General features: G+C 34.1%; 5 protein-coding genes across 5 annotated transcripts; 1 reads left to right on the top strand and 4 right to left on the bottom strand.

The window, feature by feature from the left end:
* Positions 1-4,376: 4,376 nt before the first annotated feature.
* On the bottom strand, positions 4,377-17,011 carry LOC133293335 (probable E3 ubiquitin-protein ligase LUL4). Its single transcript, XM_061491884.1, has 3 exons — positions 16,235-17,011; positions 5,818-6,331; positions 4,377-5,332 (listed from the first exon to the last, which is right to left on the bottom strand). The coding sequence occupies exons 1-3, from the start codon at positions 16,768-16,770 to the stop codon at positions 5,219-5,221; spliced, it is 1,164 nt and encodes a 387-aa protein (XP_061347868.1). The 5' UTR covers positions 16,771-17,011; the 3' UTR covers positions 4,377-5,218.
* A 2,672-nt stretch (positions 17,012-19,683) lies between these two features.
* Positions 19,684-24,093, top strand: LOC133293337 (uncharacterized). The gene is made up of 7 exons (XM_061491885.1): positions 19,684-19,821; positions 20,318-20,553; positions 20,642-20,782; positions 22,431-22,539; positions 22,677-22,738; positions 23,247-23,350; positions 23,517-24,093. Exons 2-7 carry the CDS (start codon positions 20,461-20,463, stop codon positions 23,623-23,625), a joined length of 618 nt encoding a protein of 205 aa, XP_061347869.1. The 5' UTR covers positions 19,684-19,821; positions 20,318-20,460; the 3' UTR covers positions 23,626-24,093.
* Positions 24,094-25,833: 1,740 nt separating this feature from the next.
* LOC133293338 (uncharacterized) lies at positions 25,834-26,711 on the bottom strand. The gene has a single exon (XM_061491886.1). The coding sequence runs from the start codon at positions 26,542-26,544 to the stop codon at positions 26,065-26,067; it is 480 nt and encodes a 159-aa protein (XP_061347870.1). The 5' UTR covers positions 26,545-26,711; the 3' UTR covers positions 25,834-26,064.
* A 3,105-nt stretch (positions 26,712-29,816) lies between these two features.
* On the bottom strand, positions 29,817-37,955 carry LOC133293343 (uncharacterized). Its single transcript, XM_061491893.1, has 9 exons — positions 37,731-37,955; positions 37,233-37,294; positions 36,212-36,266; positions 34,067-34,165; positions 33,727-33,813; positions 32,765-32,881; positions 31,561-31,653; positions 31,328-31,358; positions 29,817-30,255 (listed from the first exon to the last, which is right to left on the bottom strand). Exons 1-9 carry the CDS (start codon positions 37,824-37,826, stop codon positions 30,068-30,070), a joined length of 828 nt encoding a protein of 275 aa, XP_061347877.1. The 5' UTR covers positions 37,827-37,955; the 3' UTR covers positions 29,817-30,067.
* Positions 37,956-50,393: 12,438 nt separating this feature from the next.
* LOC133293367 (uncharacterized) lies at positions 50,394-52,885 on the bottom strand. Its single transcript, XM_061491935.1, has 2 exons — positions 52,372-52,885; positions 50,394-52,200 (listed from the first exon to the last, which is right to left on the bottom strand). Exons 1-2 carry the CDS (start codon positions 52,526-52,528, stop codon positions 50,690-50,692), a joined length of 1,668 nt encoding a protein of 555 aa, XP_061347919.1. The 5' UTR covers positions 52,529-52,885; the 3' UTR covers positions 50,394-50,689.
* Positions 52,886-72,089: the final 19,204 nt, after the last annotated feature.

Genomic DNA, 72,089 nt, shown 5'->3' with positions numbered 1-72,089 from the left:
TTTTAACAATCTTTTTATAGGGATAGGATATTGTTATTACCAAATAATGTTACTATCATATCTTAACCGTTGATTTTTGTCAATCAACAGTTATCATTTATTGTGAATTAATAATTAATTAATGAGTTTGATTTGTAGAAATAATAACCGTTGATTGGAGGAAATCAACGGTTAAGATATGGTAGTGACATTGGTAGTAACAATATCCTATCCCCATTTTTTATGCCTACCTTACCTACCATTCTCTAATACCTTTATATTAGAATCTCAAGATGCAGTGGCGGAGCCAGCTTAAAAATTTAGGTGGTGCCAAAAAATTGACATATTACATTATTAAAATATTTATCGTAATTACACAAATTTATCAAGAAAAAAAGTTACTATGAATTCTAACATAGTTATCTAAATTACGTACTAAATAATGTCACATAATATTGAAAATTCAAATGAACACTTGTTGTTGATTATATATCAAAGCAAACATATAAAAATGCACTAATCTTTTCGGTAAATATTTCAAACATAAAAATTTTACTTTTCTCCCACAATATAATAAGTAATGAACCAAATATTATCTTAAGAATATGAAAACACACAAATATAATAATTATATGTATAATAAACATTATCCTTCATCTCCTTTTTCATTATCTCTATTCCTTGAATTTTCAATATCTCACGTTAGAGAACATCGCCCTTGTTTGCAACAGCCATAAGCACGATCAAAAGTTCTCACATTTTGAAATTAGGTTTTTGACTATTCTTTGTGTGTGCAATAACCCAAAACATAATAGTTCAATGGACCTTCATATTCCATAATTATAGTCCTATTATTCATTTGGTTTCATGATTGTTACTTTCAAGGGTTAAATTTTTGTCCTTTTAAAGGACACAAATTGTGTCCTTTTAGTTTTTAACACTATGTCTTACCGGTAAGACATAGTTATAACATGAAAAGTTATCTTTTTTCTCTCTCCACGTCAGCTGAAATGATTGAGAAAATAAAAACAAAAATAATTTTTCATATTATAACTATGTTTTACCGGTAAATGGGTTTAAAGGATACAACCTTGTGTCCTTTTAAAGGACAAACTATTTTTTTTACTTTTAAATGGGTTTATTTGATTTAGTTGGGCCCAAATTTTGAAATAGATTAATCATTTTTCTGATTAAGTTTAGAAGTTTTTCTTTTTTTAAATAATAGAAGTAAGAATAAATAACATAACTGATTAGAATAAAGCAGAAAAAAATATACAGGATAAAAAAAAGAAGGTAAAACACAAAAATAACCATACTATATATGTTCCTTATTATTTGTTTGTATTTAGATGGTTTGTTGTTACTTTGTATTGAGTATTTGATTTTCTATTTAGGTGATGCCAAATTATAATTTTTATCTTAGTTAATTATAATTAATTATATAATATATATAATACGTTAAAAAAAAAAACAACCAAGTGCCAAGGCACTTGCTGGCTTGGATGTCGTTACGGCACTGTCAAGATGAGAGAGAAATGATAAAGGTTAATTGAGATTTTGATATAATGATGTTGGAGAATTAAAGGTAAGATAAACATGAAAAAAAGATAAATAGAATAACTTATACCAGCAAAATAACAAAATATCTAGCTCTTAAAATAAGGTTCTTAAACAACATTTTTTAGACCAATTACAAATAATTTAAAATTTAAAATCCTAAACATAAGGAAATATTATAAAAATAATTATGACTTATTGCAAATCAATCAGCATTTTTTAGGCCTGCTCAGTGCTCTCCAAATCAATCAACATTAAACATCGCTAAATTAAGAAAGTAATTAAAATAACAATAAAAATAAAGATACGCCTAAAATAACGTACGGATACATGCACAATTCTAAACCAATTTTAAGTGCATATTAACAAATTATTTTTAGAATTGCGCATATTAAAATTGAGAACGACTTAAAAAATTGAGATCGACTACATCATAAAATATCCATTATCAGCGTGAATATTAAGTCTTGTTTAAGTTATTTAAATTTTTAAACATGGAATGTCTCTCTATGATACCTAGTTATCAACAAATGAAGGAAATGTTCCATGTTAAAAGAGATTTGCCATGTGATCATCTAAAGGGTGGCCTAAAAGTTGGAAGACAGCTATGTATGTTCTTCCACAAGGAGAAAAATAAATTACATATTATTAATGTCTAACTATTTTTTGACGTAAAATGTAAAATCAGCCGCCTATGAAATTATGAGGTCTTCTTCCTTATGTGTTGGTGCCAAACTTGTGTGAAATGAAAACTGAGTGGTCTGTAGTCACATTTTTATGGGTTTTCAAAAAGCAAGTAGCCATATAGGTCATGTTGACAATAATAACAAAGCTCTTCTTCTGATTAAATCATGCATGTGCCCTACTAGCTGACCCTTTGGATACTTGTCCTGTTATAATTGAATGAGGCTATAATTGAAACCCCACTAGATGAAAGTGAACCAAGTATGTCAATTTACTTGTCCTGTGCTCAGAGCCTAATTTGTACATATAATGCAAAACCTTCTGTTTGATGGGCATGGTGAATCTTAGACTAAAGAAAAGGTATGGAGGATCATTTGTGGACTTGGTCTGACTTCAAACACCAACAAATCCACAAATATATATTAAAAAAAAAAAACTTGGCTACATATATGATCGTGACAGGCACAGCTTTGATAACATGGATTTTGCATAAGTGAAGAAGTGAGGGGTAATTCATATTTGAGTTGAATAGGCCCATCTATATTTGGGGACATGATTTTACTGATTTTGTCTCTTAAGTTCTATTGGGTAATGACTTGGGCAGCCATGCAAAGCCATTGCTATTTACGTTGAAGGCTTCACATGAGCAACCACATGGCCTTAATTTGGACAGTGATGGATGAGCGAGAATTAAGAAGGGGGGCTATTTATTGAGCCTCACCAAGAAGAGTACAGTTGCAGTTGCATCTCACACATGGCTTCTTCTTCATAGCACTAGATTTTAGCATAGTATGGGAAATTAATAATAGAGTGTAGGTGTTGAGAAGCTTTTACCACAAGGGAAAAGTTATGATTCTTGTACTATTTCCCATCGTTTTGTTCTATATACTATGGAAGTTTGAAGACATCAAGCACATGCTTTAATTATTATCATTATTCCATACACACTGACATTAAAAAGAAGCAAATGCTAAAGACAGCCCTGCAATTTAAGGATAGATGAATATCTATATCCCTCTTTTTTTTTCTTTGGTCTGTATATTCAGGCATTTTCTGAGTTTGAGAGTTGGTTTACTTCTTTATTTGCAAAAGGTTGCACAAGATACCAAAAATATTGAGTAGCTCGTCTTGAAAGTTGTAGGGAGTTAAGATGAACTTTGGGTAGTTTGGTACCTTACCCTCTTTCTTGGTTTTCAACTTTTTCTCTTTTGCTAGACCAAAGACAAGCAGGTCAAGTTTTTGTACATATGTTACTATATTGGGCGCAGGCTTTGACACCAATGAGAACTAAAGCTTGTACTAAGATAGCATCTGTGTACTTTTCATCGAATAAGCTCTTAAATTCTAAGAGTTGACTCTTCTCCAATAGTGAGTATCATCTGGCAAATGCACTGACAATCTTATCTGAAGTAAAATTGTTCTCACAGAAAAAATTGGGGTTCCGGAGAAACATGGGAAGGCAAGTTGCCTATTGCAGCAACAATAAGAATTGAGAATATGGAAAAATCCAATTGAATTATCTGTGGTTTGGCACAAAATGGCTTATTTTGTGATCAGATTCTTGTTTGAGTTTCCCTGGCTCACATTTTTCATATCTATCATTGGGTATGAAGTTTCCTTTGGTGAATGGAAACTTCCATTGGATTTTGAAAACCAAAGACATTTCACCAGAAACTTTCTTCCTAACCTCTTCCCAGCCTTTTCTTTTGCTGGTCTAGCAGTTGAATGAATGAAATAAATAAAGCTATAAGATATTTAGGCATATGTGATACATTTTTCTTAAAAAATTAAGATCCAATTTCGCTCTGCAAAAGCTAAACTATATATCAATTTTCACCCATTTGCTTTTTACCCTCCTATTATTATATTTCTTTGTCAAGAAGCACAACCAGAAATCTGTGGTTCAAAAGTTTTTTTTTACACATAAAATATCTTTACTTTACACTTATTACCACTGATCTACTATCTCATTTACATGTAACAATCGATGAAGGTATAAAAGATAAAAGGTGTCCTCCCAACGTTTAGGCATAAAACATTCTACTAAAACTCAATTTTCATTGAGATTCGGGTGGATCGAAAAAGGACAAGATGTGCACAAAATAACGAGGAAAAAGTAAAAGTGTAATACTCTCTTCCTTTCATTCATACCTCCTTCCAAACAAGCAGGACCTTACAAAGTTACAATATATAATAGCTCACAAGCGCTAATAAAGCATCATACCTGTACCTCATTATCTAGTTATATTTGGGAGAGGAAATGTAGAAGGGATGAGGGCAGGGACAAATTTGGATTAGTTTAACCTCTCGCTAGTAAATAGAAGAAAAAGAACGTCCAACACCTAGTCCTTCTCTTTGTATTCAATATTTCACGTCACGTTAATGAGACTGTACCAACTGGTTCAAACATCGATTGATGACTACATGATTAAATCTGTGATAGCTTTCACACATAATTCAGTAGGGAAGAAGCTTCACCTTCATGATAAATAAAGGAAGTTTTCCAGCAACCAAATCAGGTGTTATTTTATTTCTCCCTTGTTCAGCAAACACTAGGCAAATGATCTCTGAAACACCACACAGACAAAACTATGGAAACATGATCACCTGTACAATATAGATGACACGGGAGCAACATTCAATCACCCAGAGAGCGCATATGATCTAATTTTCCCTCAAACACATCATACAAAAATTATAGACAGATTAAACCACTCCCCATTAAACCTCAACTATTGAGGGTAGGGATGAGAGTCATTCTTGTACGCAATCTTATCCTTACATATTTGCAAAGAGATTTTCTTGGATTCAAACCCATTACCTTTCAGTCACAGACAAGAACTATAAACAGATTATGTACTAAAATTTACAAAAATAAAATAAAATTGATATATATAACCTGACTGCAGACATGTAAAAAGGGGGAAATTTTCTTCAAAACAACCAAGGAATTTATTGGAAATGTCATGCAATTCAACTTAGCATCACGAGAAAATACTCATTGATCACCATTGTTAACCTTGATCTCTATAAGTTCCTCAATAGACTGACGGCATATAGGGCATTTATTGGATTGAAGCCGCAGAGCTTTAGCACACTCACTGCACATACACTGCAAAATACAACAGATGTAATGTGAGAAAAATCAAAGTAGATTGAATATAATGTAAAATAAAATACAGACATGATGTGACATAGCAACTTTCCGTAAGGATCTCTAACAAGCAATTAGAATATTCGCTTCGAGTCAGGAAGAAACAAAAGCACTAGATACCCGCTTCTCCCATGGTATATATAAGTGCTGACACACTATATTGTGTTTCATGATATCAAACAATACATGCCTGATCACATGACATGCAAAGAGCTCACGACTTTGAAAACATAAGATCAGGCGGCAGGAGAGGAAGAAAATATAAAAGGTAATACAAGGATCACAAAGCACCCATTTTACTCTTTTAAAATGATTAACAGTACGCTTGGTTTTCTATAAGCAATCCCATGCAAATACAAATGATGCTATTACCCAGAGTTATGTATGTGCACGAACCACATCTAATATTATCATACATAATATCCAAGTGCATGAAATCTTACCATATGTCGACAAGGTAAGACAGCAGTATCCTTTGGTTCAGTCATGCATATTACACACTCCTTCCCAGGATCATTGTCATCAAAATCGGTTGCTGCTGAGCTTCCTATACCATATAACTCTCTCAACTCATATCGAACACCATCAATCCAAAGAATCTGCCTAACTACTTTAATCTGGAAAGGACCACCACCATTGCTTTTCTCTAAGACACCTTGAGTTATTTGCATGTGAGGGGATGCATCTAGCATGGAATCATCAGGAGTGTCATCTGATGAGGGAGTTCTCAAACATGTTTCAGCACATATTACAAGAGGAAAGACATCTTCACTAGGTGAGGACTTTGAAAGATCATCCAACTCAAAGAAGCCTAAGTCAATCCCTGTTCCTGAAGGCTGAGCAAATTTCTGGCCAGCTCCTTTCTGAAAGGGGATTCTGACTGGCTGAAATGCATCAGGAAATAGAGGAACAAACCTACATTTTTCTTCTTCCTTGGCAAAGTAGTAGATACTAATGCTGCAAATTACAAATACAAGGAGTAAAGGAATTAGAGAAGCAAAGACATTCCATTTTATATGCCAAATTCACTCAAATCTTCAAATATTCTCATTTTAGAACAATCATTTCATATAACTAGTCAATCAAACTAATTGCAACTTCAAACCATAAACCGTGGTTACTTTTTGTTCTTCCATTGGCACTTGAAATGATTTGAATAATTCAATCAATGTAAGCAAAACCAAAATTTCAGAGCACAAACAGTTGCAATTGTGAACATTGTTGTATTGGGTTCTTCTTCTCATGAATGATACATACATAAGTATATTACCAATGTGCCAACTTTAGACATTAGTAATGTATCGATAATATTTTCTTGGACTAGTGTACAACTAAAATATGTCTTTTTGTGGATCCAAACACAGCTCAAAATGTTGAGACTTAGCCAAAGAAGAAGGCCTTACAAGTATATTCTTGAAGGCCTAAACCCAAGGCCTAAATATAGTTAGGAAGAAATATGTGCATTGAGTGTGCGAGGGGAAGGGAAGTTAGTTATGGTGAGAGAAAGTGCATCTGAATAAAAGGGAAGGTTTCTGATACGAACCAACCTTAGAAGACCTACAAAAGGGGTAAAAATAGGAAGATTTGGTCTTCAAGTGCTAATTTACCAGAATTACTTTCCCAAAATAACCCCCAACAGAATGGAAGGGGGGAGCATCAAGTGGTCATAGAGTTAGTTAAATAGGTGGAGGCAAAGGAGTGAGGTATCGAATTGGAGAATCTGGATTAGGACCCTTTTGGGAGGGAAATTTCTTCAATACAGCGAGAGTACCGAACTCGGTACTCCTTTTTATTAAATAGGTAAAAAAATTCCATTTTACTCCCTGCTTTTTTTTATATTTCCCATTAAGTCCCAAAAACTTTTTTAGTATGGATGTAGGTACTCCCGTTGTACCAAAGGTTTTCTCCTTTGGGAGAGAGTGGAGCCTCTCCAACTGCTTCACACTATCATTATCTTTCTGTATTTCATTTCATTTCCATTTTCCAGTTTTGTAGCCTGATAATTTTTGCTGTGAGATTTGAGGCTGTTATTGTCACTATATTGTATCTCAGATTTAACAGACATATTAATATACCAGAGTCGTATTTCATTTCCAGAGATCCTTGTGTGTTAATTTTACTTGTTTAAGTTGGTCTGTATCAATTTCCATGAGGATGGATCACGTTGGGTATAGTTCAACTTATAGCTTAGTGCCTAGGTAGTGACTGCTTGGTTGGGAACTTCGTTTCTTATACTTTATGTATTCAGAACCTCAATATCCATTAAATCAATCTCTCTTTAGTTTTGATTACATTAATGTGCACTCACCAGGAGCTTTTGAGTCCTCTCTCAGAAATTAGAAAGTGCTGCTGAGTAATTAGGATCAAATGGTGAGGTCGCAGACTCGACGTTGAAGGAACAAATGACTCAGCTGATAGACCATTCAACAAAGCTCACCTTCCTTCATAACTACTAACTAGCACAAGGGACATCACCAAGTCCAATGTAGCCATGCAAAAAGGAATCTAGCACCAACCGTGTTCGCCAGATCACCATTCAATGCATAGGAATCAGCAGAGTGCAGAATCAAGATAGCACCGGGAATCAACTATCTCTCACCGAGGGTTATTGTCTCACTGTAAAGCTTGTCAAATTTCTGGCCTTATATGGTGATGATCCTACGAGTGGTCTCTAGAGTCGAAGGTTATCTCGCATTCTCAGGCACTCCGCCAGAACTAAAGGTTCTTTTGGCTCAGATCTGTGTGGAGGGAATAACTTGGCATTGGTTTGAGATCCTAAAGGAAGCTGATCTGTCCTTGGATTGGAGAAGCTCCAACAAGCTTTGTTCAGGAGTATGCCTGAAGGAGAGAAGAGGGCCTATGTTTTCTATGTGGCCAACCTTCCTGGTCATGCATAGGTGCCTAAAAAAGAGTTTGAGTCACAATCTTGGGGAAGACGAGCAACTAGATGATGAGAAGGAGATTGTCCCGGTGGATACGTAGGAGGACGAAGCAATGGGTGATGGGGAGGCAGCAAAACAATGACCAGCGAAAGTTATTTTGCTGGGGAAACACCAACTCCCACCTTGAAGACAAGGTTCAACTTCAAGGGGGATGACATTGATAGGGTCCAAGGAATAGTTAGAATAGTTATAGAACTAAAGTGGTTGGGCAGTTAAAGATGTTACGCATAGGGAATTAGCTTAAATACTAGGAGAGGATAGAAGAGAGGCATTCAAAACAAAAGTGGTTAAAGTGGTTAAATTGCAAAAAGGGAAACCCTTGGATGGAGAATTCTCTCTTTTGTTCTTTGTTTGTGATTCGGTAAATCAAAACACAAGTGTTCTTTTTCTTGCTCTCTTCTTTGTTTCTCAGCTCCCTATATATGAAAATTAGGACTCTGTTTTGACATTACTAACAAAATAGCACCTCAGTCATTTTATGATTGTTTGACAATGGAAGATGCTTGTGGGTTGCTGGATTCTCATAATAGTAGAGGAGAGAAGTCCTTGCCCCTAACTAACTACTTTAATTCAAGTAGAGACTTCAGAGTACAAGATGGTCCCTTGTCTTCAGAGGTATAAGTTTCAGAGTCAGAAACAATCTATCTAATCCTCCAGATTGCTAGAATTGATGAATTGGTATAACTAAGTACCTTAGTGAGCTCAAAAGTTGATAATATAATTCCATAAATTCTCATGCAACCCTGAATTTGTCTTTTATTGTTCTACTTTTTGTTCAAAAAAATCTCAATTTCAAAAAACATAGCCACTATCATTCTACTCTAAAAGTTAAGATTGACCGAAGGAGAAAATCCCATTTGCAGAAGCAGAAGACGATGGGCCTTAGATGGGAGAGTTAAGAATTTTTATGTGACATTTAGGGACATCAACGTCACAGATGAAGAAATTGTTAGTAAAAATAAAAGCGAAAATTCTCATACAATTAAAATTAATAACACAAAAACAAGCTTTGAATATTTGATCAAATTCAAAGCAAACAAAGAAGCACAGGTATGGTTATGTGTTGATGTTTTGAAATGAGTTTCGGATAGATCAAATTCATTTAGGCTGTTCAGAAACAGAAAAACTGGTTTAAGTTTCAATGCATTTCCGAGAAGAGAGAGTCAGAAACCAAACAATACAGGAGCTGTCATTCCATATGTACGGGAGATGTCTCCAACACAGGTACACCTGAGAAAAAGGTGTATTATCTGCATGTCATATCATCGGTCAGTGATATCTTAGATTGCATAAGATGCATGTTATGGTATTTAAGATCCTCATGATTAGTATCACAACTGAAAACTACCTTACATTCTTAGACATTTGAGGTGAATGAGTAAAATGGCAATCTATGAAAGTTCTGGTGGGCATCACAGGATTGCATATTGCTGAGATATGGATCACATAAGCATATTGCTCAGGCATAAAAAATATTCAGGAACATTAGAAGCCGGAATGAGGATGATTGTGTGCCAAACACAATCGCTATGTAAGGAAGCACTTGAGATTGAATAATTGAATAATAGAATAATAGAATGAGATGAAGTATCTCGGAAAATTATGAAAAGTGTGTATATATTACTAGAATAATATATAGGACTAGTATAACAAGTTTGGAGTCAAAATAATGAGAACTGATGCCATAACTAATACTGACAGCGTGAAAATGCGTACCGAAAAAGTGTTGCGAAAAATTAAAATTAAAATATGACAAATCTTAGAAAAATGGCTAGGTTCAGAATATGAAGTTTGGGATTAAAAGGATAAGCGTAGCTATTAACGCTAATACTGTGCGATTAACTTAAGCGCACCTATAAATACCAAGGGCACATGATCCTAGGTCAGTTTCTTCACCCTCTACGTGACATTTCTGAACCCTTGGGTGGCAGCCAATCCCCTCACCTTCTTCCCTCCATTGAAGCACCAAGAGACCACATTTCCTCTTGGTTTCTTCACAAAAGTTCCTTGTATGAGTGTGCTCTTGCCTTGGGTGGGTGAAAGTCTTGGCATTTCTGAGTTTGGTAGCCTCTCTTCTTGAGTGTGTGAGGGCTGTTTTCTGAGTGGTTGGAGAGGTGACTGTAAAGAACCAATTCAACCAAAAGCTTAAGCTATTGGGTGAGGCTACATTAATGGTTTTATATATCTCAACACGTCCCCTCACACGAGAGCCCATTGGGCTTGAAGGGTGGACGATGCACAGGCCCACCTACCTGTGCGAAGAAAGAAATTCCAGTATAAAGAAAATGGGGGGCGGTGAGGATCGAACCTAATACACCGAGGCTCTGATACCATGTAAAGAACCAATTCAACCAAAAGCTTAAGCTATTGGGTGAGGCTACATTAATGGTTTTATATATCTCAACAGTGACCATTTACTTGGCATTTGAAGCTTCAAGGTGCCATTTTGGTGGAGAAAGGACCAAGCTTTGGTCACCATTTCGTGGCTTTGTAGAACCTGACTTTTGGGACAGATTTGAGAGCTCCAAGAGCATATTTTTCTGCTGATTTTGAGCCCCCATAGGTATACCTTAAACATTCCCTTTGAAATTTCATGAAAATAGCTTGTTTGTGTCATGAAAAGAGATAACTTTAATCATTCAAGCTTAGGGTTGTTAATCTAGGGTTAATAAGTGATAATGAATATCTGTTTTGGGTCAAAACCAAATCTTGGATCATTGGTAGCCATTTTCACTTTGGATTATGCAGAAATTTTTTGAAGAAATCTGTTCTGCCCGCGTGGTAATCGATTACTTTTCGTTGGTAATCGGTTACCATGTTCAGTAATCGATTACCCTGTTTTTGGTAATCGGTTACCATGTTCAGTAATCGATTACCCTGTTTTTGGTAATCGGTTACCATATTCAGTAATCGATTACCCTGTTTTTGGTAATCGGTTACCATGTTCAGTAATCGATTACCATGTCCTTGGTAATCGATTACCCCCTGTGAAAATGACCAGAAACCAGTTTTAATGCGTGGGAAAGTCCCCATTTGGGCATGATGTCCTAGGAAGCCTGTGTTACTGTTGGGAAACAGTAATACCTTTAATGGTGGGGCTTAATGCTTGATAATTATGAACTAGAAAAGATGAAAACGAAAGAGGAAATGTTGTCATAATGAAATGAATCCTTTAGAGTATGGATATTGATGATGTTTCTGGTATACACAGACTGTGATTATACTGTTTGGTGACCTTGGGCCAGTGTGAACTCTTGGTTTGGACGGATAGCTTGAGAGGTAAGCTTTCGTGTCCTCGGTTTAGCTATTGTTGGTTCCACCATACCCCATGGGGGGATGGTTTATATGCATGATGTGTTTTCATGTTTTGATATTTGAAATGTTGTTGAGCTCTTTGTGCAAGTGCCTTATGATATGCATGAGTTGTTCCACCTAGACGGTAAGCCTAAGTATGTAGGAGACATACAATAGGGTGATTCTGTAGGTGGGTGCAAATGGTGTCTTGCACTGATTGTAGATAATAGACTGATGTAAATCCTGCATTTCTCTGGCGAGTAGAATAGTTGACACACATGACATGATTATTCTGCTGCATTGCACTGATTTTGGAACTTATATTGTTTTACTGTTTTTAGAACTTATATTGCACATGTAAGTGAGCTTGGGGTGGAGAGACCCTTGAGGACCCCTTGCCTTACTGAGATTTCTTTTTAGAGATCTCACCCCACGTTCGGAGCACATTTTCAGGTTCAGGTATCTCGAGGGTTGAGACCTCGGGCGGCAGGAGGCCGGAGCTTAGTTGACTATTTATGCATGCTGATTATACTACTATGATTGGATGTTGGTTATGTTTACTGCCTTTATATGGTTATTTGACTTGAGACTCTGTTGGGCTTTGTTGCCTTATTTGGTGAGCATGGGGGTTGTCCATGCCACATTGATTGACTATGTTTTATTTTAGAATTGAGTTGTATAATTGTATCAGGATATTGTCCGGACTACGTGTTGTAGTTCCGCGACTTAGATACTCACTTATTTATGTTATGAGGTTATTCAGTGTATTTAACTTTTATTGCAATTTACATACAGGCAATGTTTTATGAAAAATGATTTAGTAATTAACTTGGTAATGATAATGACGTCATAATTGAAAAGAAAAAGTTATTTCCGCATTTTTAATTAAGGGTAGCTTAATACGATGACATGATAACAAACCGGGTATACACGGGGTGTTACACTACGCCCACAAAATACGGGACTATTCTATTATATACACTGAACTATTCTAACAACTACTCTAACACTCCCCCTCAAGTTGATGCGTATATATTGTAAGCACCCAGCTTGCCACAAATGTATTCAACCCGAAGACCTCTAAGAGCTTTAGTGAAAACATCCGCGAGTTGATCATTGGAGTTGACAAATGCCGTTTTGATTTCTCCTGACTGAATCTTTTCTCGAATGAAATGACAATCGATCTCTATATGTTTGGTTCTCTCATGAAATACAGGATTAGATGATATATGTAGCGCAACTTGATTGTCACAAATGAGAGTCATGGGTTGTTTCTATTCACAAAAATGGAGCTCCTGAATCAACTGCTTTAATCAGATTAGCTCGCAGGTAGCAATCCCACTGTACGATACTCGACCTCTGCACTAGAACGGGCAACAACAGTTTGTTTCTTACTTTTCCAAGAAATCAGGTTTCCTACAAAAAAGACATAATAGCCTGGAGTAGATTGCCTATCCGAGGGTGATCTTGCCCAATCGGCATCTGAATAACCACAAATTTTTGTATTTCCCTGATCTGAATATAATAAGCCTTTCTTTGGTGCTCCTTTTATGTACCGGAGGATCCTCACAGCAGCATCCCAATGAGAATCACAAAGAGAGTCAAGGAACTGACTAGCCGTACTAACAGCAAAAGAAATGTCCGGCCTAGTCACAGTAAGATAATTAAGCTTCCCAATCAACCCCCGATAACGTTCAGGATCAGATAATGGCTCTTCCTGTTCAGGTAGTAATTTGATAGTAGGATCCATGGGTGTATCAACCGGCTTACAACCCAACATACTAGTCTCTTCTAGGATATCCAAGGCATATTTCCTTTAACAAATAGAAATTCCTTGTCTAGACTGTGTCACTTCAATCCCTAAGAAGTAACGAAGCTTACCAAGATCCTTTGTTTGAAATTGATTGAACAAATACTGTTTTAACTAGTGAATCCCTGCTTGATCACTTCCAGCGAGAATAGTGTCATCAACATACACTAATAGATATATGCACTAGTCAAGAGATGTGAACCTATAAAACACAGAATGATCGACCTTAATGCGGATTAAGCCAAAAGCCTGAACAACAGAAATGAAACCGTTGAACCATGCCCGAGGAGACTGCTTGAGGCCATATAAGGATTTACGAAGTCTGCATACCTTTCCAGACTCCCCTTGAGCAACAAACTCAGGTGGTTGCTCCATGTAAACCTCTTCTTGTGAATCACCATGAAAAAAAACATTTTTAATATCTAGTTGAAGGAGTGGCCAGTGACGAACAACAACGAGGGCAAGAAAAATGCGGACAGACGCCATCTTAGCAATAGGAGATAACGTGTCACTATAGTCAAGACCAAAAATCTGAGTAAAACCATTGGCAACTAAGCGCGCCTTGAGACGATCAACATGGCTATCAGGCCCAACCTTAACATTAAAGACCCACCGGCAACCAGCAATAGACTTCCCCGGAGGAACAGGAACAAGATCCCAAGTGTCATTGGAATGAAAAGCAGTCATCTCATCAAGCATCGCTTGGCGCCACTCTGGATGGGAAAGTGTTTCACCTGTGGTCTTAGTAATAGAAATAAAAGAAAGACTAGAAACAAAGGTGAAATAAGTAATAGAAAGACGGTCATAGCTTAAAAAGGTATAAAGAGGATAAGGGTTACACGTAGTACGTATACCTTTTCTTTGGGCAATAGGAAGAGCCTCTGGAGTAGGAGCTGGAGGGGAAGAGGTGATAGGAGAAGGCGATGATTCATCAAGGGTTAAGTCCGCAGGAGGCACTTTCTAAGACGCTGATAGGTGAGAAAAGGACGATCCTCAGGGATGGAGGCACTTTTCTCTAGAAGAGAATCACCTACAACTGGTAAAAACAAGTCAAGAAAAGGAATAGGAAGAACCAGATCAACCTGTGGCAACTGAGATGGGTTAGAATGAAAGGGTTGTTGATCAAGAAAAGTGACATCAGCAGAAGCAATATAACGCTTAAGATCAGGAGAATAACAACGATAACCCTTTTGAAAACGAGCATAACCAAGAAAAATACACTTAAAGGCCCCGTGACGCACGACTCTCTCCAATCATCTTCCCCGTACCCAGATCCTGCACAGAAACAGAATGGTTAGAGAAAGTAATGGTGCAAGTGAGGGAGTGGACCAATTTACTAACAGAAATTAAGTTATAAGGGATGCCAGGGATGTAATAAACAGATGTCAAGGTCAAGGTAGAGGTCAGACAAGCTTGTCCAATCCCACGAATTGGGGCTTTGGTTCCATCATCGAGGGTAAAAGAAGGTAAATAATCAGAATAAGTAAGAGAAATAAATAGTTCCTTATTACCACAGAGATAATCGGTAGCACCTGAGTCAAATATCCAAGGGCCAAGTGATGTAGAAGGAGAAACACGAGCAACGGGATTACCAGTATTTGGAGCAGAAGGCTGAGACTGAGGAGAAGCCTTCTTGAGAAGAGTTTGGAGTGCTGCATATTCTGCAGGAGAGAGAGAGACAAAACCAGATGAAGGAGTATCTGACTGAACTATATTCGCAACATAAGAAGGTCGCAGGTAAAGATACTTCATGTAACAACCCTCCTCAAAATGACCAAGTTGCTAACAATAATTACAACGAGGTCTTTGACTACATCCACTGTTCCCGCGAGTGTCAGTACGAGAAACAAGATCCGGGGAATAAACAACAGAAGATGAATCATGAGCAGGAGATGATTTTTCCATCACGAATGTAATAAAAACTTGCAAAACAAAACAAATCGGATCAACTGGATAGTCGAACAAGAGGGAACACGTGCCAAACAAGTGACCCACGAAGAACCAAGAACAGATCTGGAAAGAAGAGGAAAAACCAAACAGTTCTTTTCTGAAATGACCAAAAAAGGATGTCGGAACAGTGTTTCCGGCGATGAATAGTAACTCGGCAAGTTGAACAGTGTTTCCGGCGACATGAACAGTGACTGCACGGACGTAAACAGTAACTGTACGGGGTGTGGACAGTGACTGTACGGACGATGACCAGTACTTCGGTGTGAACAGTAACTTTGACAGTTGCAGAAACAAGCCGGAAGGATGCACGGAGTAGAAGAAAACTTGCCAGAAGGATGCACGGCAAAGTAGAAGAGAATACCTAAGCAGTGGGCTTAGGGTTTTAGCGGAAGCGAGGGTCCCCAGAACAACCAGCTCTGATACCAACTTGAGATTGAATAATAGAATAATGGTATATTGAATAATTGTGTGTTACAATGTACAAGAGCTCTTTATTTAAAGAGACTACAAGAGCTAAGCCCACAAGACGTGGGTCTATTCTATTATATACACTAAACTATACTAATAACTACTCTAACAGAAGCAAACACTTTATCCACAAAAAAGGAAGTGGTTACTGATAGCTTTAGACCGCGTACAAGGAACCTTTTTTCAAATGATGGAAACATAATTGTGTACACATGTATAAACATAGATATATTTTGCAGAGCTTTCCTACCTGTTCTGCATGATTGATGGATTTATACATACATATATGCATTCAAAAAGAAGCAAATAACGATTGATTAAGAAAATAACGATTCATCCAAACAGCGCAGTACTAAATCATAAAGCCAATCCAATTTAGGAAGAAGAATTCCTCACCTGCCATCATAGAGAGCATCAAAAACGAATGAAACGAGGTGGTGATCAGGGTTGTGCTCATCAATCTCAAGCCGCAAGGTGTCTTTATGAACATTGACATAGTTCCTGATCTTCTTAGCAGTTTGATGATCAACATAAGGAGGTGGGGTGGATGATGCAGTGGCAGCAGAAGGACGAACTGCACCCCACCCACCACCATGATTCTGATTCACATAGAAAGGGTGGCAATGAAGGCCACCCATCATAGAGTTGGTATAGTTGTTGTACCCATTGGGATTGGTGTAATAGAATGAATGGTTCTGAGGAGGAGGTGGTGGTGGCAAAGCAGGGGGAGTGACATAGCTAGTTGAGTGTGGGGTGTAAGGTGTTGTTGACGGAAAAAAGTAACCTTGCGGCTGAGGAGGCGGCGGCGGCGGCGGAGGAGGAGGAGGATGAGATGCTGAAGAATAATAGTAAGGAGGTGGCAGTGCCGGTGGTGGAGGTGGGTTCTGAATGAAATTGTTTCTTCTTCTACTACTACTCCACGAAATACCCATGTGATTGATGAAATCGGTGAAGAAGAATAATAATAAGAAGAAGAAGAAGAAACGAGGTTTGGTGTGGTGTGTGTTTTGTTGAAGAAAAAGAGAAAAGTATAAAAGCTCTGAATTTGTTGCGTGCTCAATGAGAAATTGCGGTGAGGAATCCACTTTTTTTTTTTAATTCTTTATTTTGCAATTTCAATAGATTTCTCTTTGTTTTGCCCTTTCTTCTTCAGTGTTCCTTATTTTTCATTGTTTACTCTTTGATGCCTGGTAAAGGGTAAGGTAACCTAACCATGGCATAAAGCCTGGTTACCTTGCCATAAATCGCAACGTTGTTTTCACGTCACTTTTACTCTCTATTTTGTTTAACTTTTTATGAAATGAAAATTGGATAAATATATCATCAGAATAATATTTCTGCGTTAATACAAATAAATTATTTGTATTTATTTTTAAAATGATATCATTTTAATATTAAAAAATTAAATAATTATAATTATAAAGACTATAATACTCCTGAAATAAATTAAAATTTCAAAAATACCATAATTTCTGCTTTAAAACGACGTCGTATTAAATTTACTGCAGATAAATTATCTGCCGCAAAAAAGCGAATCCATATATCATATATATTTCACCTGACACCGAATATCATATATGACACTACATGATATTCCATCACATAATTTTAAAAATATTATATTTTTATACACATTTTGATAATAAATAATAATTTTAATTTATATAATATATATTATATTTAATATTCAATAATTTAATAAAAATAAAATTAAACTTATAATATTCATTAATTTTATAAAGAAATATAAGATATCTCAAATATCTATATTAAATTCAATAAAATAATAATCGTAATTCTATAAATTTAATAGTTGAAACTAAAAATCCAATGTAACGCAATTTTTAAATCTGTTATTAAGTCTCTGCAATAAATATTAAAATATAAAAAATATCAAAAAAAATGGAACACCATAAGTAAAAAAATTTATAGTTTCAGGTCGATCATAGCTAATCATTGTATTTGTTGTACTTGTACACCTATTAACGCGTTAAGTTTCCTTAACCAGTAGGATACCACTATTAGTCTACAGGATCTAGATGTATTGACTATCATAAAAGAATTCTTTTTTCTCTCCATATTTTGAATGTTTATTTTTAAAAAGAAAACATCTTCTTGGAAAATGTTATACTTACAATATATTTTTGTTTATAATTTTTTATAACCAATATCTTAATCGTTGATTTTCGTCAATCAACGGTTATTATTTTCGCAAATCAAACTCATTAATTAATATTTATTTTGCCATAAATGATAACCGTTGATTGACGGAAATCAACGGTTAAAATATTAGTTGTAAAAAGTTGTAAACAAAAATAAGTTGTAAGTATAACATTTCACTTATTTATTTATTTTTATCAAATTTTAGTTAAAAAATTATTATATATTTTTTTTTTTAATTTTGTTTAATTAATTTTATTTTTCTGATTCTTCTTTTTATCATTTATAAAATATAATAAAATATTTTTTAATTAAATGTTATTTAATTTTCTTGAAGTAATTATGTATATTTTTTTATAATTTTGAAAATATCTTCTAACAATACTTTTTATTTTATATCTTACCTAAATTAAAAATAGACGCTCAAAGCATCAAATATTAACTAGTTATATGTAATAATAGAATAATAAAACTAATTATTTTGAAAATAATTAATACAATTAAGTATATATTTTTTATGTAGAGATTATCAGTATATAAAAATATTATACCTAATTAATCTTAGTCAAGCTAAGTAAATCAATTTAAAAAAAAATACAAGACTTTAATTAAAAAATTAAACTCCCTTTTTTTGGAGATTATCTCTCCCGGTAATTTCATAGGTTTTCTCTGAACTAATCTGAAGTTCGAGCAAATATTCTTATTCTCACCTGCTTAATTCTTATGCTCCAGTTGAGTTATCATCATTTGATAAAAATTGAATTCCTTATCAACCCTATGATATAACTAAACTCTAAAACGTTAAATATCTTTTCAGAATTTATATATATATATATATATATATATATATATATATATATATATATATATTGGTTCATTTAAAAAATTTCGAGTGAAATTCAGATATTTTAGTATTTTTTTTATGAACAAAAATGAATATAAATTTAAATTTTTACATTAATAAGGAAACATAAATATTAAGTAATATGTTTTATTTATAATGAAACGTTTAATTTAAAATCTAAGCTTTAATTTTAAAGCTTTACAGCTACGAACAATCATTTTAGTTGATATGCTATTTTAAAGAACTTTTTTTTAAAAAAAAAAGTACAAACTAAACATTAATAAAGAAAGTAAAGTAGCTAGGATACTCCTCACCAAAAAAAAAAAGTAGCTAGGATACCAAAAAAAAGAAAGTAAAGTAGCTACTTCTATTTTCCTAATTACTTAACAAAGACAATATTCTTTTAGATTTAATTAAACTATTTTGGATCACCAAACCCGTAGATGAATTAGCACAGGTCAATTAATCTTGAATTAAAAAGAGTTTTGTCACAATGCTCCACTCAACCATATTAGTCAAATAATAGATGAATTGATGGAGAAATCTAAAAATAAAATACAAATTAAACTACAATGTTTGTTTAAAATATAATATTGATATCAATTTAGTTTTTAAGAATTAATGACATTTAAATCAATTTAATGAAATTTTAGTATACTATCAAAATAGTGTTTTTATTAAACTCAGCTTTAATGAAATTTTAATATACTATCAAAATAGTGTTTTTATTAAACTCAGATATCATCAGATTAATTTGATGTCATACATATTTGAAAAACTAAATTAATGTAATATGTATTTTTTAGAGCACCAAAAATGTTAGTTTGGCCTTTTTATAATTACTTGGTTTTCTAACAGTTGTCTTTCGAGAAACAGAGAGCTTCGAGAAAGCGAAATCCGCAACTCTGATCCGATTCCTCCGTCATCGGATCTTTCTTCAATCACCGTCTACCGCCGTTCGTCGTCGTCATCAACACCGGTAAAGCTATTCAACCTCCCCCTTCTCTTCTTCTGTTTTTTTTTCTCCCTTCCTCAATTCCCGGATCTGTTACAAACTGAATTGGCTCTGTCGAATTACCACCATGCAGTATATTGGAATTCCTTTCTGATTCGTTCCTTCCATTTTCACATTTTTGCATCTCTTTCAGAAGTTTTTGGAAAATTCAGTCTTATATATCATCAGTATTTGTATCATGCAAGTAGGTGTAGGTAGGTATATGAATGAAGCGACAGTGAGATCTAATTGATAAGTGTCAAATTAGATATAGTGATGTATCTTGCTATCCAGAAATTGCTTTATTGAAAATTTGAAAAAAAGAAAAAGAAGTTGTTTTGTGGTTTATATTGTTCAATCAGATTTGTGCATTGCCAAATTGAATATTGGAATTTTGTGATGCAACTCTTAAAATAGAAAGAGGGTATTTCTATTTAGAGTCATGCTTGTTCAAGGCAGCTTACAACCTGTACTTGCACAGGAACTCTGAATGTTAACGAAATTGTGAACTGATGATGAGTGTACGAGCTATCAAGTAGCATTGCATGAACTTCATATTCTTCTTAGTTCTATTCTTGAAGGTTGGGAGGGGAAATATAAAAAGCTCGTTTAAACAAGACAAGGATGTTTTCATTGTTTTATGGACTTTGGAAGTACCTGTTCAGCAAGATTGAACTTCATGTACTCATTCTGGGGATTGACAAGGCGGGCAAAACGGTAATACATCTTTCAAATGCCATATTTTAAAAAATTACTGAACTTTGTTGAGTTGCTCTGAATTGCTATGTAATACATAATTTTGTAGACTTTGCTGGAGAAGACGAAGTCAGTATACTCAAACTCAGAAGGCCTTTCTCCTGATCGAATTGTTCCAACCGTCGGATTGAATATTGGTCGTATTGAAGTGGCAAATAGAAAACTTGTGTTCTGGGACTTAGGAGGTCAGGTATGGGAAATAAATAGGCTGTATTTATCGTTGTAAGTTCTATAATTATGCTATTAGGATGAATTGTTGGTTTATTTTCATAAAGTAGTTTTATTCATTGATCCTAGCTTTATGAACTGCTTGCTAAAAATTTTTCATTCTAGAAATTGACGGCTTAAACAATAACCATCAATGGGGAGGGCAATGTGTAGGGTCTGGGGATGGTACTAGAGTATCCATGCCCATAACTGCGTTTAAGAAAAAGACCTGTACCCAAACCCATACCTTTACAAGTAGCAACTTTAATGCCCATAACCATACCCAATTGGTACTTATTCGGACCCAGATCCATTACCTGTGTTTTTGTTAAATAGAATATGCTCTCCCTCTAGGGGGCGTTTGGTTGAGGAAATGTTTTTGGAATAGTAGGGAAATGTAATAGATAGAGAAATGATTGGAAAGATAGATAAAGTGAGATAGGTAGAAAAATGTAAAAAAAAGTTGTTTGGTAGGGAAAAACTTTACTGGGAAAATTAGGTAACTTTATGAAATCAACAGTGCATTAAAAGTCAGATAACCGGTTTTCCGAAAAATCCCACCTTCAAATTGGGTTTCTAAACAGTGCGGATATCTATGTTTCTCATAAATCCAGACAAATTTGATAGATGGGTTTTTGGTGAAAATACGTTGAAACAAACATGGTATTTCTAAAAGCCATACTTGAGAAACATAGATATCCGCTGAAAAGCTCCCAACCAAACACCACCTTATTGTATCTCTCTCTCTTCTTTTTTTTAAGAACTAGTAAAAGAAGCTATTTTAATACGAAAGTTATCTGTGAAAAGTTAACAAAACAAAGAATATGAATATTTTATTATGTAATTAAAAAAATTTAATTATGTAAATATTTTTATTATACTCTATATAGTTGTAGGTATGGGGCTGGGTGGGTACTATAGTACATTAGTACCTAAATTTGTACCCTTTCCCACAAATCTTTGTGGGTAATTACCTCGTCCCAGACTCAAACTGATTTGAGGGGTAAAGACCCTACCATTACAGGTAATTTTTCCGAGTGTCCATGAGGTCCTAGTTTAATTGTCATCCTTAACCATCTACATAGTTCCGGAGATTTTTTTCTCTTTATATATTAAAATGCAATTAATGAAAGAACAAGAAACTATTTTACTTTTCAAAACTTTCTTTGGGAAAGCTATGCTATCTTTTCGAAATTAGCTGGTTTAATGTTTGACTAAATTTTGTTGTCTATTTTAACTTTCACAAATAATTAACAACTGCTACTTTGTTTATGGCTATATATTAGAACTGTTACTTGAAATATGCAATTTGGACCATCAATTTTACCCTTCCCCTGTCTGAAGCTTGAGTTCATTTGTTAAATTTGGCAAGGTCAAAGGAGATTTTGTAATTGAAAAAGTGGTCCAATATGCATGGACAAGGACAACTGATTCAGTACTTCATTTTTATTTGTAATCCTTTATGCTAGCAGGAATAGAATGTATCATTTGATGCAAAAGAAATACTTTACCCCCTTTATACTGTTTCCGCCCCTAATATTATGTTCTTTTTTATATTTTTTTTCTTTTTGTTGGGGAGGGGGTGGTATAAAATATGTAATAAGATATTAATATAAGTTCCCTCCTATCAGCTTGGTCTTCGCTCAATCTGGGAGAAATATTATGAAGAGGCCCATGCTGTAATATTTGTTGTTGATGCTTCTTGTCCCACACGCTTTGAAGATGCAAAGTCTGCACTTGGTTAGTGAGATTTGATTATAGTATTTTTTTAAATAAGTAAATATCTTCTTTAAGGTGTTGGCTTGCAGTTGCAATAATAGTAGATATGTGAGAATCAAATAGCACAATGATGATTTAATAACTGACTTGTTTACCAGAAAAGGTGCTTCGGCATGAGGATCTACAAGGAGCCCCTCTTTTGATATTAGCAAACAAGCAGGTAGTGTAACTATTCTTTCACTGTCCTGTATAGCCGTATAGCATGCCTTATACTCTAATGAACGGGTCAAATAATTCTAATATAGTTGAGTATTCATTCTTTTCTTTTCTTTTTATACAAGTGAGAATTGAACACATAACCTAATACAACCTACCCAAATCCCTCAACACTAGACCAATCATAGTGGCTTGTCCAGTATTCATTCTTGTTGCTTTACATGTTTAGTGTCTTGTTTAATATCCTTATACCTTGAGGTACCATTTCTTCCTATCTGAGCACTAGGCACCTGTATGGTTTACAAGATATTTTTCCTTTTGGTTTTGGAAAGATAAGAGATTAGCAAATGCTTTGTTACCAATTTGATTTATATAGCCTTACAAGATTATAAACTCTTTCACCATTATTGTCTACATTCTCGGTTTCCTAATTTTTATTATCCTCCTCCTTCTCCTTGTCTCTGTGAATTGACACAGTGATGGTCGCTTGCTTGACATTCTTGTGATTGCAGGATCTTCCTGAAGCAGTATCAGCTGAAGAACTTGCTCGGTATCTAGATTTAAAAAAGCTGGATGAAAGAGTTTACATGTTTGAAGCTGTGTCAGCATATGATGGGTAAGTAGGAAGTTTTATCAACTTACCAAAGCTTGATCTCTGATGATCCATTACCATTTCAATAAAGATGGAGATATCTAAAGTACATTTTCTTCGAAGTGAAAAATAACTGCAAAGTATATAATGAAGCACTAAACTAAAGGGGGTCTGTTTTGAAATGTTGCAGGATGGGGATTAGGGAAAGTGCAGAATGGTTGGTGGAAGTTATGGAGAGAAGCAAGAGGACTGAAATGTTACGAGCGCGGGCAGTTGCAATGGGGCCAGGTCCTGCCTAGAAGGGTCAAACATTAAACTGAAGCGATTTCTCCATTCCTTTAGAGATTTGTAAATCCAAATTGGAGTATACAGGATTAAAAGTCATTGAGAAAAAAAAAGGGAAAAGAACAACTTGGTGCTACATTTTATGTCATGATTTAATCTATAATACAGCCATTTCATATGAGAGGCTCAGCCTCCAGAATCTCATAAAGCAAGTTTCCTTCAGACATGCCCTATGTAATCAATCTGTCAAGTGCTAGGCTGGAGGGTTTTCTGCTTCTTCCTCCGTGCATGCTTTTGTCAACTCTAGATTCTATGGCTCGTATTTGAATGAATTTAATTTACTTTCCTATCTGTAACATTATATAGGCACTGCACTGCCGTACAGATCCTGATATTGATGCGGTATTGTGTTAAATACAAGTTCAGAAGATTTATGGTACGCAGGGTACACTTTGGGTGTAGCCGAACTTTATGGGAGTAGTGTGATAGGAGTTGAGCTACTTACAATTGATTTCAATTAAAAAAAGAAAAATTGTGATTTCATTGTGAATCATTCGAGAGGTTCGAGGTGTGGAAGGTTTATAAAAGGTAATGTTGGCAAGTGAGATTCTCAAGATCAGCTTTTTTAGTGATTCAATCGCCATTATCATTTTGCAAAACGTGTATGACATTTTGTTTTCCCTTTCGAGAAACATAGGTATGAAATAGAAATGGATCTTTCATGTGTTATTGAATATAATTATGTTATGTGAGAAGATTTTAATGATTAATAAACAAATCAACGGTAATAATTTTAGAAAATTTTATCTTAATATTTTTTTTTATCTTATTATTATTAATTCATACTTATATGGTTATAATCATTTTCTTTGACATAATCATATTGAATAATATATGTGAGGATTCATCTCATATGAAATAGATTTGTATTCATGTTCCCAAGTTCCAACTTTAAACTAATGATTGTGATATTAGTGGCTCGGTTTAACTTGACCTGACCCTAATTTAATATGCTGATTATGCTAATTTACGGACTAAACCAAGCTAGTTGAAACTAAGCAAATCTGATTTTTAAACAAATTGTACATATTTAAATATTTTGTTTAGTTAAGTCAAAATTTTAAAAATAAGAAATAAAAATAAAATGAATGTTTTACAATATATATTGTGAAACAAATTATATTTATAAATATATTACCAGTTTATGCAAAATTATTAATTTCATTCACTCTAATTGTCAGAAAAAAAAATTATAAATTTTTATTTGTGGCTTTAATATAGGTTAGACCAACTTAAAGCGCGACCAAAACCTGATCTCAAAATATATCGCGTCTAATCCAGAGCAATTTCAATTATCCTTAGGCTAGGAGGAATTATTGGGCTAGGAGGAACACCCGATAGAGATGTCATCCTCTGCTTCCAATTAGAAATTTATAGATTAAGTTGCTGGATGAGTTTACTTGACTTTCAATAAACCAATGAATTTGTTGCTGAGAACTGAGAAGGTTAGGGTAAGTTGACAAATATATTATTCACTGTTCAAGAGAACTTATGATGATCTATCTCTGCCAGATTTTTAGCATTTTTACTTTTTAGTAGAGTTTTACTCTTATAAGCAAATGGTTGGTAGCCTTGGATATCAGTATAACAGGGGCCGCTGAGCACAATTTACAGAATTTCAGTGCCTTTGATAGGGAAAAAAATTTAGTGGTCCTGTCCCGTGTGCTTCTTTCGTTGAGAATTTGACACTTATATAAAAATTTCTTTTTACTCTTTTTTCTCTTTTCTCTCCCGATTAATTGTCACATTTTTATTGATTTGGACCACTTAAAATTTAATGTCAAAACTCTCCTCCTTTGATAGTATAGTGTATACACACTTGACCCTTTGGGTCAATCCATGTGTTTGAAAAGTGTAGGTGTGCACCAAACCTCATAAAAGTTGGAGTAAAATAAATCTTTTATATGGAAATCCATTGAAATAAATTTGACTCATACATGTCCTACTCTTTTAACAAACGTTCTTTGATTCTTCTCTGCATAGTTTTTTGTACAGTCAAAAGTTTTTTTTGTTTTTTTTAAGTATTGTAATTTCAGAAAAGGATAAAAAAAAAAGGGCAAGAATTTTAATAGAATCTAAGGAGAAATATTTCTTGGTACCACACAAGTAATCAAGACATTAACAAAGTAAATCCATTAGATTTCAACTATGATTCATCCTCCGATTTGTTTGTCAATAATATTCATCCCAATTGACCATGTGTCATAACAAAAACAACTTAAAATGTGCCAAAAACCAACACTTCAAAGGTGCAGTAATTAAACATAATCATCGACCATTGCATTCTGCAATTAATAAGACCCAATAAAGGAACTTAAAAAGCAAGAAGTAAAAATGTTTCCCATCCATGAAAAAAACTTAACTTATGAAATAAGCTAGAGTTAAATTCATATTCAGCAGAAATCTGACCTAGTCCTCTTACGAACAGATATGCAACCTCTCTGCTGATCCCTTAAGATCCTGATCTCAGAAGAATCCCTCAAATCCTCAAGGCTAATATACTGCTGCTTAACCATCCTTAAGGAATCACACCCTATATCATGAATCCAAATATAAGGGTGGCAAGTTTCATCATAATAATACAGCAAGCTCTTCAATCCCCCACTATCACTGCCACTCTTACAAGGCATATAGGCCTTGTATATGCGTTTACTTTTCACTCTCTTAGAAGACCCTGGCTTCAAAGTGTGAACCTTCTTCAGTATTGACCCCACTCTTATCTGCAGCTCCACTGGCCTATCACTGAGGTTCCAGATCCTAGTCCCTAATCCATAGGCTTGAGTGTGGTCACAGCAACTATCAAAGCAACCACCAAGAGATAGAAGGCTGAAACCTAGCACTTTCTCCATCAAGGACTCGAACTTCTTAGTCATCTTAAGCTAACAACCCCTGTATATATTTTTGTGCTATAGAAGCTTCATTTATATGCATATAACAAGCACAAAAACATGCCCTTGTAATAAATTAAAGTTGAGTTCTTTTGCAAGTTTTGTCAATGTATCAAGGTCTTTAACTCTTTCTTGTGGCTCACCCAAGAGTTGGTAAGCGTTTTCTGTGGTTGTGATAATAAAATAACATAAAACAGATTATGTAGAGATGTGCACTTTAGAACACTCACTATGATAGAATACTGTTTGCTTATCCCTTCCATCAAGGAAATGGTAGGGTCCCATAAATCCCCCATATTCAACACAAGAAGACAGTGAGAAAGTTTACATGTGCTGACAAAAAATTTAAAAATTCCCAGAATGGATTTTCCTTTATTTTTTGGGTAGGAAAAAGAGGTTATTGGCTCCCATACAAAGCATTCACAGATTCATGATGAGGCAGCATATGATGTTGCCTCACCTTTTATCATAAGGGTCGCCTTTTATTTAATTCAAGTTTCAAAGTAAACTACTAACTTCCTTTCCAATATGAAATGTATTCTAGACCAGATGATGATAGTTCAGTTGTCGCATGGAAGCTAAGCAGGTGGGAGTGAGAGCATGTATTTGAATCTTTTCAGTATCATTTTTGGGAAGAGTTTAAAATCTTAATCCTACACTCGCCCCGAATCGAATTAGTTGCAAAGCAATGAACCGATTGAAATATTTTAAATAAAAAAAAATTCATTCCTTTTTCTTTTTTCTCTCTCCCTTCTTTGTTTTTTTTTTTTTTGGGGTGAATTGGGTTCCTTTTTCTGTGATATATATTGATCTCCAACTCCAATTTGGACTGCAGTTCATAGTCAGTGGAACAGGGTGTCATGAGAATGACCGATGATGAGATATTTGGAGCAAAACATAGGTGTGATGGTTAAAATTGCAATACATGATAATTTATTTATCTATGCAAAAGTCTTTTTTTCTCTCCTTCGTTTGACATATAAATGGAATAAAAAAAAAAATAGCAGGGGAAATGCACATATATATAAATAACATAAAAACATTTAATTGTTCATTCTTATGTGATTTTTTTTTTTTTAATTTGGTCTTTATAAATAAAGATTTATAATTTAGTTCCATCGTTTTTAAATTTGTTTCCGCAGTTTATAACACCGTGAGAGTACTATAGAATTATCGTAAAATATAAAGATCAAATTTAAAATCATTATCATTTATACGGATAAAAAATAATATTTTTAAGTTTCCATACACACATGACAATTGTTTTTCTTAATTTGATCCGTATATTTCATTATTTAAATTAAGCTTGTTATAAAAGTAACAAATAGAGAAGATTAATTAAATTAAAAACTAGTATACATATAAAAATTAAGGGAAAAAAAACTTCTTATGCAGAAGGCTATCCTTCTATCACTCTTTCTTGAGTCTCCCCCAACTTCTACAGTAACAACAGAAGTTACAAACTCAAAAACTAAAGTATGAACTTTTTCATAAGAAACAAATGAACAAAATATATGTTAACCTCCAATAAATAGATTATGGCTAATATGTTATTAGACATAAAACAGAGGAAAGTACAAAAATTAGATATTTATTCTGATTTTCAAATATTCAATGCAAATACGCATGCTATGATATGCATGGCAAGTTGGCAACTATGTTACGTGATATCTTAACTAAAAAATCCGTGTTATGGCATCTAACGACAACCATAGTTTTGTTGTGACCTAATCCTCGCCATTTTAGGGAATTACCTACCTAGTGGTCCAATTGCAGATTATTTTCTACACACGAGTCATAACAAGGGGTTGTAAGGGATTGTTGTGTTACAACCCCGCCACCTCCTTATCTGCGCTAATTTTCATATAACTTTTTTCGTTTGTAATTGTTTTTTTTTTTGTTTTTTGTTTTTTGTAGGCTTTTGTAATTGTTTTTAATCATATATATATATATATATGTTGCTTGTGATTCCTTTTTTTATTTACTACAGTTATGGATATTCAAATTGTACATAGACTGTTGATATGACTCTCTCTATATATATATATATATATATGCGGTAGCTATACAGCACAATCTGTTTATAGTTTATGACAAAACATTGTATAAATAATCTTAACTCATTGATTTAATTTAATCCAATAGATATTTCCGATCCTATAACCAAAAATCTGATACGATATTTACGATCCATAACAAAAAAAATTGTAATAAATATATTCCAAGTCAAGGTAGGACTGATCTTATGGCCATCCATTGACACGCATAGTTTTGTTGTGACTTGCTCCTCCCCTTCTTAAAAAATTACCCAGTGGTCCAGTTGCAGAATATTTTCTATGCATAAGAAAGGGGGTTGTTATCTCTTATACTTGGCATTATGTAGCAAATTGAGTACACATAAACTCAATGTAGGTATACAAGTGATTTGTTTATAATTTATTTATATATGCGGGAGATTGATTCACGGAAAACCTGTTATATAAATTCATTGCTTTAATTTGATCCAATGGATCAAAATCCTACACTACACCAATAATAGCAGGCTATCCTTCTACAATGAATTCATATGGAAGGTGAGGAACTTTACTTTGATTATTAGAAAAGGAATTCTATGACAATAATTTGGCATGACAATTGAAAAACCAGTCTGCAAATGCTTGGGAAAAGCGTGAGGATTAAAATAAAAGGCGTAGGGTTGGAACTTGGAAGCACCTGTTTATAACCAAACTGCAAGCGTACTTCACGTAATACATAGTGGGGTAATAGTTGAAGACCATTGATAAGTCACATTCACAATTACACTATAATAGTCTGATTATTACACGAATTTAGATATACCTTCCAAAGCTTAAAAGAACGGTTATTAAAAAAAAAAGGTCAAAAGATCATTTGATCCTTAAAGAAGCAATGCGATTGATTCATTACTCTATTCAAATTATCCGTCATAAGTGTAGCTATTCAATCACTAGAGAATCAACATTAGGGTTTCAGGGGATATAATTGGACAATTGGTCATATTCCATTACATTTTTTAGACCCGCTTATAAAAACAATAATAATAATAATAATAGTAGTAGTAAAATAATATTCATAATTGCATTTCTAATTAAAATTGTAGTAAATTATAGGCCTCAATGGCTAAATCCTTAGAATTCCTACATCTCAAAATCCTAATTGCCAAGGACTCGAATGCAATATAAATAACAGTATGAGAGAGAATAGAATCTAGAATGTCAACATCAAGTCATAATATGGCGTGAAAAGTACAAAATAATGAAGAGAATAGGAAGCATGAACTTTTCTGCTGTTGACAAAAAGATACATATTAGTCAATAATCTGATCTTGATTGCAGGATTAACCAGTTCTGCCACAACTATATTTCTAATGTTGAAATTGAAACTGTACAAATCACAATTAAACAGGAGAAAGCAGCTACCGCTTAAACTTTAAATGTAAGCATATCAGTTAGAAAGGTAGGGTGGAGAAAGAATTTACACAAAAAGGGATTTACTTTTCATGACTGTCTTCTTCAGTAGGATCTATCTTAATTATGAGAGGTTGGTTAAGATCTGCAGATGGTTCAGCAACAATGGGTAATTCTGGCGAGGGCGTAATTCCATCAATATCGTCATGTTCAGCCAAGGCTTTATCTAGAGCAGACTTGGCAACTTTAGTAACAAGTATCATCAGAACCACTGCGCATAACCCAAAATAACAGAGTTTAGCCTGGCTAATCAAATAAACTATTGTAACCTTGTTCTCGTTCAATACAATTTTTGAGCAATTCAACTCCTCTTCCAAGCTACAATCAAGTGCATACTATAAATCTTCTAATTTAATAGTCTTTTTTGTAATTTTTTTATTTGTAAGTTGTGCAACACATTATTTTAAACATATTAATGCAAAATAAGAAAAATACAAATAAAACAAAAACTAATTTAAGTGAAAAACTTGACTGATGATAGAACTCATCACACACATTAAAAATTGTTTGAATCCAAAACAAGTAAAAACATGGGGACAAGTTAAGGCGATGACTATAACTAAACATTTATGTACTAGGAGATAGACAATTTTATTCTTACCCTCATTTGCCCACACTACAATTTTAAGTCATTTTTTCTTTCTGCCACAAAGAATAAAGTAGTTGCAGGAACCCAAAAAAGGAGCCCCTGAAAACAAAGTATGGGGGAGAGTCTCAGCCACCCATCTGCTACTTGGTCATAGCATCTGCCACAAATGGCAGCCACTGAGCTGGTTGCAGACAAAGCCAGACAACCACCCCATTCAAAGAAAATAAGAGCCAAAGAATAAACTAAAAAAAAGAAAAGAGAGAGCAATTTCGTATGAAGTCACAGGCTAACTGAATGTCTTCCAAAAGACCAGAGGCTTCCAATATCTTGTTTTAGACTTTTAGTAAAGTTCGAAGGATTTAGAATTTTTATTTGCCCTAAATCCTGAGGAGATTTAAAGTCTGGCTGTGATTTAAATGTTGCACATGAAACATGCAACATAAAATGAGGTGCAATGATGCATCACATGAGTAAAATGGAAGTCACATTGTAACAGGGGTTGCACCTTGCAGGGCACAATTGATCCATGGCAAAGGAAATTAGTAACTATTTATATTCTATATTTATGCAAGACCTTCAAAATCTATATTAACAAAAGGCAAACTACATCTTCTGACAAACCTGCTTACCACAAACATATTATCTAATAAAATTTTCAAGCACATGCACTACGAGTGGAAACAAAGTAACTCACCAGATATTACGAGTCCAAAAATGATAAACGCCTGCATCCACAAGAAAAAGAAATGTATATTATATCACTGAAGATGATGCGATAAAGCATGCCTATTTGATCCGGCCAAGAAAATCAAAAGATTGCACCCTCCAAGGCATCTTAATGTTCATCAATAAGAGAAAACATAAAACAAATCTAACAAGAACTTGAAAGGCTAATTAATATAAGTAATACAGGATAGCATCTCTTACCCAACGAGTCTTTGAGAACTCACTCCAACCATGAGTCACATCAGAAAGATCTTTAAGAGTTGTCCCAACATATACAAGTGCCAGGGTTATTGGCTGCAATAGGAACAGTATCAGGTACTAACGTACTGCAGTAATTGGAATGCTATCTGGTGAGCTAAGAACATATGAACTGTAGTTTACAGTGCAAACTACCAGATTTCTACCGTCAATTCAAAAGGGGAACAGAGGTAATACTAAATTACCAAAAGTGTTAAACTAACTTGTGACAAGAATGAAGACAACATGAGCACCACTTGTTCATAGATTTATTCACCAAGAGAAGTTAAGCTACATGATCATAACAAGATATATGCTTCCTCAAACCTAATTTCAAAGTCAGAACTGATGCTCATAATCATATATAAGTATGCCAACAACATAAGCAGCAAGCATATAAATCACAGGGTTGACAACAGCTGGAATGCATTTATGGATCCCACCCTTAGCATAGACCACAAATGCAATCTCAAACATATTGCTACAAAATCATTTTACTGATATGCACCTGTGTAGTAAGAATAGCATGATTCGACCATTCAAATCCCGAGTTATTAATTAGAGATAAGAGAGGAGTGATATGTATTTTCACAAAAATACATTAAAGTCATTTGACTATGTAACTCGAACCTTAATTTGCTGAAGGTTTTGGACTTTTAACTTTGGGTTACATGATGAGTTATTTAGCTTTTCAAGTTGATATTTGTCATTTTTCAAATTCATTGAATCATATATTATTATGTGGAAGATGCATTGTATGCTATTTTTGACATTGAGTTATTAATCTTACAATTCACGATTTGGAAAATTAGCCTTCTGATTCTTAATTCAATTCATGATTTGACAAGCATAATATGCACAACCATGAAGAATGTGTTTTTGATGGGGCACTACAGTCAACCAAAAGCAAAGGGTCTTTTTCCATTTTTATTTGGGTACGAATCAAAAGGAACAACTCTGATAACTTTCAAAGGTTTCAAGTTCACCATTAAGATTCTGCATTTTTTTTATTGCAAAAATCCTTCTAGAGAAATTCATTAGTAAAGAGCAAGCAAGAGAGTGATTGTAATAAGAAATCCAGTTAACACAAAACAATTTTAAAAATCATAAAGCACGATAGAATAGAATAACTCCCAAATATATAATTGAGCAAGGTCGAAGAAGATACCATCATTCCTAACCAGGAAGCCAGCATGTATTCCCCTATTGAAACAGGAGTCACCGACAAGAGATAATTTAACATGTTAAATGGAAGTAGTGGAACAAGCCGAAGTAGCAACACAATCTGTAAGGACAGATGAGGAAATTAAAAAATAAAAAATTCAGATGATAAATAACAAAAGGAATACCACATCACAGGCAAATAAAACTAAGCAAAGAAATATCAGAATACTAGACTTGTTGAGCAATAACTAGATTGGGATTAGATAGTTTTATAAACACTTGGAGGAAAGGTGGTCTCTTATTTAATAACATACAGCCTTATACCCAAACCAAATAACTGGAGACAAAGGTTGGTGCATGTTGCTTCAGATGCACGTTATAGCTTACTACCCAAAAGGATCCTTTTCACTGATGCATTTATAGTTCCACTAAATATTAATCTAAACAATTAAGATCTATATCTTGAGTAATATTTATGACCAATAAAAACAGAGGAGTATTATTTTGTGCACTGGCCTCAAAGGAAACCAGAAGATGGACGTACAGAGCTAAGCAAATTATACACTGCACATGGGCTGATGCCACTAAAGAAGAGACATCCACACTTGAGTGAAGCTGATTAACATTAACCAACATACCAAGATGACCTTCAATTAGAAAGTATATTTCTTGCTCATTTTAACAGGAAATCAAGGTTTTTGATAGAGCTCAATGGCATCAATTATCCATGTAAAAGAATAGGCTTGGTAGTTGTTTTAACAGGCAACCAAACAATACTATTTTAATACTCCAAAAATACATGAATGCTAAAGTATAAATAATTTCATAACCCACTCCACCAAGAACGATGAGTTTGGAAACAATAATCCCAGAAAAAAGGGGGTCAAAACAAGAGGAATATTAGAAAGTAAAGACTTACAGACTCAAGAATTTCACATAGTATCAAACAATATGAAGTCTACAAACCTTAAAGCCAGATCTACGAATTGCAATTGCCACTGATCTAAATTGCGGATAATCCTTCAACTTAGAAACAACAAATGATCTCCCAATCTGTACAAATTCACAAAGATATGAATAAGTAACCTAATAGGATACAAATTACTATACCAAGGTATGGAAACAAATGGATCAAAATGTAACCCAGTTGAAATGCTAAGGAAATTGCGAAAATCATGCATATGAAGAAATAGCACCTTGTACTAATCAAGAAAAACCTCGCATCAATCAACTGTTCAGTAACAAGTAGTGACCAAAACATTGTTTTATTTTGACAACTAATAAATTTTAAACTTGAAAAACTTACAGTTCGACCAAGAAGAAATGCAGCTCCTGCACCAACAGTTGCACCAATAGAGTCAGCAACAAAGCCCACTGGAAGCCCAAAAAGATAACCACCACCAAGCTGAAAATGGAGTATCAAGTAAAGTGACTCAACAAATTTATTTTGAAGTTTGCTTTTCTATGTTTTCTTCTTCTCAACCAGGTATTGTAATGGAGATGGAAAATAAAAGCATTAAACGGAATAGTGGGATAAAATAAAAATTACATACCAAAAAGTCATAAGCATGTAGAAAATCACAAAAGACTTAAATAAGAAATGACAAATGCAAGTCCTCACCATTGTGAAAATATTCTATTGACTACCTTTTTTTTTCTCATTATGACGCATGCTTCCTACAAAATATTCTATAGAAGAGCAATAAGACTTGTAATGTTATATGAAGCTGAATGTTGGCCAACACATAGGCAACATGAGCATAAAATAGGAGTAGCAGAAATGAGGATGTTAAGGTTGATGTGTGCTTATACGAGGATGGATAAGATAAAAAAATAAAGATTCGACGAAAGATAGGAGTGGCACAAATAACTGAAAAGATGGAAATAGGAAAAAGGGCGATTTTCGCGGTTGGAACATAGATTGAGGAGGTTTGGGCACGTAATTAGACGACCCATGGATGCTCCCGTAAGAACAAAAGTTTGTTACTAAGAGCTTGACACAAAGAGAGGTAGAGATAGACCAAAACTTACCTTGGGAAAGATAGTTAAACAAGATTTAATGGAGTGGGATATAGATTGGCTGAAGGTGTGTCTTAGTATGGAATGAAGAAAAGCTATAAGCAGAGTGAAGGGTTAGACCCGTTGTTATCTCTATGTTCCAAATGGTCCCTTTTAGTCCTTCTCCTCTTCATCCCCCCCCCCCCTCCTTCTCTTTTTTTTATCGTATTTCCCCTTCCCCATCTTTTTTTTTTTTTCGTATCTATCATTGGGTTCATCTACCACCGACCCCAATTAGCTTGGGTTAAAGGTGTTGTTGACGTTGATGTTAATGTTGATTGACGCATGCTTCCTTAATCCTGAGTTACCTATCATTCAACCTTTTAATCTGAATAACATCTAATTTCAACCACTAGAGCTAAAAGAAAATGATAACCTTTATGTACAAAAAAGGAAAAAAAATGATAACATCTCTAGAATTTATACAGGTAACATTAGGCGTGGCAATTTAATTTAAAATAATAAAAAAACTAAGAAAATCTTAATTCCTAACACTAACTCTCAATTTCAAACCCACTACACAATCTCTCCACAGCAACCTGCAGCCTCGAGCCCCCACCCCACTCTCAAACTCCTCTTCTATTCTTCAAACCATAAATCCATTCTCCCTTCATATCACTCTCTTCTTCGAGCTGCTAGCTTCCATTGATGCTCAACCAGCACCACAGATCTGTATTCATTCTCCCTTCTCCAGATTGCTCTCGTTCAAGTAGTCCAGCACTTTCTGCCATTGCAGTACTATTCCGGCCATCCAGCTGTTCACCACTCCAGCCTTCCAGCCACACCACAGCACCTCTCCTCCATTCCCTCACCGTTCCTCCATTTAATCTCTGTTCTCACTGCAGCAAGCAATTTTTGGAACAGATAAAGCATATTTAGCATTTGGTGCCAAATTTACATTGAGCTCAACAGGATAGGAACCGAAAATTACTGGAACAGCACTTTTTGTTTGAATCAATTGAAAATTCAGAATTGTCTTTGGTGCATTTTGGGACAGATAAACTTTATACTCTTCCTCTGGTCTGTGCTTATTTCTTTTTTATTTTTTTTATTTTTTTGACAATTTCAGGGTTCCGCTTGGGGAGTTGGGGAACAGGGGAAAAAAAATACCTTGCAGCAGGGATCGCAGAAAGCAATGGGGGGGCAAGAAATAAACCGGGGAGGTACTCCCCACTCCCACTCCCACTCTTGCTCCCACCCCGCGCAGGTGTCATCCATAAGTAAAATGATGAGCCACGACAAATTCAATTTCCAAATGCATAAAGGTTATAATCACAAATACCTAACAATTCTACAACAATGCAGACAGGTATATTGCTCGTAATAGAGAATATTATTCTACAAGAAATTAAATAAGTTTTGCCAGAAATGCCAGGGTAGCAATGGTTCTTACAGTAAGTACTGAAGCTGGAACTGCCAAGACAGTCAAAGGAATGTAAGCAACCGCCCTGAAAATCACCAAACAAATAACACATTCACAAATTATGCCAACTTATATATGTACAATTATTAATTTCCGCAGCACCATGACTAAGACCAGTATGTTACACCTCCACTACCCTTAACATGCTTCTTCAAGAAGAAAATCTATAAATGCATTTCCAAATTTGGTATAATACTATCAAGTATCAGCATCCATAACGTAGGGATCTTACAATCATAGGACTGCTCAACATTCATACAAGCCAATAACAATACTTCAAGCATTCAGCAAATTGAAGGGAAATGGATCCTCTCATGTGTAATTTTACATGATCAGGTCAACTGAAAGGTTCTTAACCGTTGATTATCTTTTTCCCACCCTACATTCCAATATTTTTTTCTCTTTCATCTCTTATCACCGTTGATTTGTCTATCAATGGTTAAGAACCTTACACATGACATGGTCATGTCAAATTACACATGAGAGGATCCACTCCCAAATTTCAGACCTTCATTAGTAGTCCAAATGGTAATGAAGTCCTGCTAAGATGTATATGAGCCTATTTTACAAGAACCAGCTTTCAACATAGGCATGGGTGAAAAGAATAGCTCCCAAACAAACTAAAGATAAGATTGTTACACTTATCAATAAAAACAAGAAAAAACATAAAAACAAAAGAGTCATACTTCACCTAGTTAGCTTAACCATATCAAATGGCATGGTTAGTTAGAACTGCCAAAAAGTCAAAATGATATTAGACCTATGGTGATCTTTCTGTCAGCCAGGACACAGTATCAGAGATCTAGCTACAAATATTTTGACTATGCTAATAAGCTACTTCTCACCAAGATATTTCCTTTTCACAAATGACTCTATCAATTGCAATTAACACCACACAAATTAAAAAGCCTCACAATTTTGAGACTATAAAAAACCACTAAGATGCTTACTAGACAGAAATTTTAGGGATAAAAAATTAAAAGTGACTTACAGAACAAGTGGACCCCAAGGCCCAAGATCATGCTCAACCCATAATAAGAAATCCTTCATCATCTGAGGAGCAAAAAATGTGAAAAGATTCAAAATCTAACTGTAAACAGAATGTTTAAGCAAAAGCAAAGGCGAAGCATAAAGGAGGAAGCAGAGATTCCCATCCGAAAACTAGCTCACGAGACAGCTGAGACTGTATTAGCATGCAGATTTGAAGCCAATTACGAACAAATCCTTTCTAATTATCACTCCTTCGTCACTAGACTAAAGCATCATAAATCTAAAACATTGCGCAAATGCTACTTATATTACGCTAAATCCAATAGCCAAAGATAAAATCGCGCGATCAAGAAGCGTATCCAGACAATCAAACAATTGAGCAATATAGCATCCACCCCATTTAAAAAAAAAAAAAAAAAAAAAAGTCCCATCTCAAAATGGGAGGGACCCAGAAGCGAAATTGGAGGTAAGGGAAAAAAGGGTGTGAGAAAAAAAAAACCTTTTCGACAGGGAGAGTGAAACAAGCGACAATAACAGCGGCGAGGAGAAGGAGGAAAATGGTGATCCTGAGGGCAGAGGCCCAGGAGAAAGCCATGGTTAATCTGCGACGCCAAGGCCTGCACTCCTCGTCGTCGTCGTTCAAATCAGGTGAAGGTTGCTTCGAGGAAGAGCGAGCCCTCAATCCCACAAGATTTGCCAGATTTATTTTCTTTCCTTTTCTCTGCAACCAAAATGGCACCGACCTTTTAGGCCATCAATCAGATTGACCTTGTTTTGTTTCAGAGAGAGAAGAGAAGAGAGAGGGAGGAGAATAAAAGAAGATGATCAGAAAGATGACAAGTTTTTTTGATACTGGTTGGTAATTTTGCCTCACGCGTTGGTTCTACTTCTTCTACGTGTGAGCTTTTAACCGTAACCGACAACATCTTTAGGATATATGTAGGTTCCAGGCTTTGAGCAACTTGAAAGCAACAAGCGGATATTTTGGTTGGGTTCACCTAGTTCAATAATATGAGTAATTAATAGCCCAAAAAAAAAAAACTGTGAATAGATTTTTATTTTAATGAGGTTCACATATATATTTCATGTTAAATTCATAGTAAATTTATATACTATGAAGCACCGACACTTCAAAAATCTTAACGTGTTGTGTCCGACACTTTTCGACACTCTCGGACACTCCGACACACATTATAGAAATTCAAAAAAAAGGTTCAAAGGGGTTGAGTTTTTAGTTCCAACTATTACATTCGTTGTATTACTATTGCCATTTTATTGAGTTTAATATAAATAGTTGGCATACCTTATGTTTCTTTGCAAAATTTATGAATATTATAAGATTATATTTATTTTTGTGTTAAATTATTGAATATTAAATATAATATTCACTACATAAATTAAAAATATTATTTAATATCAAAACATGTCCTAACGTGTCGAAATCTATCATTTTTTAGAATTAACGTGTCGAAGTGTCGTGTCGTATCGTGTCACGTGTCCCCTGTCAGTATCGGTGCTATATATATATATATATATATATATATATATATATATATGGGATAGGATCATTTGACACCGGTGTCAAACTTTGAAATTTGACACCAAATCTTATTCGTTGATTTCCGCCAATCAATGGTTATCATATATTGAGAATTAATATTAATTAATAAGTTTGATTTCCAATAAATGATAACCATTGATTGGCGAAAATCAACGGATAGGATTTGGTGTCAAATTTCAAAATTTGACACCGATGTCAAAGGATCCTGCCCTATATATATATATATATATATATATATATATATATATATATATATATATATATATATAGGCAAAAGGATTTCTACAGCCGCTGCACCTACAGCTAGCCAGGATCCGCGTGCGGATACTAGGATACGGCACCGGATCCTTGTTTTTTTTTTTTTTAAAACGCCGTAGGGCCCACTTTTCTGTGTCAGCTGTAAAGAGTGTTATCTACGGCGGCTACAGAAATGATAAGCCCATATATATATAGGCAAAGGATATTGTAACAACCAAGTTGTGTTACTACCAATCAATCTCATCGTTAGATCGATTATGTTGATCCAACGGTTATATTTATTTCCATCTTTGTATGGTCATGATTTCCTAAATTTAATACTTTATATGTATTTTCACCTTTGTATGGTTATGATTCCCCATATTTAATGCTTTCATCCTTTGTATGGTTATGATTCCCCGCAATTAATGCTTTCAAGAATATATATGACAAGTATTTGATTGTTGTACGTGCATCAATTGCAGAAATGTAAATTCTTATATATATATAGGAAAAACATTTCTTCGACAACTTGAGATAAGTTTATCTCCGGCCACCCTAATACTAGGTCGTTTTGTTTATCTCAAGCTGCCGGAGATAAAGTTATCTCCGTCTACTAAATCATAATCGTACAAAGATGGATCAATGGTGATAAAGGAAGAGAGAGAAAAGGAAAATCATAACCATTCAAAGGTGAATCAATTAATATAAGGAAATAAATAAACAAAACGACGAAGTTTTAGGGTGGCCGGAGATAAACTTATCTCAAATAGCTTGAGAAATGTTTTTCCATATATATAGGTAATATCATTTCTACAGTTGTTGTACGTACAACAATTAAATTTAAACCATTGATTGATTATGATTCTTCATTAGTTATAATTAAATTTAAACCATTGATTATGATTATGAATCAATTAATACAGTTGTTGTACGTACAACATATATATAAGGGAGGGATCTTTTGACTCTAGAGTAAGACTTACAACTCTTACTCTTCCTCTCAACCGTTGATTTTCGTCCATCTAACTGTTATTATTTATTTGAATTTAATAATTAAATAATAACAGTTAGATGGACAGAAATCAACGATTTAGATGAGGAGTAAGAGTTGTAAGTCTTACTCTAGAGTTAACAGATCCCTCCCTATATATATATATATATATATATATATATATATATATATATATATATATATATATATATAGGCAAAATGATTTCTGCAGCTGCTGTACCTACAGCTAGCCAGGATCCGCGTGCAGATCCTTTTTTTTTTGTTTTTTTTGTTTTAAACGCCGTGGGGCCCACTTTTCTGTGGTTGTAGAGAGTGTTATCTACAGCGGCGACAGAAATGATAAGCTCATATATATATATATATATAATTAATGAGTATTTCTTTCATGCAGACTGTTTAATTTTGTGATTTTAGGTTATTATATTTTGAAAAAAATACTAATTACATTCATTCTTACGTCTTCTTAATTGATAAAATCATAGAATAAATGTAAAAGAAACGAGGTAACTTCACCTGTAATAAAATGAAGTGCTGTGTGTATATTAATTTTTTTTGATATTTTCATTCTAGGTTCACAAGTACGTGATAATTTAAATGGGTTGTGTTTTGTAAATATTAGTAATTGGAATTAAAAAAATAATAAGTTAAATTATAGGAAATTATTTACTATATAATCCAAGTACCAACATGTCAGACTTTTTTTCTTCCTTATTCTTGACAAAATATCCATATATGTAAAAATAAGAATTTAGATCCAACTGTATTATTTAATCCGGCCTGTTTCGGCCCAGTGACACCCTTGGGCTAAAAGTTTATGTTTAAATTTAAGGGTAAAAGCTTGAGTCAGGCCTAAAGCACACCCTTGGATATTTATTTCTTTATTTCTTTATTTATGTTTTTTTGCACTAGAATATTTTGTCGTGCTTAGGTCTAATGATGCACGGTCACGGAACACGATACGACACGCCGACACGTTAATTTTAAAAAATGTCATATTTTAACACGTTGAGACATATTTTAATATTTAATAAAAAATTTAATATTTAATAAAAAATTTAATATGTATAATATAACTTATATTTAATACATATAAAAGTTCATAATAAGTCATATAACCAATCAAATATTTAAATTTCATAAAATAAATATAAGAGACATGATCCGTTTATAAACTTTTTTTGCAATTACACTAATGTAGGACCGGTCGTACACTGTGTGATTAATGTAGGACTGGTTCTACATAGTGTAGTTTGTAAACAAAAAAGTTTGTAAATATAACCTGCCCCTAAATATAAATATAAATAATTTTTCATATTTTGTTAAATTTTCATATCAAATTTCATAACAGAAAGAAAATTAATTTATACATTTTCTTTTATATTTAGTTAACAAAATAAAATTAAGGTTTATTTATAAAAAAAACGTGTTCGAACGTGTCCGAGCGTTGACTGCGTGTTCGAAAATGTTGACCGCGTGTTGAAAAAACGTGTCGAAGAGTTGACCGCGTGTCCCCAAATATTGACCGCGTGTCAGACGCGTGTCGGAGAGTGTCCGTGTCGAACATGTGTCCGACACGCAAATTTTGTTTCAAACCCGTGTGTCCGTGCTTTGAAGCTTAGGTCTTTGTTTTTTCAGATTTTATCAACAACAAAAAAAATTGAAGAGTAAAGAGATTTGTAATAATTTGATTATTTGTTTGATTGTTTCTCAAATTAATAGTTTGTTTCCACATTCATTTTTGAATTTTAATCATAAATCATATCTCTATTTCTTTTCTTTAATTAATAGTGACTTTTCAAATTATTTTTTGAATTAAAAATCGTAAATTGTGATTTAATTTTCGAATAGTAAATTGTGATACAGATACGATTCAATATTGAATATACAACGATTCACATACAATATCAATTTCAATATAGACAACCGATTCGAATTGCGCCCTAATGTATCAGATCGCACCATACAACAGAATAGTTCATCTCATTTTAAATTCGTTTAGACGTCTGTTTTTTTAAAAAATAAAAATCACAAAAAAAGTCAAAAAAATTCTTCTTTTTAAAAGTTGAAAATTTTAATTTTTAAAAAAATGCAGAAGTTAAAAGCCAAATATTTTTCAAAAACTAAATATTTTTATAAAAATATAAATAGCTTTAACTTTTGTAAAAAGCACTATTAAAATAAGGAAGAGATAAAAACTATTTTTTCTAGAAGCCCAAACAAACAAGCTCTAGTATGTAGCAAGAAGGAAATTTCGGAACAGTGACCAAAGTGCCCTTTTTGGACAAATTTTTTATCCAAATGCCACCCGAACAGTATTTTTTACCAGACAGCCACGTGACGTAATTCACTACGACTGGTAGCGAATTACGTTCTCCAATGATTTCGTGACACGTGACCATATTGCAAACTAAATTCGCTACCACTGGTAGAGAATTATGACACGTCAACTTTTTTATGTGAAAGTGTGTCACGTGTCACAAAATCATTGGCGAACGTAATTCGCTACCAGTCGTAGCAAATTACGCCACATGACAGTCTGGTAAAAAGTACTGTTCGCGTGGTATTTGGATAACTTTTTTTCCAAAAGAGATATTTTGGTCACTATTCCGAAAATTCCTCTCCTACAACACTAATGGACAAAAGATAATAAAAAAAAATGGAATGAGACACTTTGCTCAATAATTTTGTTTTGTCAATATATTAGCATCAGAGGAATCTGATTTATGTGACATAGACTTATTTAACCATATATATATATGTATATAGGGCTTATCATTTCTAAAGCTGTCGGAGATAACTTTATCTCCGGCAACTAAATCATTACCGTACAAAGATGGATAAATGGTGATAAAGGAAGAGAGAGAAAAAGGAAATCATAATCATTCAAAGGTGAATCAATAAATGTAAGGAAATAAATAATCAAAATGACGTAGTTTTGGGGTGACCGGAGATAAAGTTATCTCAAGCAGCTTGAGAAATATTTTTCTTATATATATATATATATGTGTGTGTGTGTGTGTGGAAAAATATGTGTCTTTTTAAAGAATATAATTTTGTTTCATTTTAAATTCTAACAGCTGATTTTGATCAATTAATGATTATAATTTATTGGGTCAAATTTATTAATTAATTAATAATTACAATAAATTAGAATCATTGATTGATGAAAATCAACAGTTATGATATGAAATAATACAAAATTATATTTTTTAAAAGGAAAAAGTATTTAAACCCCCAAGGGTAGCTCAGTTGGCAGCTGAGCTCCCAAGGGATTGCTTGATGCAGGGATCAAACCCTGCCTCAAGCAGTTTCTTGGAAAATCTTTGGGGGCCAGAGGATAAGCCAAAAAATCTTCGGTTGGGGGATTAGTCTCGTCCTTTCTCCGGTTGCGAAGCTTAGTGCACCCACTGTTACAATGAGGGGCTAGCCCAAACGGGCCGTACCCCGAGGGCATGGTGCCCAGAGAAGGTTGAATGGGGATACCTCCTGGCAATGTACCCAAAAAAAAAAAAAGGAAAAAGTATTTATCCTTTTAAATTACATAACTTATATCTTTTTACTCTCACAAAGAGGTGAGACCTACACCTTTATTTTTTTTTTCAACTCCCTCTCCTCCTTTATTTATCTCTTTCTCTCTCTTAAAATGACACAACTTTAACTCCTTTAAAATTACACACATTTTCCCTTTTTAAAATACAAACGTTTTCCATATATAAATAGAGAAAAGTGTGTGTCATTTTAAAGGATGTAAAGTTGTGTCATTTAAGAGAGAGAAAGAGATAGATAAAGGAGGAGAGAGAGTTGACAAAAAAAATAAAAGTGTGGATCCCATCTCTTTGTGAGAGTGAAAGGATATAAGTTGTGTCATTTAAAAGGGTAAACATTTTTTCCATATAAATACCCTTTTTTCCACACTAAATCTACTAAGTGTGAATAGTATAGCCAGGGGTGTAAGAAGACTCCTGCAACTTTGAGAATGGCAATCTGCCAACAGAAGCAAATGAATAATTATTAACCAATCAAGAGATAGATAAATATTGGAAAAAGTATTTGTCATTGTTGTAATTTTGGGAATACTTTTCGCAAACAATAGAAGACAGAACAGTCCAAGAAACAGTAAAGAAAGCATAAGGAGACAGAACACCGGTATTTACAGGTTCAGAAACTCAGTGTTAGTGAGTTTCCTACGTCCTGGAGCCTAAAGAGGGTTAAACGCCCTCTGATATCACACTTTATTCAGAAGATCAGAATCACAAGTATAGAGTTATGGCATACAGATACATCAATATGAAACTAAACATGTGGAGAAACTAATAAAGCAACAAATCAACAAGAACATAAAGAAAATAAACTCAGAGCTCAAGAAATGGAGCATATATCACCAATCTTCACAAGACCGTATAGGAAACGTTGTTCCTATCACTGGACCTCCAAGCTAACCACCACAAGCTTCACCGGTCCTCCTTGCAGATTCGTCACTCCACCGTTTGAACACCAACCGAGAATATTCACCGATCAAAAGAATCACCTTGTTGAGATGAACAAGGTTCTCCACAGTGACTAACAGAGATATTCACTCTAGAAGTCAGATTTTACCAAAATCTCTCCCTCTCACAAACCCTAATCGAAGGAACCTTCAAGAAGGTATCAGAGAAAAGAATAGCAAAATATCATGTATCAGAGAAAATGCCACGATGCAAAGTACAGCAGGGTCACCAAGGGTTATAAAACCTTCTCATTGAAAAACGACATTGTTTCAATAAGTTGCCCAGCACACAATGGCAACAGCAGCTGATGTATTAAGCAACGGGCTAAGAAACAAAAGGGGCCTGACAGATAATAATAGACATCAGCCCATTAAGAGCAAGAAGATAATAAAAGCCCAATGTTTAATAGAAATACATACAACAAAACTCCACCTATTTTTCTAAACATATAATAGAACAAGTATAAAGATACCAGATTTGGTATAGGCATTTAACCCATAGGCCCATATGCAATGCATGATCATGGAGATTCAATTTTTAGCAAACCTAGAGCATCTCTAAATTTGTTAACAGGTACAGATTTTGTAAAAATATCAGCAGGGTTAATAATGCCAGAAATTTTATCAACAATTACTTGTTCACTAGCAATTATCTCCCTAATGAAATGAAGCCTAACATCTATATGTTTTGTTCTTTCATGAAATGCAGAATTTTTTGAAAGATGGATAGCACTTTGTGAGTCACAATTTACCTTTGGTGGGTTCTTACCTAAACCCAACTCACACACTATACCTTTTAACCATATGGCTTCCTTGACAGCTTCAGTCAATGCCACATATTCAGCTTCTGTTGTTGACAATGCAATTATGTGCTAGAGATTGCATTTCCAGCTCACCACATTACCTCCCACAGTAAACACAAAACCAGTTAGTGATCTACGTTTATCAAGGTCAGCAGCATAATCAGAATCACAATATCCAATAATATTAAAATCATTAGAATCAAGTGCAGAGAAATTTAAACAGCAATTAATAGATCCATTTAAGTATCTAAGTAACCATTTAACTGCACTCCAGTGCTTTTTGCAAGGTTTACTCATAAACCTGCTTATCATGCTGACTCCATATGCTATATCTGGCCTTGTGCCAATCATAGCATACATTAAACAGCCAACAACATTAGAATAGGGAACAGATGACATATACTGAGACTCTTCAGGAGATAATTCTCCTGAAACAGCTTTCAGCCTAAAATGAGCACCTAATGGAGTGCTAACAGGCTTAGACTGATGCATCTCAAAGATTCTTAGAACCTTTTTCACATACTCAGACTGGGATAGAGATAGATGTCTATCTTCCCTTGTCCTTGTAATTTCCATGCCAAGAATCCTCTTGGCTGGTCCAAGGAATTTCATTTCAAATTCCTTTTTCAGCATATTCTTAACAGAATTTATTTCACTTAATTTTTTAGATGCAATCAACATATCATCTACATATATCAACAAATAAATGTAACAATCATCATGTAAATTTTTAAAATAGACACAGTGATCAAAATTACTTCTAACAAAACCTTTTGATAAAACAAAATCATCAAAACGTTTATACCATTGTCTGGGTGCCTGTTTGAGACCGTATAAAGATCTCTTCAGCAGGCAAACCATGTTTTCTGTCCCCCTCTTTACAAAACCTTCAGGCTGTTCCATATAGATTTGCTCATCAATATTGCCATGGAGGAAGGCAGTCTTGACATCAAGCTGCTCCAGCTCTAAATCATAGATAGCAACAGCAAACAATATCAATCTTATTGATACATGCTTGACCACAGGTGAGAAAATCTCATTGTAGTCAATTCCTTCAACCTGGGAGTAGCCTTTAGCCACTACCCGAGCCTTGAACCTAGCTGGTTCCACTCCTGGTATTTCTGGTTTTCTTTTAAAAATCCATTTACAGCCAATTACTCTCTTTTTCTTTGGTCTCTCCACCAAAACCCAGGTATTATTTCTCTTTAAAGAGTCCATTTCCTCATCCATGGCTTTTACCCAACTACCCTTGGATTCCAGCCTCATAGCCTCTTTAAAAGTAGCAGGTTCATCTAATTCAAGCACATCCCCAACTTGTAAGGCATATGCAACCACGTCAGCATGTGCAAACCTACTTGGAGGTCTAATATTCCTCCTAACTCTGTCTCGTGACAGCAAGTAGTCATCAAGACCACCATTTCCCTCTTCAACCTGTCCACCTTCATCAAGGGGACCAGTTTCCAGCTCTGGCTGACCAGGAACAGCAGGCTGTTCCATCAATTATTCCCTATCAGCATGCTGCACAGGTATGTCAGCTAGCTCCACCTGAAACTGCAAAGTTTCAGATGGTTGGGAAGAACTGGACTCACTTGTTATGTCCTTATAAAAAATATTTTCTTTGAAAATGACATCCCTACTGACCACACACTTCCTTTCAGCTACAAGCCAGAGCTTGTAACCTTTTACACCAAGGGGATACCCTATAAAGACAGACTTTAAGGCTCTAGGACTCAATTTATCTTGCCTAATGTGCATATAGGCAAGGCATCCAAAAGGCTTCAGGTGATTTAGATTGGGTGGCTTATTGGACCAAAGTTTCATTGGAGTCTTAAAGTCTATGGTGGAGGAAGGGCACCTATTTATAACATAGGTGGCTGTAGCAACAGCCTCTGCCCAAAATACCTTGCCAAGACCAGATTCAGCAAGCATGCACCTTACCTTATTTAAAATTGTCCTATTCATCCTCTCAGCCACCCCATTTTGCTGGGGTGTCTCAGCACAGGTCCTATGCCTTTGGATCCCATGCTCTTTGCAAAAATCAGCAAACTGATTGTTACAAAACTCTAAGCCATTATCAGTCCTAAGAACTTTAACCCTTTTTCCAGTTTTATTCTCAACCAGGATTTTTCAATCCTTAAAACTAACAAAAGCTTTATCCTTATGTTTTAGGAAGTAGGTCCAGACCCTTCTGGAATATGAGTCAACTATTGAAATGAAATAGTGACATCCAGATAAAGAACTGGGGATATTAGGAGATCCCCACAGATCTGAATGGACATATTCAAGCACTGCCTTAGAGGTATTGCTAGCTGCAGCAAAGAAGAGCTTGTGAGTTTTTCCCAAAATACAGTTTTCACAAAACTCCACACAAGTTACCCCTTTTGAGCTAATAATACCTTGCTTATACAACTCAGACAGCCCCTGGTTGCTGATGTGTCCAAGTCTCCTATGCCAGAGAATGGATTCATCATCTTTTGCAGCTGCCACACAGGCTTCTTGTGTGACAGCTTGGCCTTCTAATATATAGAGGCCATTCACAAGTTTTCCTCTCATGAGGACTTGTGATCCCTTGACAATATCAAGCAGTCCTAGCTTACTTCTAAACTCAAGACCACTAGAGTCAAGCATCCCTAAGGAGATCAAGTTTCTCCTTAATGCAGGAACAAATCTAACTTCTTTTAGAATTTTACAGCTCCCATCACTCATCTTGAACATAACAGACCCCACACCCTTTATTTCACACACTTGGTCATTCCCCATTAAGACTTTGCCACCCCTTTGAGACTCCAGCCCACTTAGCCACTCTTTTCTGGGTGTCATATGGTATGTACACCCAGAATCCATCACCCATTAAGCTTCAAAGGTTTTATCAGACAAAACCAGTGCTTCAACACTGTTAAAGTCAGTGAGTACATTTGCATACTCAGTTTTACCTTGCTGTTTGGGGACACTCCTTGGATTTTCAGGGCAATTCCTTTTCAGGTGGCCCTCTTTATGACAATGCCAGCACATAAGCTTGCCTTGTGATTGGCTTTTACTCTTATCTTGGTTTCCCTGGACACTTTGATTACCTTGGGGAACAGAATTGTTGTTCCCCTTCTTCGTACTGTTTGACTTTCCCTTTTTATTCCCCTTTCCTTTAACATAGAGGCCTTCAGCAGTAGGCCTTTTGTGAGAAATCATCTCAACTTCTCTAGCCCTCAAGGCCTCAGTAATCTCATCAATGGTCATATTCCCCTTACTATATTTTATAGCATCCTTAACCCCTCTATAGGAGTCAGGAAGAGAATTCAAGAGGATCAGAATTTGATCCTCTTCAGAGACAACAGCCCCTGCATTCTCCAGCTGTAGAGTTAACCTATTAAACTCATCAAGGTTATCCTCTAGACACTTACTAGGATCCATCTTGAAGGAGAAAAATCTTTCCTTCAAGAACATTTTGTTGGGGGCTGACTTGGTTTGATACAGGCTCTCTAACTTTAGCCAGAGCTCATGAGGGTCAGTGATCTTGCTAACCCTACGCAGTACACTATCAGAGATATTGATAACTATAAGACTATGAGCTAAAGATAGAAGGTCCTTCCTTTCTTTTGGTGTCAGGGTTTCAGGCAGGTCCTTTCCAGGTCCAATAGCATCCTCACATTTTTGCTGGACCAACACAGCCTTCATTTTAATTTTCCACATGTTGAAATCAGTTCTCCCATCAAATTTCTCCACCTCCAGCTTAGTGATGCCCATCTTGCCGAACCTCCACAGCCGAGCAAGCAAACCAAATGGAAGAGGGGGGAAAATGTATGACAGACAAAAGAAAAGGACAGAAAGAGAAATGGAACCTAAGCTCCTGATACCACTTGTTGTAATTTTGGGAATACTTTTCGCAAACAATAGAAGACAGAACAGTCCAAGAAACAGTAAAGAAAGCATAAGGAGACAGAACACCAGTATTTACAGGTTCAGAAACTCAGTGTTAGTGAGTTTCCTACGTCCTGGGGCCTAAAGAGGGTTAAACGCCCTCTGATATCACACTTTATTCAGAAGATCAGAATCACAAGTATAGAGTTATGGCATACAGATACATCAATATGAAACTAAACATGTGGAGAAACTAATAAAGCAACAAATCAACAAGAACAAAAAGAAAATAAACTCAGAGCTCAAGAAATGGAGCAGATATCACCAATCTTCACAAGACCGTATAGGAAACGTTGTTCCTGTCACTGGACCTCCAAGCTAACCACCACAAGCTTCACCGGTCCTCCTTGCAGATTCGTCACTCCACCGTTTGAACACCAACCGAGAATATTCACCGATCAAAAGAATCACCTTGTTGAGATGAACAAGGTTCTCCACAGTGACTAACAGAGATATTCACTCTAGAAGTCAGATTTTACCAAAATCTCTCCCTCTCACAAACCCTAATCGAAGGAACCTTCAAGAAGGTATTAAAATTTTTTTATTTAAAATTTACATTAAAAAAAATCACCTACTTTCTCTCCCATAATTTTTATTTTTTGTGTCTATCTCTTTCTTGCAATGAAATAACTTACATTTAAAATGACAAACATCAAACCCATAAATATTTAAGTGGAGAGAAAAAAATTGTTTTATAACGGTAACTAGAAAATATTTCCATTTATCATTTTTTGTTGTTTGGTGCCAATTGCCATTATTACTTGTAAAGAGTTGTCGACTCTTATTGCCGGACGTGTCCACCAAGAATCTAATCAAACCGGAGAAGAATTCTTACCAGAAAGTGGAAACGGGTCACAGCCAAACAATCTATGCAAGTTTGAATTTGAAGTTTCACTTTTGTTATCAATTCTCAATCCCATCATTTTGTGTTGGTTGTTTAAGCAAATTAGAAATTGATGGAAAGCTTAGCTAGGTTCTATTTTAACATAATTTCCTGTCAACAAGAAAAGGTGCAAAAGCTATCTTATTCAACCTAAGTAACTAACCTTAAGCCTTAATACATATTGCTTATCTATTGCTTAGTTAGCTCGCAAGTACTCAACCAAGAACAGATATGCAAACAAAACATATCCTATAAAACTCTGAAATTGATCATCCATAGAATAATGTGTCTTGAGGAATATAAATCCCCTGCTAATCTACAAGTGGAACTCTTGTATACATAACTCGTGCTTACAAATCTATGAACAAGAAAGAATACTAAAACTAATTTTATGGAAAAAGTAAGTCCCAACATGGTGGAGGCTACCTCAATAGTCTTTATCCAAGCACATGCTATGGTATGCATTATTCTATAGGGTATGCCTACACTTCCATCAAGTGCCACTTTGGAGGCAAGTTTTTTGTTCCGATTTTCTCTTCTCTTCTAACTGATACTCCCTGGCTATCTTGCACATATTGCATTGAGAAGAACATGAGCTAACATGAGATCCACAAAATACTGATGACCAATTTGGCCATCTCGCCACTTCATCTTTGCAGGAGCCCTTCCATAGTGAACTCCATCATTACATCGGTTATCAAAATGCCATGGAAATGTCATATCAAAGTTATCAATCACGCCAGTTACAATGCCAGTTTTCTTCAATTTCTCTATGAACACTCTGTTGAACACCTCCATTTTGTTAGGATTAAATGCTAGAGACCTTGCATATCCACCAGTTGCAATTGTGGTTCGGTAAAAGACTCTTGGCCATGCTAAGCCCCTTTGTCTCACTGTCATCTTAACACCTGCCCAGAATGAAGCTGCATAGTCTGCTCCAACAGAAAATGCTCTTATGTTACGGCAGCGAACACCATCGTGCAAGCCGGAGTTCATGATCACAGTGTCTGGGATTGTGCCTTTTGAGAAGTATTTCTTTAACAGATTTTGAAACCCTTCATCTCTCAGAGAATCCAATCCTAGATAGTTTTTTGTTTCATTCCAATGCCCATTGAAAATACTTGTAATCCTAACTGTTTGAGAAGGGTCTTTAGGATTAGAAAAGTTCATATCAAATCTTCTGGGAACAGAATGTATTTCAGGCAAATCTAAAATAAAATTGAGTATATTACGTATTGTGTCAACATGATTTGAATCACCCCAGAAGAAAATCCACCGATTCTTCAAGCACTTCCAAGCAGACTCAGCTGAATACATCTTGAATGAGCAGTGGGTTGAGTACACCCAACCATTACTCTCTAGAAGTCCCAAGGAACCATCACACCATGGAGCTTTACAAGGAAAATCTGGTGCTAAGCATCTGTACCTACCATCATTACCTATTTGGCAATCATCATTCTTGCCATGCCTTGTCCACCTTCCACACCACACATCCTTGCCAAAATCAGAAGCTTTGCAAGTCTGCAGTTCTGGTAGCTGGGCACTGCTTTTGTAGAATCTGATTGCAATATTGCAAAGAACTCGATCATAGACAAATCGCCAAGGAGTGAATTTCAGACCTTCAAAGTGTCTATAAAGAAGAATTATAGTGAGATTGTAAACCCCATCAAAATCTGGATGAACTTGAAGCGAAATGGAGTAAGAACCATTACTGAAATCTTTCACCAGAGGCCTAGATTTCCATGATTCCCCTGAAAGATCAGTCTCAAAGTAATCCCCACCTAAACAGCGAGGTTTCCCTGAATCATCCAATGCTTGAAAATCAAATTCATGTACATCCCCAGCTGATAGCTCTATCACTTTCCCACCATCCAACCCAGGAATTGAAATTCCCACTGTCTTAGAATCTTTACAAGGAACTCCTCCAGGAGCTAACCACCGAGCTAGAAGATTTGAAGTAAAGCTGGGCTCTAACTCACTCGAAAGCCAAGTTGAATGCCCCTGAACTTCAGGCTTTATTGGGGTTTTGTCAAGCTTTTCAGATACCCTACTAGAGTTCTTAGAATAAACTGCTTCACTGTACACAGACAGTGTGATGTTCATAGGATAGTTGGAATCAAAGTGGGTAGCATTGGTTTGGTTTTGATTCAAATCTACAGGACTATATGGGGAGATAAAAGTTAAATTTTGATGGTAATGAGTAATATTAGGAGAATGAGACCTTAGAGAAAAATAATCTTGACGATACCTCCAAGCTTCAATGATGTTCCTAACAGTGCAGCCATCAACACTCCAAACCACAACCATGCCAACCAAAACAAAAGCCGTGAGCAACCCAAAACGCCAATTAAGTGTTGAACTTGACCAAAAGGCCCTATGGTTCTCTACCTTTACTGGCATCAGAAACTTCCAAGATCACCACCACAGAACAGTAACAAAAACAAAAAAACAAATCCAAGCCACAATATCAACACAAAAATGCCAAAACCAAATCCGCTTTATCCCAACACCCAACACAACAACAAAGTTGTTATCTTTGACGACAATACTCCAAAAGACTCTCTTCAAAGCACAAGAATGTGAATTTCCTCGATAAAGAATTAAGAATACGTGATAAAAAAATGTGGTGTTACTCACAAGTTGGGTTTTGGAGTCAGGTGACAATTGAGAGGTGAAACAGAAGTTGCAGAAGCCACTACGCAGCTATGTCTGAGTCATAGAAAGTCTCAGAACAGAGAGGAAGGGATGTTTTGTATTTAAGAGTTCGATAAATTTCAATGATTGAAATTCAAAACGAAAATTACCAAAGATTTTTCTAAATTTTGATTTGGTTACAGCTGTGATTGCTTTATCCTCTCTTTTTCTTCTTTAAACTTCCACCGAATATCGACCAACCACTATAGTTATGGAGTTTGTTATGTATTTTTAGGAGAATTTTTTTTTATTCGAAAATCATAATTTTTAGGAATACAAACAGAAAATGAATTTTTTTAAAAAAATATTTGGTAGGTCAAAATATTTACAAAAATATTGAATTAATTTTTTTTATGTTATGTTTGGTTATATTCAATTTTTTATTGTTATGGGAATCTTAGAATACCATTCCTGAGTGATATTTTTGGATGTTATTTTTAGCAAATTTTACACCCAAAATAAACTTCTAAGAAAATCAGATTCTTGAAAAAAAATTAGAAATCTCGTACCGAATATGGATAAATAAGATTACCATCCTCACTTTTCCAAAAATTCTACAAAAAAATCTTCTACGAAGTGCCCCTTATTGACCATGTGTATCGTTTATAAGAGATAATCATGTTCGATTTATGAATATTCGTATTATAATAAGGGAAAATGTAATGTAACAATTAATTAGTGTTAATGTCAATATTATTATCAATCAATTTCACTGTTACATCGATTAACTGATCCAACAATTATATTTATTTTCATCTTAGTATAGTTATGATTTTCCATATTTAATACTTTATATTTATTTCCATATTTGTATGGTTATGAATCTCATATTTAATCCTTTCACATAAATACACATAAAAGTATGTAGATTCTTTTTTTTTTCTCTTTTCTTTACATTATCTCACATGAGCCCTACATATTTTTATGTATATGTAGAAGATAATTATATCTCTTATAACATCAAGCTATTAATTTAATTATAAATTGTTATTAAAATTTAATAGTTATATTTAAATAATAGGGGGGACTGAGAAGAGAGGCATGCCATTGACACCAAGGTTGAAAAAATGAATTTGATATAATTTTATTTTTTATTGCATTTTTTAATATATAAATTTATATATTATTATAAAAAAAATAAAATTAATTTGATCAAAATACATCAAATATAAGTGATAATTAATTTATTGAAATAAAGTAAATAGAAAATTTAAAAAAACAATAAAAAGTATTAAAATATAAATTAATAATAAATTAATAATTTAGTATCATTAAATGTAAAAAAATTAAAATTAACAAGAAGTAATAATTTTTTAAAAAAATTAAATAATATAAAGTTTAATTAGATATATTATTATTATTATATATGAAATTTTAATGTAATTCAAATTGAATCAATTTTTTAATTTTAATTCAAAGATGATGTAATTAACTATTTTTATTTTTAACTATTTATTTGAATTTTAATATTTTGGCTTGATTATTATTAATTTATTATTATTTTTATAATATTGAATCATTGGACGTCGTATAGGTATATGTGACACTGACAGGGGCAGGTACTGGCAAAATAAATGTGTACGGCGGACCGCATGTGCATTCATTTGATTGGAACTTTAAGGAGGCGACAGCGTTCCTGATAAGACAGACCCACAGTCCCACACAGTCACACACAGTTGTCATTAGAAAATAACACCATTATATTGAGAAATATTTATAGTATTACTGTCTACTGCTGGATTATTTACTTAGTGTGTTTATTAAATAAAAATGAAAAATGATTGTCATATTTGTATAAAAAGAAGACAAAAAATATTTAGTAAAGGATATATTTTAACCAATAAAGTGTAAAATTATGATTATCAATTACAAATTAATAGTTAAAATTATAATCATATATATATATATATATATATATATATATATATATATAAGAAAAATTCGTTTTGACAATTTTTTTTAAAAAGTATAATTTTATGTCATTTTAAATAAAATAATTATGTTTTAATTGATATTTTATATTCTTTCTCCTTCGTTGTGAAGGAGAAAAAAAATGAAAAATCCTAATAAATATACATCAAAATATGATGTTTTAAAATGATAAATAATATTTATATTATAAAGTTAATTTTTAACAATATAATTTTCAATTTAATGTTTAAATTTATGCTTTATCTCGATAAATATGTTACTCAGCTTACTGGAATCAAATCCTACGTTACCTCTTATATGTCGGCCGAAACACGACTTGTCGAAAGTAGTTTTTTTTTTTTTTTTTTTTTTTTAATCTAAAGGATATCTCGATTCAACTTCTTCCGGTTACCTTATCCTTTGAGTACGGTCCAAAAGCTACCTATCAAAAAGCAGCCTACTCTAACTTTAACATATGGTTTCATTTAACATTTTGTTCGAAAAAAAAATATTTTGGTATATTTAATTTGAATTCATGTATGTATATCTCCTAAAGATTATTTTTTACAAAATTATTAAAAAAATTAATTACCGTAAACATTTCATGTGTTATATTAGTAATTATTCGATTTAGTAAAAATTCGTCAATAACTACTTTCAAAAGTTTTTTATTGTGACTAATAAAACTTATGATTTAATAAGTTGTAAGTCGTAACAATATATTAATGTTTGAAATATGATTTAAAATTATACATATGCGTATATTATAAAATTTAATGATGAATAAATGAATATACTGGTGCCAGACATGTTCGATAGGTGCAATTCAAAATAATTAATCAAATTCAGTTCCAAACCTATATTAACTCTAATCAAATCTTAACAATGGCATAAAGTTTGAGCTAGACATGTTTGATAGGCCCTATCCAAAATAATTAGTCAAACTCAGTCCCTTGATTTGTTATTCATAGCCGTGAATCCGTGACAATGTAACTCCTTATGAGGAATGATGAATTATCAAATAATAATTCTCAACTATTTGGTTGTACATATTGAAAGTTGAAGCCTATCAATTTTTGCTTAATGAGGAAATTGCAGCGAATGAGGTGCACCTTCTTCAACACGACACACATCACAACAGTGTACAAATAAAATGAAACCCATCGTTTCAACTTTCAACTAATAGCACTGCTGAAGTTGATTTCAATACCGAGACTAAGAAGGAAGCCCAGTCATTTTCGAGACTATGTGTCGGGCTAAATGGAATTACGGGACCCATTAAAACATTACTCATTATATCTTTATTGTTAGTATGGAGCGTTTGGTTGGACGATTTTGAATAAAAAGCCGGCGAAATGTGAAGTGGGATTTTGAGGTTACTACGTTTAGTTAAAGGATTTTCTAATTTTGACTATGTAAAGCATTATGCTATGAAACTGATTTGCATATATATTTCTATGCAAAATGCCGGCGAAAGATACCCTTTTGGTATGTGGTATTGCGCTTTTGCTATCTATTTGGTTAGAGTGTTTAATACCCAAATGATGAGCGTGCCCTATATTTGGTTTTACATATAGACGTGATGCTGGAACAAGGGGTTATGGTGGTTCGGCTGTGGATCGGTGGTTCGATTTGGGAAAGGTTGAAGATGGGGAGTTGGTTTGTGATGGTGATTTGGGGAAGGAAGGAGATTCGATGGTGGTTTGGGGGCTGAATGGTTGGGGTTGGTGGCTCGGTTTGGGTTATGGGGCGATGAAGAGAAGATGAAGATGGTGTGTGGTGGAAAAAAAAAAGGATGGTGATGAAGAGAGGTTGACGGTGGAGCTTGGCTGTGTGTCTGTGTTAAAAAAAAATGAAATGATGGCTTTTGGAGTGTTGTGGGTTTTGTGGTTGGCTGTTGGTTACCGGTTCTTGGACTGGATCAGTGAGTTATGGAAGGAAGAGGACCGGTGGCTCGGTTGAGATGGAGAAGAAAAGGGGTAGTGATGGTTTCTGGATCGGTGGCTAGGCTGGAGAAGATGGGGTGGGAGGGATGTGTTTGGTTAGGTGATGTGGATCGATGGGTTCTTGGTGGCCGGTGGCTGTTGGAGCGGTGGTTCTAATAATAAAAAAATAAAATAAAATAAAATAAAATAACTAAGTAAATGAATAACCAAAAGCGAGGTTATTTTGGTAAATGCACATTTTTTTCCCATCTATATTTAACCAAAAGCCAAACATAGACTTTACAAAAGTTACCTAATTTCCCCGGTAAAATTTTTCCTAACCAAACAACTATTTTTACATTTTCCTATCAAACTCATTTTCCAACCATTTCTCTACTAATCACATTTCCCTATGATTCATAAAAATTTCTCTTCAACCAAACGCCCCCTTATTGTATTTTGTGCTGAAAATACTATGATGTTTAAATAGTCTAAAGGTAAGTGAATGAAGTATGCTGAATTAATCAAATTTCCTTCTCTTTTTTTCTCTCTCCCCTTCGAATTCTACTCAGTCCTTCCGGTTCCCATATCGACCTTGCTTCATAACAACATTGAGAAATAGAGCTCCACTCCTGCGGAACTTGTTAGTCACTAAAATTATTGTAAAATGTTCATGTTATTTGTATGAATTTTCTGATGAATCCTAGAGGTTGTCAAAGTGAAAATATTTTGAGTTTTTTACGGTAATAAAGCACAAGCAAGTTTAACATGCAAATACAACTTTGAAGATGTTACAACAAGTCTCAAATGGTGAAAGAAGACTAAAGTAATATGCAAAAAGTAAGGAACAAATCAAAATGACAAAGTCAATCATGAAGTCAAAGTTTTTAAGACAAATAAAGGCACTTAAATGCTCAAAGCATGAAAACCAAAGAGCTTGTTGTCTATATATATATATATATATATATATATATATATATATATATATATATATATATATATAGTAGAAATAGTATAGACATAGTCCCACATCGTATATTTCAAGTTGTATACACTCAATATTTCTATATATAAAAAAACATTAATTCGCTTATTTTCTCTGATGAACCCACTCTTCATTTCCTTTTCAATTTTTTTTTGGGATACTATCTCTTTGTCAGTTTTCGGCCGTCTCTTTTGTTCTTGGATTGTCGCGGCGTTGTTGCCGACCCTTTTCTCATCGCGAATCGCCGTCAGAAATATGTTGACCGTCGTTGACCATAATCGTATAGTGGATTTTTCTGGTGAGCCATCTACCATTGTGCTTGTCTCACCAGCGCGGTTCTTTCTGTCCAGGTCGCATCCCCGTCCAATCAGCCACGTGCACGTGGAAGTTTCGCATCTCTTTTCAGTTGGCCGACACGTGGAGGCCTTTTTTCGGTAGCGACCGAATGGGTTTTTCTCCCCTCTCTAAGATGATTCTGGATCTGGACTTGTTTTTGAGTTTTGACCTCATTATTGGTGACGCATAGATCCCACTCTTTTCAGTTAGTTTTGTTTGTTCTTTTTTTTTTGGTGATTATGGATTCTACTCTTTTCTCTTCTGTTTCTGAGTCTCCGACAGGTCGTGGATGTAAACCCTCTAAGGGTCGGTTACTTTGTACTCATTTTCATCACACCAATCATCCTATTGATCGTTGTTGGAAGCTCCACAGCAAGTCACCTCAGCCTCCTCGGACTGCTCATGTTGCTCAGGCTCCTTTTATTGCTCTTGATCCGGGGTTGCCTTCTGCACCACAACCTCATGCATCTCTTCTTAATGAATTTGTGACTTGGTGGTCTAAGAAGCTAGTATTTGGTTTTACTGCCTTCATTGCTCCATCTGATAATTATTTTGCTGGGATCTCTCAGTTATAATATCTAGGTTGGACTCTTGATTATGGGGCTTCTGATCACATTTCTGGTAATATGTCTTTATTCACCTCTCTTTGTACTATTGGTTCATTTCTTACTATTACTATGGTCAATGGGTCTTTGGTCCAATCCCATGGGATCAACACAATTCTTCTCTCCCCCAATTTATCTCTGGATCATCTTCTCTATGTGCCTAATTCCTCTTTTAACTTACTCTCCATTAGTCATTTAACCAAATCCCTTGATTGTGTGATTTCTTTTGCGAAAAATTCTGATCATTTTGCAGGATCGGAGTTTGGGGAAGTGATTGTCAGAGGATGTGAGTCTTATGGTCTCTATCAAATTTTCCTTTTTTCTTTAACTTGCTCTACTATGGACTCCCCCCTTAATATTCATGCTCGTTTGGGTCATCCAAGTCTTGCCAAGCGTCAGAAGATGGTACTTCGTTTATCGTCTCTTTTTTGTCTATATTGTAAGTCATATCAGTTTAGAAAACATACTCGTAGTACGTTCCCAAGTCGTCGAGCTTTGTCTTTTTTTTTCTTTGGTTTATTCTGATATTTGGGGGCCAAGTCGTCATACTTCTTCTTTCGGGTTTAAGTATTTTGATAATTATTTCGGATTTACTTAGTTGTTTTTAATGAAAAATCGTTCTGAGTTATTCTCTATTTTTCAGTTATTCTATAGTGAAATCAAACTCGGTTTGATATTCCTATTCGTACTTTTTGTAGTGATAATACCTGTGAGTATTTATCTAATCAATTTCAACAATTCTTTTCTTCTCATGGAATTCTTCACCAAACATTTTGTCCTCATACATCTCAACAAAATAGTGTAGCCGAGCGCAAGAACTGTCACCTTGTTGAGATTACTCGCGCATTATTAATTGATGACAATGTTCTCTATAAGTTTTGGGGTGGTACTATTCTCATCGCATGCTATCTCATAAATCGCATGCCATCTTCTGTTCTTCATTACCAGGAATCTCACTCTATTTTGTTCCTTTATCAACCTTTATATTCTTTGCCCCCCATGTCTTTGGTTCTACGTGTTTTGTTTATCATCTCGGTCCTGACTTGGATAAACTAGCTCTCAAGTCTCATAAACATATTTTTTCGGGTTATCCTTACTCTAAAAAAGGTTACCGTAGCAACTCTCCAACTCTACGCCGATACTTTATCTCAGCAGATATTTCTTTCTTCGAATAAGTCCTTTTTTTTTTGCTCCACTACTGCTCCTTTGGACTTTGGTTTTGTTCAATCATCTCTCCCATCCACCTCCTTTGAATACCTTATGCCTTTCCTGGTCCCTGTGTCTAACTCTCCTTCGGTTATCTTTTCTCCTAATGAGTTGCAAATTGTTTCCCCAGTTCCAGTTTCTCCATATGTTTCTGTGGGCTCACATTTGACTGCATCTTCTCCCTCGGCTGCAATCCTACCTTCGACTACTGACCTTTCCATTATTCTCCGTAAAGGTACCCGTGATACCCGCCCTCTAGCCGGATATTCAGTTAATATTAGTTACCATCGTATTTTGCATGTTTTTCTTCTTTGTCTTCTGTGTCTATTCCTAACACTACAGGTGAACCCCTTTCACATTTCAGATGAAGATAAGCTATGATTGTTGAAATGATTTCTCTTCAGCACAATGGCATATAGGATTTGGTCCCTCTTCCGTCTGAGAAATATGTTGTTGGTTGTCGCTGGATTTATGCTGTTAAGGTGGTCCCGATGGTAAAGTGGATCATCTTAAAACCCGCTTAGTGGCGAAGGGTTTCACTCAGAAGTTTGGAATGAATTATGGTGACATTTTTTTCCTTGTAGCGAAGATGTCTTATGTCCGCCTCCTTATTGCCATGGTTGCTATCCGCCACTGACCTATCTATCAACTTGATATTAAGAATGCTTTTCTTCAATGTGATCTTGCGAAGGAAGTTTATATGGAGCAACTTTCTGGGTTTGTTGCTTAGGGGAAGTCAAGTCTTATTTGTCGTCTTCGCAAGTCTCTATATGGTCTGAAACAATCTCCATGAGCTTAGTTTGGTATATTTAGCAATATTGATCAATAATTTGGTATGACTCAGAGTAAGACATATCATTCTCTCTTTTATTGTCATTCTACTTTCGAGTCTATCTAGTTGGTGGTGTATGCTGATGATTTTGTTATCACAAGTAGTGATAATCATAGGATTTCTCAGTTGAAGCAACATTTATGTTATCATTTTTAGACTAATGATCTTGGAAAACTTCGATATTTCTTGGGAATCGAGGTAGCCCAATCTAAAGATGGAATTGTCGGATGCTCTAATGCTGATTGTGGTTGTTGTCTTACTAATAGGAGATCTACTTTTGGATATTGTATCTTCGTTGGAGGAAACTTAGTTTCCTGGAAAAGTAAGAAGCATAATATAATTGTCAAATCAAGTGTTGAAGTAGAGTATCGCTCTATGGCTGCTACTACTTGCGAACTAATTTGGCTTAAGCAACTTCTTAGAGAGCTCAAGTTTGGAGAGATTGGACTAGCAACTTTCATTTGTGATAACCAAGCAATACTACATATTTCTTCCAATCTAGTGTTTCATGAAAAAACCAAGCATATAAAGATAAATTATTACTTTATTCGAGAGAAGGTCATTGTTTGTGAAATTAAGACCAGTTTTGTACCCTCTAATGATCAACTAGCATATGTATTTACAAAGTCTTTGAGGGGTCCTAGAATAGAGTACATATGTAACAAGCTTGGTGCTTATGATTTATATGCTCCAGCTCGAGGGCGAGTGTTGTATATATATATATATATATATATATATATATATATATATATATATATATATATATATAGCAATAGTATAGACTTAGTCTCATATCCTGTATTTCAGGTTGTATATTTAGTGGCTTTATATATAATATAACCTCTGTTGTGGGGTGTTCATCAACCGATCTAAATCGATTCAAACCGCGGTGACTGAACTGAAAAATCGATAACTGATTTAATCGAAAGCTGTAAAACCAAAAACTGAAAAAAAATGCAAATTTGAAGTGGATTGGATCAGTTTTTGGTTTGGTAGGTGAAAATCGATCCAATCCAAACTGATCCAAATTTACTCTCTACCTACTTGGGCCTATTCCAAAATATTGGTCGGAAGAATTCAATTTAATATTTTTCTTTTTTTTTGGTATGCGAGTTTAATGTTCTAAGTTTACTTTCGCTATGTTATGGAATTTCTTTCTATGCAATTTATTCAATTTGCGATCAAGTATTTTTTTTTAGTAGAACCGCGATCAAGTATTTTTTGTTGTTAGTGATTTTGGAAAACTTACTACTCCGGTATTGCCAAAATTTTCTGCTAGTACCAATACAAAGGATCCATGATAAATAATGCTCATTTTGGTAAAAATAATTCTTATAAGTTCTCTTTTTAGGCTTTTCAAAAAATCGAAACTCGTCTAATCCAAATCAAATAAAATTGGATTGGATCAGATTTGAAAAAAAAATCAAACTGAATGGATGATTAAATGATCAAACCAAAGGGATTGGATCGGACGATTTTTTGCTTCAAAATCGATCCAATCTAGATGGTGGACACCCCCACTCTGTTGTGTTATTACACACACTGATTTATTCCAATGTTCCTTTATATCTTGTTAATGTTATGAGCTAGAGTTAAGATAGTGCTTACATAATTAGAAATGTAGTTTTGAGAATGGAAATCTAGTGAATGAAGATTGTTGAGCTCTCACATCAATAAATGCATTTTTGGCATAAAACAAGCATGAAAGAAAATCCCATAGTTCAACCATGCATACAAGATCACATACACATGAAAAGTTGCTATACAATGGCTAGGCACATCCATTCATGTGTTAGGAGTAATTAGAAATCATTCAGAGATTAATTAGATCGAAGATAGCATGAATTGATGTTTTTGTTATGATTTTTACCCAAGTAAAGTAGAATAATTACCGGAGTAAAGATTTACTTACAGAATTGTAATTGACTTACTCGGGTAAATATTCATAATAATTTACTCGAGTAAGTCCTCAAACTTCCCCGAGTAAATGCATAACAGAAATCCAATTTGAGTCCAACAGTAATAAACAACTACAATTTCGATTGGACTTTTATATACACACATATATAGGGTTTCTAGGTATGAATTAACAGATTACAATATACAAACACACACATTTCAAAGTTTACATGATTTTGGGGCATTTTTGCATATCTTGAAAAAAAAAGCTCAATTACTCTCCATTCTTTTTCGTTTCTTTTGAGATTTCTCTTTTATTGGATTGTGGAGACATTGTTTTGAATTTGTTTTGATTTATCTTGTTGTTGGAATTCAGATTTTACGAAGGGAGTGAACGTATACGGTATAGGTTGAGAAAGTGAAAAGGTTAATCAAGATTATTCTAAAATTCTATTGTACATTGATTTTTCAGGCACCAATAGAGCTCTGAATGATAAGTCGATAATGAATTATCTACAACAGTCTGGATGTAACCCTCTAGTGGTTTGAAGATGAACCAGGATAAAATTTTTGTATTTGATCTTCTAACTTTAAACTTTTTAATTTTCAGATTTGATTTTTTTTTTGCTGCATTTTTGGCTCTGATCAAATTTAGTTTTAGGGTTTAAAAGGGTTTATATTATGTTTCTTGATTAATAATATTGTTTTATAAAAAAGAACATCGAGAAAATAATTTTTTTGCAAAACAAGCAACTTGTGATATAAAAGTCATTATTGTTTAACATTTTCCATGAAATTTCTGGTTTACAACTGGACTGATCATGTGATCTTCCTCCACACAAATGGTCTGGATCCATCTTGAGTCAGAGCATCTTGCAATTGGAGCAGCTTTAACCCATGGGTCTTCAATGAAACAAGATGGGGTGTACCTGCAAGACACTCCGATGCTCAAGTTAGATTTGGTTCAAGCAGGTTTTAATTATATAGAAGAAGATGTGTATATTAGGTTAACACATATGTATTTATAGTGGAAAGATGACCATCTTGGGAGATATCTTGATGCTGAAGTATAAATATTCATAAGTAGCTTGTTGAGATGTGGTATTTAATATTAAGGAGCTTGCTAAAATAAGCTTTGAGAGATGGAAAAGAGAAAGCAGTCTTTGTTAACCAAATTATTGCTTAATGGTGAAGACTTTGAAAATGAGTATCTTTTATGTGAGTCTCATATTAATATCTAGATCACAAATATATCATAGAAATTTGTTTTTACAAACATCCCATGACTTCCCCATTTATTTCCACATCTTTCAGCGTTTGTTGTTGCTCCTAACCACGCAACATTATAAATATGACAATGAGGTATGGCGGTGGATATGATTAAAAGCTGTAGCCACATGTTGATAAAAACACAGGATAAGACCTACTAGAGCTGTCAAAGACTAATGAGCTCCTAAAAGAAAATATTGGTTTCTCTTCTTAAACAGGATGAGTTTCTGAATAATAAAAAATGTTATATTAGCCAAAATACAAGTTTTTTTTTTTTTTTAACTCCCCAAACTTGTGTACTTCAATTACCACAAATTACAATAGTTGCCGTGCTTCACTGTCTTTAACTTTGAGACATTTCATGCATCTTGGAAACCCTCAAATGCACGTTGGCTTTCAAAACTTGATTTCAAAGTGATTTCATGTTTGGTTGTCACGCCAACTCACACTGAACGTCATTTTTCTTTGGTGTTGCAGTTGATGCTATTCATATCAAAATTATGAAAAATTTACAATGGTTCTTATTAATGCATAGCCTCTATCAATTGGCATATTTAAAATTCGAACATTTAATCGTATAGTTATTCATATATCATGTGTTTGTCCATCGCTAAGTCAATTATTTGGGATTAAGATGAATGTTTTTTTCTTGCCTCCACAATCAATCTTTACCCGACACATTTTTCTTGCTTCCTCATTGGTTCTTGGTGAGATGTCAATATCCCATTACCACATTATCCTAGTTACTTTTTTCTTTATTCACAGGACTCTTAAAGAAATTCTAAATTATGATATTTTTTTACGCGTGAAATTTAGGAAGATAAAAAATTATCTTTGTCTAAAGTTAGACTTATTATAAATCTCAACAAAAGGTGTATCATAGTACTTAAAGGATATTTTTCATTGAAAGATCACCAAAACGAATTGAATAGCACGCCTTTCAAATTTTCAATTAGTATTGTCAATGTTACCGGTCGAATCAACCTTATAAAATAATGAGATTAATTATGAATATGAATATAACACATATTACTTTGCATCTAAATAATAACAATAGGCATGGGATGGGCCTTTGGACTCTGTGTAGCATGACTTCCGCAGATCGAGCCAGCCTAGAGTATATGGACCTTTTCGGCTCACATGTAACTTAATAATTTTTGTTTGGTCTTTTGAATCAACCTTATAAAATAACGAGATTAATTATGAATATGAATGACACATTGCATCTAAATAATAACAATAGGCATGGGATGGGCCTTTGGACTCAGTGTACGCACATGACTTCTGTAGATCGAGCCAGCCTAGAGTATACGGACCTTTTCGGCTCACATGTAACTTAGTAATTTTTGTTTGTTCTTTTCAACTAGCTTTTGTTTTGGTATTAAAATTTGTTTTTATGAAAATGAAAAAGTAACGAGAATTGGGTCAGGTTTTGGAGAAGAATTTTGGTGATTCTGAACCATCATTAACTCAGTAATTCGCATCAATCAAAATTAGAGAACAAAAGTTTAGTGATCCTGCCCCCATGTGTTCTTTCCATTAAGAAATTGACACTTGTATAAAAAATTCTTTTTATTCTCTTCTCTCTCATATTAGTTATTATATTTTTATTGGTTTGGTTTGGACTACTTAATATTTGAAGCTCTGGAGCACTAAAACTCTGCTTCAAAATTAGATAAGAGAGTAGAAATGAAAAAAAAAAAGAAATTATCCAAATATAATCCTTGAATGAAAGAATCACGCCTGGAGTATCAAAAGTTTTTCCCAGATTTCGGGCCTGAAAATTAAGTCACTAGCCTATCAATCAGATTCCTTATGTTCTCCGTTGTCAAAGGCATTCATTATTTTTTAAAACTCCAGTACTACATGGCCCTCTAAGAAGCCGTCCTACGATGATATTTGAATTGAATCTAATTATAAAAAATGATTGTCAAAACTCAAAAGCTCATTGAAGCAACCAAAGGAGATATTGACTCGGATCATTGATTGAATCTATAGTATATAAGGAAAAAAAGAGAGGCTCAAAGTATCTCCCAACAAGATTTTACAACTTTCGGCCTGAGGCGGCACAATTTAATTGGCACATAATGATAATAGGCATGTGTGTCTCTGTGTCAGAATTATAGAAACTGAGACTTGGGATTCATTCTGAATGGAAGCTCGTGACATTAGTTAAACGAATGGATCAATTACCTAAAAAATACCGTCTTCTAGGTTGATCACATTATCAAACAAAGTATGAGGATGCTCATTTGTTTTTCGTTTTCATTCTTAGCTCATATGTTATTATTAGTAATTATAACAATTACATATTTTTGTTTTGTTTAATAAGTTAAGAATTTTATGAAAAAAATAACGGAATCAGAACTAAAACATAAATAACAAAATACAAATCATGTAACAATATTTCAATTATTAATAAAATTATATCAAATAAAAAAAAAAACTAAGAAGCCCATTTCAAAGCCTGAAAATGCATCAATCAACTTTGCTTTCAAATAAATTCAGGCTGGCTTTGGGAATGCTACATCTAAAATAATAATCGGATCACAAACTACATTGGGACACCTAAGATGTAATAATAGAAGAACTGAAAACTAAGAAATAATGGTATAGTGTTATTCAATCCCCAACTTCTGCCTTTTTGGTCTTTGCTTTCTCCTATACCCATCCCCACCACAGCTTCCATGATGAGTGAAAGCCTAACGCCACAAATCCACATTCTGATAGTTCCTATCTTTTAATCTCCTCCTAGTGAAACCAATCATGGACGGTGCACCAAATAAAAAAGGAAAATAAAGAAAAGAACTCAGCATTTCAAGTCATATCTATCTACTCCACTATCACTTCCGTTTTAGCTAGAGTTGAAATCAACAATCCTTCATGTAATTAAATTAAAAAAAAAAGTAAAAAAACCAACAATCCACTTCCGCGTCAAAAGAGGAGAGTGAGTTACAGTCGTATATATTATACATGAACACGCTCTTTCTATTCTTGGAATTAGGGATGTAAATCGACATGCAATTCGGCCTACATTAAGCTTAAAAATAAAAAAGCAGGTTAGAGGTCAAGCCTTTTGTTTTTAATAATTTTGATTAATAAAGTAATATTATTTTAAATATTTTTTAATTATTGAATGCTTAATATATTTAAATAGGCTAACAGGTTAAGGTCAAGTTTTTTGTTTTTAAATATAGGTCAAGTCAAACTTATAATTTAAGCATACATAAAGCTAACAGATCATACCAAACCTAAAATATTTTACACAAACCTAATTTGTTTAAACTAAAATCTGACCCGACACAATCCATTTACACCGCTAGTGGAAATATTAATTCCACGTAAAATTTTTGGTCACTATCTCATGTAAGCTAACGTGCACCGTTTAAAAGAGAAAGAAACTAAAGAAAAAGAACGATGATTATGCTTAGCTTTAATATTAGACGGAAATTTAGTGACTTGAGCTGTTGGCTACAAGGGTGTGTATGGGTTTGGTTCAGTTTTTTGTTCTGAACCAAAAAGTGGTTCCATTCTGACAAATGGAATCAGTTTTAAAAATAGGTTTGATTTTTTAATTAGTTCAAAGAAATGGTCCAGTTCAGAAAAAATATGGTGCAATTTAGATTAGTTTGAGATTCGATTTGACTTTTAGTTTGAATTGAGCCGAATTGATTTTGAAAAAATAGTTTGATTCTTGAAATGATTCGAAAAAAAATAATTCAATTCTTAAACCGTTTGAAAAAATGTGATTCAATGGATTTATTTATTTATTTTTCGCAGCCCTGATTAGCCTATCTGAATAAGGTACTAATAACTTTGTATATCAAATTCGATCGAATTCAATAAATCAAACAAATTAAAAAAATAAGCTAGAAAAGAAAAATGAAATTTAGAATTATGATTTAATATATGCAATTAAATACAATGCGGGGCCTTTATCACCAAGTACATGAATCAATTGGTAAGAAATTGTTCAAGTTTAGCTAATTGTTTCAGTGGTAAAATTTAGTAAGGAGAGTTTTGCTACCTATATAATTCTACCTGATCGAATTGGACGAGTCGAATAATTGATAGATCGATGAATAATATAAGAAAAGAAAATACAATGCAGGCTTCTTAGTGATATTGTGGATGTTAAGTGTTGACCTCGTCCTCGCCACCTTAGTTATGATTAATGTTATTGTAACAACTATACAATCCTTCAGCACCTATCCTTTTATGTTGGCTCATTGTCTCTCGGTATTGCTATCCATGTAATCCTACCTGATCGAATTTGGACGAATCGAATAATTGATAGATCGATGAATAATCTAGAAAAAGAAAATACAATGCAGACTTCTTAAGGTCTGTTTGGATGGACTTTTTTTTCTCCAAAAGCTCTTTTTTTTCTTAAAAAAAAAACACTTCTCAGTTTTAGTTCATTTGGATATCTGCTTTTAAAAAAAGCAGAAGTCACAAAAAAGTCAAAAACTTACTTTTTTCAGAAGTTAAAAATTTTAACTTCTAAAAAATGCAGAAGTCAAAAGCCAAATATTTTTTTAAAAAACTAAATATTTTTTTAAAAATATAAATAACTTTAGATTTTGTAAAAAGGACTTTTAAAATAAGAAAGAGATAAAAATTACTTTTTTTAAAAGTGAAAACAAACGGGCTCTTAGTGATATTGTGGATGTTAAGTGTTGACCTCGTCCTCGCCACCTTAGTTACGATTAATGCTATTGTAACAACTAAGCGTGTTAACGGGCCGAGCCGAGCCGAGCTTTGGTCTTAAAAAGCTAAGCCTGTGTTTAAATGTGTCAGCCTGACCAAACCTGTTACCTGTTATAAATATAATTTTCGGCCTGCGGCCTGCTTATTTACAAAAAATAAAAGTCTGGTTTAGCCTGTTTAAAAAATAAGAAAACAAAAATTTAGTCAAACAGAATATACAATAAACAACACTAGTAATTTCATAAATATTCATAAATTCAATGTATATCCAAACAGCATAATATAGAACAAAATCATTCAAAAAGTCTGTTTAACCGATAAAATAGGGTGAAATGGATTGAGGAGAAAGAGAGGGCTATTACAAGTAGTATAAAATATATATATATAAAAAATATATATATATATATACAAGGCCAGCCTGAAAGGCTCTAAGGCCGAGCTTTTGAATTGGAGTCTGATGCCTTTTTATTAAACGAACTTTTATACAAGTTCAAGCCTGGTGCCAACAACCAATTTTACACATGTAAGCTCAAGCTTTCACGAGCCGAGACAAAGGCCCTTGGTTTGTTTAGCACCCCTACTAACAACTATACAATCCTTCAACACCTATCCTTTTACGTTGGCTCATTGTCTCTCGGTATATATATATATATATAAAATGGTGTACTGTAATTTATTTAAGGAAAAAATATGTATCATTTTAAATGTTATAAAATTGTGTCATTTTAAGTGAGTGAAATAAATAGGTCATGATAGAAAAAGTGAGGGGAAAGTTTTAAAAATGTGAATCCTACCTCTTTGTGAAAGTAAAAGGACACAAAATATATCATTTAAAATAACACATCTTTTTCTCTTTATTTAAACATAAAATGCTATACCATTTCTTAAATTCCTTTATTTTTTTTGGATTACAGAGGATTAAATTCTTAAACTCCTTTATTGTATATATCATGGCTTCATATGTTTTACTTTCAAACTGAACGATGCCAATACCCTGCACGCTACAAACAAATCAACTCCCTTCTAGCTATGAGTGAACTCGTGATCACTTCTTTACACAAGTCTTGATATATCATAAGGAATTATTTCAACCAATAAGTTAAACTATTAGGTGAAGATTATATTAGTAATTTTATATCATACTTCTCCAACAACACATGGTGAATCAAGACAATTTCCTTTTTCTTGTCCCTGTGATACCGAAGCTCGTGTTGTTATGTCTTTTGCTGACATCTTTGCTGAAGCCTGGATCTTAAACTCCTTTACCGTAAACAAAGAGAAGTTAATGAAACAAATAAATAAAGGAGACGATAGATAGGGAAAAGGGGGAGATGGAGAATGTTTAAAGGCTTTTGCTTGATCACGAATATAGTGGATAATGCACAGCCACGATTCCAATGACGTGTCTCTATGTGTACAACGTGGTAAAAGTAAATACAACTGACAAATATACTTTCATATGAGTTTAAGTGATTCCACTAAATGTCTTATGTTAAACTGTAATACAGTCATATTTGCAGTTGTGTCCGTCCTTAATTAAAACCCCATCTCAAACTTTGTTATATGGAAAAAATGTGTATCATTTTGAAGGACACAAAATTGTATTATTTTAAGTGAGAGAAAGAGATAAATTATGAAAGAAAGAATTGATGGAAAAGGTTTTAAATGTGTGGGTCCACCTCTTTATGAGAGTGAAATGATATACGGTATGTCATTTAAAATGACACACTTATTTCCCTTGTTATATATATATATATATATATATATATATATATATATATATATATATATATATATATATATATTCGCTTTTTCTACGGTCAATGTAGATAAGTTATCTACATTGAGTCCAAAACGACGTCATTTTGAGGCGGAAATCAAGGTATTTTTGTAATTATAATTTATTTCAATGTTATAATAGTATTTTTCATTACAATTTTTTGATTTTTCAACCCAAAAGGACGTCGTTTTGGGAGCGAAGGTATATATCTTGTCTACATTCACTGTAGAAATATTAAAGCCTATATATATATATATATATAATATATATATATGGTAAAATCATTTCTGCAGCTGTTTTACGTACAACAACGACAGGTGTATGGTTATGATTCCTTACATTTAATGTTTTCATCCTTTGTATGGTTATGATTTTCTACATTTAATGTTTTCAAGTATATATATGGCAAATATTTGATTGCTGCACGTACAGTAGCTGCAGAAATGTAAACCCCTATATATATATGATACTTTTATCAAACAAAAAGTTTAACACATTATCCGAGAGTCGATGATTTTTTCTTAATTTAATGGCTGTGATTTGTAAGTATGCGACATCGTTGATCTGTCTTGATCTAACGGCTCTCAAATGAAGTGTAAAACTTTTGATTTAATACCGATGTCAAAAGCTCCTACCCATATATATATATATATATATATATATATATATATATATAGACTCGGAAAATTACGAAGTTTAAATCTACCATACTTTGTACATAACATAAACTTCCAAAACCTGGCAGTATGTGCAAGGCGACTCTTTTATTGATTAGAAGCGCACTTAGGATTGGTTAGGCAAAGTTGAACTTTAATTAATGGATTGTGGTGTCTCAATGAGAGAATAAAGCAAGTGATAACGAAATAAAAGGTCTTTAGTGGTGGTGGAAGGAAGGTACTTCGCCGCGCTCCCCTAAAAGTGATGTCGTGCTCAAGTTATTTATGTGTAAGTTGGTCAAAATATGTTACCCCCAGTTGCCAGCAATTCTTATGGGCCTCACATCCAGTTCATTTATTATTAAATAATTTAAACCCCTTGTGGTGGTGATTATTACTTGTTTAAGAAAACAAAATGCACAGGCACATACCTACCCGTGCGTCATGCCTATAAGATTTTAGGAAAGAAAACTAAACAGATGAAGAAATATTTCTTTATAAAGTGTTAAGTCCGAGTATAAAGGACATTCCCAAGGGATATCATTATTGCTTAAAGTTTGATTATTATAACTCAGAGTCAAATATTTATAGAACCATTTAATTTCTAGCTAGAGTATGCGTTTGTCATTGAAGGTTGAATTAGCTAGCTGGGATACATTTTTAATAGAAACCTAACCATGCATAAGGACAAAGAATGGTCGACTTGAGCTAATGACTATGTCATGCTGGTTTTGTTGACAACCCCACTCCATGTGGCTCCATTGAACAGACAAGTCAAGATTTAAGAGACTAAAACTCAAAAAGCTTTCAAGTAACAAGAGTATAATTAGTCAACAATTCAACACTAAAAGCAACGTAAACTCACATATACATAATGAGTCAATATATGTGTGTGTGGGTGTATTTTCATCTTCTAATTAATTGAGACTAGTCATTATTATTGAAATGGAGGAAGAACTTGAACATCTTCATTACTCAGAAGGTTCAGAATACAATCGATGATGAAAATACACTATACAAATAATATTTATACATGCTTTGATGAATAATTAATCTCTAACAAACTACATTCGTTCTGTTATGGTTAGTTGGCATAATGCAACTGTCATCTGACGTGGAAGTTGAGTTGGTTGAGCTATGCGTATCTGTTAAC

This window comes from Gastrolobium bilobum, unplaced genomic scaffold, assembly GCF_033153095.1.
Source record: "Gastrolobium bilobum isolate Gb01-03AN ecotype WA unplaced genomic scaffold, APGP_CSIRO_Gbil_v1 utg3209, whole genome shotgun sequence".
In the NCBI taxonomy this organism is placed as follows: Eukaryota; Viridiplantae; Streptophyta; class Magnoliopsida; order Fabales; family Fabaceae; genus Gastrolobium; species Gastrolobium bilobum.
The sequence above is the reverse complement of the archived record's forward strand: the minus strand, read 5'-3'. Positions and strand labels throughout refer to the sequence as shown.

Excerpts from the sequence above, each read along its gene's own strand:
- LOC133293343 (XM_061491893.1), bottom strand. The coding sequence starts at position 37,826 with ATGGCTTTCTCCTGGGCCTCTGCCCTCAGGATCACCATTTTCCTCCTT. Across the intron at positions 37,295-37,730 it reads TCACTCTCCCTGTCGAAAAG|ATGATGAAGGATTTCTTATT; the intron begins GTTTTTTTTTTC and ends TTTGCTCCTCAG. Across the intron at positions 33,814-34,066 it reads CATTTCTTCTTGGTCGAACT|ATTGGGAGATCATTTGTTGT; the intron begins GTAAGTTTTTCA and ends GAATTTGTACAG.
- LOC133293337 (XM_061491885.1), top strand. The coding sequence starts at position 20,461 with ATGTTTTCATTGTTTTATGGACTTTGGAAGTACCTGTTCAGCAAGATT. Across the intron at positions 20,554-20,641 it reads TTGACAAGGCGGGCAAAACG|ACTTTGCTGGAGAAGACGAA; the intron begins GTAATACATCTT and ends ATAATTTTGTAG. Across the intron at positions 23,351-23,516 it reads GCTGTGTCAGCATATGATGG|GATGGGGATTAGGGAAAGTG; the intron begins GTAAGTAGGAAG and ends GAAATGTTGCAG.
- LOC133293335 (XM_061491884.1), bottom strand. The coding sequence starts at position 16,770 with ATGGGTATTTCGTGGAGTAGTAGTAGAAGAAGAAACAATTTCATTCAG. Across the intron at positions 6,332-16,234 it reads GATGCTCTCTATGATGGCAG|CATTAGTATCTACTACTTTG; the intron begins GTGAGGAATTCT and ends TGTAATTTGCAG. Across the intron at positions 5,333-5,817 it reads TCTTACCTTGTCGACATATG|TGTATGTGCAGTGAGTGTGC; the intron begins GTAAGATTTCAT and ends TGTATTTTGCAG.
- LOC133293338 (XM_061491886.1), bottom strand. The coding sequence starts at position 26,544 with ATGACTAAGAAGTTCGAGTCCTTGATGGAGAAAGTGCTAGGTTTCAGC.
- LOC133293367 (XM_061491935.1), bottom strand. The coding sequence starts at position 52,528 with ATGCCAGTAAAGGTAGAGAACCATAGGGCCTTTTGGTCAAGTTCAACA. Across the intron at positions 52,201-52,371 it reads CATTGAAGCTTGGAGGTATC|CAGTTTATTCTAAGAACTCT; the intron begins GTCAAGATTATT and ends TGTACAGTGAAG.